Raw genomic sequence first — 68,572 nt, 5'->3', positions numbered from 1 at the left:
GACTTATTAATTGCCTGTAAATTAAAAAGCAGATGGATGCTTTATTGCAGTTGAAAGAAGTTAGTAATAGTAAGGTATAATGTCAAATGGCAATTGACTTTTTTAGAGTTCTCTTTTCTTTTTTAGCTCATAAAGGAGTGATTTATAGCTTCCTGCAGACTGAGGGATAAATCATCTGGAAGTCTGAAAACTGGGGCTAAATAAAATGCAATCGTGGAACTCAATGTCTGCAATGACAGCATGCAATGTCCGCCTGTGGAGCAGCACCTTCCCTACAGGACTGAGCTCTGGGCTGAAGGAACTGGATTCCAGGACTCCAGAATGAATGAAAGCAGTTTGGATGAATTGCCCTCCACTCTGCAGAGCCTCCCAGCTCCTTCCCATTGGGCACCGAGCAGAAGTGATGCAAACAAACAGCAGTCAGCACACAACGCTTTGTTTCAACGGAGGCTTGGAAGAAGAGGAGATACAAATCATCCTTTTCTCTAAAGGCTCTTAAATAAACATATATGTGTGTTTAATTTTCCAATTAAAATGATAGCCATGCTATCTGTGGTGCTGATGGACAGGCTTGAGTTAACTCTAGGATGCTGTGAGTTGTCTGCAACTACAAGAAACCCATATGCCTTCCAAAACTGCATTTAAGGGGTTCTATAGGTTATACTTAGCTTATTAACACTTCAGTGTTAAATACGTTCAGTGGACAAACAGGAGTTTGTTATGTTAGTTTACGTTAGTTTAAACCTGACATCAGAAAGCAATTTGTGCTGTGCAGGATACAGATCTCTGCGCGTGGAGGGGGATCAGTGTAGCATCTTCATGCCATACGATGCACTGTTGTACATCGATGAGGTTAATCTTTCCCGACGAGCACCGTTTGCTTTGGAAAATCAATTACAAAGGTCAATGTAAGGCGGAGAAATGAGCATTCCAGCGTGCTTTTTTTTTTTTTTCCCCCTAAGATGCTTCGATTTCTCACCACGAGGTGGAGGTGTCCGCCTGCAGGTCCACTTCGATGCCCCTTATTTGCAACGGTGAGGCTGCAGCTGAGCTTTGCATCACACGCTGCATCCCCATCCCTTGGTTTCACCCCGCGCCCAGCACGCAGCACGATGCTGCTCAAGCTTGGGTAAGGAGCTGAGTTCCCTTTGGGTCTGCAATGTGACAAATCTCTGCTCATGGTGAAGGTGGGAGCACTTGCAAGGGTTCCCCAGAGCCCACAGCACAGCCCTGGGAGTGGAATGGGCGAAGGGATGAGGAATGCCGTGCAAGAAAGAAATGCTTGCTCTTCTCTTGCTGGTGCACAGGGATAAGACAAGAGGCAATGGCCTAAAACTTGTATGTAGGAAGTGCCATACTAACATACAAAACCTCGTTACAGTAAGGATGACAGAGCATGGGAACAGGTTGCCCAGAAGGGTGGTGGAGTCTCCTTCTATGGAGGTATTCAAGAGCCATCTGGATGCCCTCCTGGGCAGTCTGTTGTAGGGTCCCTGCTTAGCAAAGGGAGTGGGCTCAATGATCTCTTGAAGTCCTGTCCAACCCCTGTGATTCTATGATTCTCTGAAGCACAGCCCTGAGCGTGGGGAGCAGCTCATCACCCCCCCACTTTGCTCAATGAGAAAAGCCAACCATTTCAGGTCGATGTGGAAGGAGTGGGAAGTCATGGCTTGAGGCAAAACCAACCTCTGGCCTTTTCCAAAGAAAAATGGCACAGCTTTTTTTCCCAACGAGGGCTCTTTGAGCTCCATGTCCTGTGTGGCCATGGGTCTGGATCTGCTGAATTCACGCTCTGCTCTCCCCAGCTCCATCCTTCTTCCCATGGCCGCAGCCTCCTTTGTTTTTATTTTACGTTTATAGCGTCGACGCTTCAGGCCCCTGCAGCAAATTATAACTGTGTTTGCCAGATTGCTGTCTGGGACCAAGCAGAGGAGCTATTTTCCTTCTTGTCACTGGGCTGTTGCTATTGTGGGAAAAAAAAAAAGTCTGAGGAACAAAAATCCTTTGCTAGAAGGTGACCGCGACGGTCGCTGCTGTGGTTCATTGCTCGAAGACAGCGCGGCACCACGGTAATTCAGGATGTAACACTTATGGTTAATGCAGGAAAAAAAGAATCGATTTTCACATTTTCTTCAGCACTACATCCTGTTCTTTTCTCTGCCCCGTATGAAACAAATAATTGTCAAATGCTCCCAGGGTTTGCATTAATTGTTTTTTGTTTTTTGTTTTTTTTTTTTTAGTGGGAAGCGATTGCAAGAGTGAGTGGCTAAAGGAGGGAAGCTGCCCTCCAAATCCCATCCTCGGGAATTATGAGGTGAGGGAAATGGAAATGCGATGGCAGCAGAAGCCCAAGAGTGTAGGATGTGATGTTATGGTACAGCTTGGACAAAAATCTCATATAAAGGACCTGCTAATAGGTATCTCTCCATTGGGATTATAAAGCTTTCTGGAAACCTTGATCAGCTCTAGCGCAAATGATAAGACATTGTGGATGCTGGCCTGCTGTCGTAATTGATTCTGTAATCAAAGAACAAGAAAATATGCTGAATACGTTGCAGAAGATGCAACAGGCTTTTTCTATGGGGAACTGAGTTGCTTGATGAGTTGCTCTGCAGTTATTGTTGGCTCAAGGACAGAAGTAATAATGCTGGATGGCATCTGTTGTGCTCCAAGTGGGATTTCTCTCTTCTCCTGAAGATGTTTGTCTCATGGAAATCCCCAACCATTTTCTATAGGCTAAGGCCAACTTTGATTCTTAGGAGCTTCACAAGAGATGGGCAAACATATTGGGAATCAAAGCCCAGCCATCAGCACCTTAACTATCGTAATAAACATGATAAAACCAGGCTGAAGCAGAGCTTTGGCTGAATGGCTGATGAGGTGTGTGAGATTCCCAGGGCTGTGGTTCCTGATCCCCCACATGGTTGTGGACCTGCATGGAGAGGGACGTGGTGCAGAGCATGGATGTCATGGAGGATGCTCTGAATGATGGCAGGGACCACCAGCAGCAGTGGTTGGAGGCTCATTGGCAGCACTTGGGATGGGTGATGGGGACTGAGTCTTAGTGCAGCTTTGTCCCATCCCTGAGCTCTTCCCTAATCTCCCTTAAAACTCCCAGGCAGATTTCTCTGCTGGAGCAGCTTCTGTGGTTGCCATGACAGTGGCAGCAGGATAATGTCTGAAGGTGAGGAGGCTGCGAGCCTCATGGAGGGTTTGATTGATAGAAGGAGGGATTTTTAGCTCGGTAAGAAAGAGCATGAGCAGCTCCTCTGCGTGCCCCTCGCTGGGTTCCCAGGGCACCGAGCCCTCTTGCAATGAGGAGGAATTTGCTCAGAAACTCTGAGAACAGCTTATCTTTAAAAAAAAAAAAAAAAAAAAAAAAAAAAAAAGAATATATCTAAAAATGGGGCTCATTGGAGCTACCAATCCATGCACTGCTCCCAGCAGGGCTGTGTGCCCCAACACTGGGATTTCCTGCTCATATCATACATTTGGGATGCTTAGAAGTCAGAGGAATCACTTTTGTTGTAAGGAAAAAGATGTTGATACATTAATATTCCAGACTATATGAAGGACTGACTTACTGGATGGGATTTGGGGAGCAGGTTTTGTCTCTTCGCACTCATTCTTGCAGTCAGCATTGCTCTCAGTCATTGGAAGGAGCTCTAAGACTTCAAGTTGCTGCCATAAAATGGTGTTTGCACCAATTTCCACGTTGCCTGAGTGTTTTTAGGGAACTGAAAATGTAAAGCAACTCTCAGGTCAGCTGAACACAGGTATGGGTTAGAAGCCAGCGTGCATTTCTAGGAGTGTTAGAGCATGATAGGAATATATAGGGGTATTGGAGCACAATAGGGATATATAGGGCTGTCAGAGCATGATAAGGATATATAGGGATGTGAGAGCATAATAGGGATATACAGGGCTCTTAGAGCATTGTAAGGATATTTAGTGGCCTTAGAGCATTGTAGAGATATGTAGGGGCATTAGAACATGAAAGGGATATATAGGGGTGTTAGAGCTTAATATTCCCAATGCCAACTATTGCAATTTCTAGAGTGAAAGAAGGTGGCTGTGCTCCCCATGAGTGCCCCATCCTGCCAGCTCTCGGCCCCCAGGAGCAGCAGCAGCCATGCAGGACGTGGATGACAGCTCAGCTCAGTTCAGTGCTGGGCTGTCGGCATAACAGGATTAGGAAGTGGGTAAAACTAAACACGAACAGCCATAAAACTTCCCACTTCACAATGGTTTTCCATTTTAAAACAATGTAGGCTAGATCCAGTGAGCAATTACTATTTATTTATTACGAACAAGCGGAATTCAAATTAGGCTGATTCGAGCCTCAGCAACCCCCTCAGATTGGATTGGTAATTAAGGGACTCGTTGTACTGGTAATTATGGTTTACCATGAAATTACCCTCCCTTCTCCCCTCTCTCCCCAAAAACACCAAATTAGCCACGAGTGGAATTATATTTATCACAGCACCCCATGCAGGAGGGACTTTGTGAGTAAATACAAACAAGGAGGAAACCGCTCTGCCACGCCAGCGCGATAATTAGGGTTTGAAGGCAGGAATTCTTGCAGGAGCCAAATTGGCCACTTGTCATGCAAGGGAGCTGTGAGCACCTCCAGGCAGCACCGAGGGTGCAGATCCAGCTGAAGAAATGAGACAGAGAATGGGTTCATCCCCCTGAGTGTTCACCTCCCATAGAATTAAACCCAAACTTGCAATCCTGATAGTGAATTCCAGCTGCTGTAGTTGCAGTCTGTTTGAAAACAACGTGTGCCTGCTAATGAACCGAGCAGCTTCTGAGCTTTGCTCTCCCCTTTCCTCTCGGTGTGCCTATATGCAATTACCTCTGTTTGAGTTTGCATTGAATGCTGTACGGCAGAGCTGTGTCGTTGCTGCTGCAGCTCTGCCATCACCTCCGTGTTCCCCAGTGTGCTGGCGCAGGCTCTGTGCATGAGCATAAGGGAATTTGGGTATTGCTGAGCTCTGGGAGCAGCTGTTTGGTGCATCCCTTGTGCACATACGGTTGTGCAATGAATTGCTCACAATTGCAATTCATCAGTAAGCTCTCTGGTATTGCAGTGCAATGGTTATTTCTCACTGCACTGTGTGATCTGGGCACGTTTTGGGCACATAACCATAAACTTATCTTTAGACTCGGCACACAGACTTCGTGCTCCTCAAATGATCGGTTGGAGAGCAAATAGTAGGCTTGGTGAAATGAAAACCTTCTCTTTGCTAAGTGCAAAATGAACAGCAGAAAGAGGGAATGCAGCAGAGAGCATGGGAGCAGGGCTGTGTGAGGAATGGAGAAGACTGCAAGGGTTGGTTCTTTCTGCTGCAAAGCATATATATAATAGCAAAATGCACCGACCATTTGGATGCATATTTGGGGAGGGAAGAAAAAAAAAAGTTCTTCTTTAAAATGGGGCTTGTGTTTCTCTCTGAATTAATGTGTTCTTTATGGGTGTTGGTTTCGTTTTTTAATAGCATACCAACTCTTAAATCCCATTCCCGAACCTAAGGCAACACTTCTTTCCATTTCACATAGATGTGACTTCTGATCATGCAAGAGCTTAATAATATGGTGAGGAATGCATTTAAAGAGTGTAGTGCATTCTGAGTGGCATCGTCAGTGATTAAATTACAATTATTAATAAAGATGCTTGGCATTAAGGAGGAAAAGATTAAGGAAACCAATAAATTCACTTCATTAGATTTACAGAGTGTGTAATCCAAAGCACACTGACAACAGCAAGCTGTCAGCACTGTAATTTGTCTCCTGGCTGTGAGATGCAGCCCAGAGCTTCTGCCCATTTCTGCAAGAAGAACTGAGGACGCAGACAGCACAGAATAGCATGGTTGGATCATGGTCATTCAAACCACCCGTTTAAGGCAGAGACATGAAAAAAATAGCCCTCAGCCCACACATTGTGGCCTGGCACAGAGCAGCATCCGAAGATGAATGCAGTTGATGAGATTAATTTGTTGGGCCCTTACTTATCACCTGCAGACGAGGCTCCGTGCATCATGAGCTCATTTCCTGGTGCTATTTCAGCCTGGCTCCAGCCAAACAGGGCAATTAGCTGCGGCCAGCAGGGCTGTATGGTTAAAATGCTCTCCTGGTTCAGCCACACGACCCCCAGGCTCCAGCATGGCCTTCTGCTTTGGGTGACATGTGGAGTGCTCCTCCTGCTGGGTCTCTCTGGTCCCTGCTCCTTTTGGAAAGCCCCTGCTACACGATTTTGTCTTGGATCGTAAGGTGGGTGCTCCATCCATGGAGACACCCAAGGTTGGGCTGGATGGGGTTCTGAGCACCTGATCAGGGTGTTCCTATTTTGTGTGGTGTTGTATGGAGTCAGGAGTTGGACTCCACGATCCTTATGGTCCCTTCCAGCTTGGAATAATACTCTACAATCCAAATGATTTTGTGATTCCCTACTATCTCAAGAACCCACCTCCGTCCACATCTCTGTTCCCAAAAGCTTCTTCCTTGCTATTTATCTCAATCTAATCATGAATGGTTCATAATGAGTTCCACCCCTGAGCTCCCTACAAGACACGGGTTTCATAGAATGGTTTGAGTTGGGTTGGAGTTGGGACACCCACATCTCAATGAGGTGCTCAGAGCCCCATCAGTCTGACCTTGGGTGTCTCCACAGGCAGAACACCCACCACCTCTCTGGGCAACCTGCACCAGCACCTCACCACCCTTATCATAAAACATTTTTCCTTATTTCCATCAGTTTGTTTCACACTGTGCTGAGAGCGAGATGCTATGGGGGCTGCAGGAAGGACCCTGCTGGTGACTGACAGCAGCAGAGCCATGGGACTGCTGGAGAAAACTTTCATTTATTTGTACAGCATGCATATGGCAGGTCCCCACCTCCTGTTTTAGTAATGATAAATGACAAGATGTCGACAGTTATTAATTAAAGCACCCGGCGTAGCAACGCCAACGAGAAGGGCTGGGAAGCAAAATGTGCAGCATTCCTTCCTCCCACCCTGAGAATGGGGCCCCTCTGCTGTTCTCGGGCACAGCAGAGATTAGGGGATGGCAGAGGTATTCCTGCACGAGCCGGCTCCCTAGTAACTGCCTGAGCACGGGGCCTGAAACATTGAAATCCTCTCTCATGCCATGTGCGGTAATTAAACTTCAGCATTCCTTCTGCAGGAAATGTTTCTCCTGTGTTGTTCCCACAGATTGTGCTACAACAACAATTTCAGCCCCGTGAACTATTAACCAATTATAAAGGGATTTTCTCAGTCCGCTTTAACCAAGAATCAAAGGCAAAAAATGTGTTGTGTGTTGGTTTTTTTTTTTTCTTGCCAGATATTGTAATTTAGGATACAGAGCACCAGGAGCACACAGGGCTCCAAGCTTTGGTCAACCAACCAACGCCATGTTGGGTTTTCTGATTCCACTTGCCAATAGCCCAGCTCTTTTTCCTTAAAAAAGGTAAAAATTGCCCCAAGATTGTAATACATCTGTCCTATTCTTCACTTCTGTCTTTCATATCTGTATCCTTTCGGTATGTGCTCATTTCTCTTTGGATGGAGAAGCTGCAGCCTTCTCCATCCAAGGGCACAAAGAAACACTCTGAACTGAAGTTTGTGCATTTAAAATTACGTAATGATTCACTTCACGTCTTCTGCATGCTATGGGATGAGATAGAAAGGAACATATATTCGCCCTTTTCTTTTTAAGGACTTATATACAGCTTCAGGTCTCCCACTAGGTGGATATTTTTATGGAACATAACTTTTCCATCTTCCTGGGAAATTATTTAAATTGGTTTTACTACTGCTACTTCTAGGGTGCTTAGTAAGAAGAGGATGAGTGCCGTTGGGATGGAGATGGAGGGAATTATTGGTAATAGGATGGTTGTAACTGTGGAGATGAGTTGGATAAGTAGATGTCCGGCTGTAAGGTTTGCTGTTAAATGTACATCTAGGGCTATTGTGAGATGTGTAGGCTGGTCGTTCTGATTATGATTAATGCTGGGATTGGTGGTGTGGGTGTTCCTTCAGGGGCTGGGTGGCCAAGGGAGGCTGAGAGTTGGTTACATAGGCCTGTTAGTAGGGTGGCAAGTCATAGTGGGAGGGCTAGGGCCGTGTTTATTGACATTTGGGGTGAAGGTGTAAGGGAAGAGGCCAAGGAGTTTGATTGAAAGAGGCAGGAGTGTAAGTGAGGTTAAGATGAGTGCTCTTTTATGGCTGGTTTTGTTGAGGGGAAGTATTAGTTGTTTTGTAATTAGGTGGGTGAATGATAATTGTAGGGTTGAGGGGCGATCGTTGATTCATTGGTCACAAGGTGGTGGGAATAGGAGGGCTGGGAACAGGAAAGATATGAGGATTAGTGGAATTCCTAGGAGGTATGGGCTTGAGAATTGATCAAAGAAGCTTAGGTTCATGGTCAGGCCCAAGGGGTGGGTTTTGCTGGCATAGTTTTATTTGATGGGGGGATTTGTGGAGGTGAATGTTTTGGTTGAATAAGTAGTGAGAAGGTGAATCAGATTAAGAGCATGATAGTGAATCGTGGATTTGGGTTTAACTGTGACGTATCATTAAGGAGAGGAGCTCTTTCTCTAGCTTAAAAGGCTAGTGCTGATTCCATAGCTTCTTAATGGTTAAGATGATAGGAGGGAGGATCAGGCTTCGAAGTATTTGAGGGGAGTGGATTCTACTACGATAGGCATGAAACTGTGGTTAGCTCCGCAGATTTCTGAGCATTGTCCGTAGAACACTCCTGGTCGAGTGGTAATAAAGGATGTTTGGTTTAATCGTCCTGGGATTGCATCTGTCTTTACTCCGAGGGTTGGTACAGCTCATGAGTGGAGAATGTCATCAGCAGTGATGATTACGTGGGTAGGGGACTCTACAGGAATCAATACGGTGGTCAACTTCTAGTAATTGGAAGAGCCCTTTGGGATCAGTAATGATGGTATAGAGTGCAGCGAGGAGAGCAGAGCAACAGCCCCAGAGCAGCAGTTCCAGACTTCCCATAGCACTCACACACTGAGGCTCCTTTTGAACACATGCACATCTTAATCACTCCCACAGTCATTAAAAACACTTTCCAATATTTTTGAAGGCAAAAATAAAACGGAAAACGCAGAACATTATGCTATATATATTTATATAAGAAGCCATATCCTAGGTGAGATAGCAAAAAAAAATTGATGTTCTAAGAGAAAAAAGAGCTGCTAACTCTGTCCTCTCCCTTGCTGGGATGGGCTCTACCTCGTTGCTCACTCTGCAATTAAATCTTGCACAGCCCTCACTGCTCAGGGCACCGCGTGCTGCTCTCAGGCTGAGGCTTTGGTTTTTCTTGGAAGTTCCAGAACGTTCAACTTGCTTTTGTTTGGTTTTGTTTTAATTTCCTTCTGCTATTATTTTATATTTATACTGCACAGCCCTCGCTGCCTTCGCTGGGCACACGAAGAACTTTGTAGCCTGGATGTTTTCCTAATGTACCTGCAGGCTTTCTTCTAGCACGTATTCATTTAGAATAATTTACCTACCGTGGATGCTTCACACATCAGTTGTTTTTCCTAGAGGACTAAAATAACTAAAATAATTCCTCCATGACTAAAATAACATGAAATGTCCCAGATGGTTTTCATAGAATTGTGTCATAGAGTGCTTTGAGTTGGGAGGGATCCTTGAAGGCCAACTGGTCTCACTCCTTGCAGTGAATGGGAGCACCCACAGTTTGATCTGGTGCTCAGAGTCTCATTCACTTGACTATGGGTGTCTCCAGGGATGGGGAACCCATCACCTTTCTGGGAAAACTTTTCCCTTGTATCCCATCTAAATCCCCTTCTTTTAGTTGGAAACCACCTTCCCTTGTCCTGTCACAACAGGTCCTGCTAAAGGATCTATCCCCTTCTTTCTCATCACTTTAGATATCAAGCACATAATCTCCCCTCCTTTTGGGCCATCTGCCTGCTACGTAACATTAAAATATGTTACATATCTCTATATTAAAAGTTAAATTCTCATTGCTGTTTGCAGAGAAATACGAGCAAATCCAAACCATCAAGTATAATGTCTGGGTGAAATGTGTGCTTGAAAATGATGCTGGTGTAGTTCAGTGAACAGAGTGACTGTTGCTGCCCAAGACAGAATTACATGTTTGAGGGCTGTGTAGCTTAAGAGTACATTGAATGGGGATGGAGTTGATTACTCAGTGCAGAAGTCAGTTGCCTGTCCTTTGGTTCCAAGCATCCCCAAATCATGGAAAACTATCTGAAATCCTTCCATTCTGGTCAAACAGCATTTCCAGCTCAAAAGGAGGGATGTGTCTGAGGAGATGACACTCAAATTCTGAAATGATGCCAGTTTTCCCAGTGAAGTTATCCTAGTCACCTGTTCTTGTCCCTGATCTGTGCTCCATTGGATGTTTGCATTCATTAACACCTTTCACTCCTCACAGCACTGCTGTTATGGCACTTGCAAGTGCAAAGAGTAATCCTCATAACAGCCTCCTACCTCTTGATGCCACACTGTGGATGTAAACAATAAAACTCATTCTAGAAAAACATTGTTTTTCAATAGGAAGACCTTCACACCACTGATCTAAAGGCAAGTTTATCCTGAGGCCCATGTGAATGATGAACAGGCTGAAATTCCACATGCAATTCCTCCCTTCATTGGAAGGCTGTTGCCTTCTCCCCTTGGTAGTATTTCCTGAGAGCAATACTTTTGTTTGCAGCCATCCAGAAATTCATAAGGAGTGAAGAACAATTTTAGCAGAAAACGATCACTTTTAGAACTAACTTCTGCTAGTTTGACAAGAAAAAAAAATAAGGCCCTGCAAATAGCAAAACCCTCCAAATGGAAGAGTAATTACCTTAAATTAAGCCTTATTTCTGGTTTTAAAAAAATACCCACCCCATTCTAAAAGACTGGGAACATTAGTGTTAAATAGTGGCTACTTTATAGTGAAAGGGAAGGAAATAGATGGGAGGAAGGAAGGAAGAAGAGATTAGAGAATCTAATCCAGATGGAAATAGTCTCAGAGGAGCCACTATGTCCCAAGGTCTCTCATAAGGGAAGTGTTTGCACCAAAGAATCTGGTAGCCTGAATGAAGGATGACCTCACTTATTTATTTAGTCAGAGCTGAGCAGCTTTTTTTTCAGACATCGAACTAACCTCATGCCACAAGCATTAAATTGTTGGCAACGTGATAAAGATGTCTGTTCAATTTAGGGGCTTGATAACCACTAAATAAATACACTTTAATTCCTTGGCTGAGAGCACATCTTAAGTTGCCTGGAAGGCAGTGGAGAAATAAAAGCTCAACCTGAAGGCTGATACCAGAAACTCAGTCTGATGTGGAAGCCTTCAACAAGGAGGTGCAAGAATTTGGGTTTGTGGCTCAGCGAGGAGCTGGGGATCCTTCCCTTTGGGGTGGAGATGACGGCATTACTCTGTCAGGCACCAAAAAAACAATTCTGGGGGCTGCGTAGATTCTTAAGAAAGAGAAAATTTCAATAGAGAGCACCCAAGTGGCAGGAAAATGCCATCTGGAACTGCCAAGACATGGCAAAAAGTGATTCACACCGCAGCTGCCCCACCTGGGATGGCTGTTTATGGCACAAAGGGATTCTCACCATCATTGGGAGTGTTCAAGAACTGTGGAGATGTGGCACTGAGGGTTATGGTCAGTGGGGTTGGGTTGGGGTTGGACTTGGGGATCTTAGAGGTCTTTTCCAACCTGAATTGTTCTGTGATTGTATGAAGGCACAACCTGGGCTGGCTTTCCCAAAAAAACGTGGGTTAGGTAAAGGTGGGCTCCCACTACCTGCCTAGCACAGGGTTTTCAGTCTGTTCAGGTGTACACTACATTTAATCCAAACTCAAGCTATGTATAAGTACATTCCATATTAATTTAAGACCTGTTTACTACAGAAAAGTCATTCTGTACTCCCATATACTTTGCTCATTGAGTGCAACAAGCTACTTACAACTTAATACCAGGTGGCTAAAGCAGTATGTGATTATTCCTTCTGCTTTTCCTCCTGTATTTCTCAGGGTTGACTTCCTCGGGCACTGCTGTGGAGCTCTTGCATGAGATGCTGCCTGGGTCTGGGATGGATGGAGTGACACTCTTTGTAATTATAGAGCCCAATCTCAAGCAGAACCATTGGCACTTGGTGGATTTCAGCTGCCTGTGAGGTTATCTTTCACTGAATATAATAACAGGTTTGGTGTTTGGGCCTTACAAAAGTCCCTTGGGAGGGTGAGTTACTCTGAGTTTGTCCCATGGACGCCACGCACCTAGGAACACAATTCAAGATTAGCCCATAAAATTGCTGTTTCCAGTGGTTTCCTCTGGGTATGTTATGAATACTTTTGTTTGGGAGGAACTGGGAGTGCATAGATTTGGTGTGAAGGACAAATGGAAATTTCTTGCAGATGCTCATTCTCAAATCTCTGGTTGATGTGGCATTGCCTGTGTTCAGCCCTGGGACCCTAAGAAATGCTTGCAGCAAACACAGACAGGGTTAATTAAAGCACCTCTGTATTTCTGTCCTGTTCTAGGTGTCCTTGTAAATGCTTTTCCAGTGCATAGAGATCTAGTTGTAAGGCAGAAAAGTGCAAAAGTCTGAATGGCAGCTTATCAGCAGGATAAGTCTGCACAGCTGATAGAAGAGAATGCATGGAAGTTTTTGGTGTTTTTCTTTTCTTGATGGTTTCCTTTTTTGGTTTGGTTCTATGTTTTTTTTTTGTTTTTGTTTTTGTTTTTTTTTTTTTTTGTTTGTTTGTTTTTTTTTGAGGGTGGGGGTGATCTTTAGAAAGATGCTGGTGGCTCACTTGCAGCAGATCCTTCATCTGTGAAAAACCTGCAACCAGCACCTGTTCATGGGCTTTGTTTTTTAAGGGAGGTGACCTTTTAAATTGCCTTGGGCATTGGTCCACATTATTATCTTAAAAACTGGCTGCTGCTTTGCAGCTCTTGCCTGGTGTCCTTCAATGAGAGAAATGTGAAGCAATGAGGGATATGGTGAGTGGGCATGGTGGCGATGGGTCGGGGTGGGATTTGAGGATCTGAGAGGTCTTTTCCAACCTTTATGATTCTATGATTCTAATCAAATGTCAATCAAGAGTTCTTGATTGAAGGTCAATGGCGTTCTTGGGTTTTTTAGTGGGTTTACCAGGTTGAGAACCTGTGAATTGGTGTTACTGGGAGGAGCTGGGGAGCTGAAATCTGCTGAGATGCTTTCAACCTGGGGAGTAGAAATGAGAATGGTGACGTGGGGCTCTGAGCTCCACATCTGCCCAAGATGATATTTCCATGAGAAATATGCCCAGGAGTGAGAAGCTCCAATATGGAGTACCCTTAGAGAAGTGTCATTTATTAATTGGAAATTAAGGATCTCGGTGCTCTGCATCATAGAAATGTACGTCCCAGGCTGGAGCCAAGCCCCAGTTCTGTAATTCACTGCCTTTACAGCAAACAGCTCCATACTGCAGCTGAAAATCAACGAGTCTTCCCATAATTAATCATTATTTCTACTTTATTACCAATGTATTTAAAATTCAAAATAACAGACTAAGATTTTTCAAGCAGTATAACTTCTCATTCTCTACAAGGGAAAATGTTGCATAAATAATTTTTGAGACAAAATAAATACATAATTCACTCTTTGAAACAATAGCTTTTCTCTCTAGATTCTTGTCCCACATAAAATAACTGCAAAATCTATAATCAACATGGCAAATTGCCATGGTTGATATGATCTCTGCATAAGCCCTACACAGAAAATAAGAACAGAGAGGAACCGTCTTTATCCCAAGTTGTGTTCATCTGATTCTAGGCCTAGCACTTCTACAGGATATGTACAGCGTGTGGCTATTCACTTCCCAGTAATATTCTTTAATGGAAAACACAAACTTTAGTCTGAATGTTGAGAAGTACAGTTGCTGTCAAACTAAAGATGTACCAGAGCTGCACATGACAAAGACTTTTCTAAAGGAATTCATGACTTTCAGATTAGCAGAGGCCCATTTCTCACGCAGAACCCTTCTCCCAGAACTTGGCTTGCACACTCTTAGCTCTACAAGGTGTATGGCCAAGTAATTCAAAGGCTACGGAATAGGAAATGTACATTGAGATATCTAGGTTGATACTAAAGTCAGTTGTGTACTAGGAAATAAGGATTAATCAGTATTTTTTTTATGCTAAATTGTGCACATCATCAGCTGTTTACAGGACAAACATCAGTGAGGTTATCTCTCTTGAGAGGAGCATCCATTTCATAAAACTGCTTCCCTTAGGAGAACTCGCTTAACTGGTCCTAACCCAAACCCTTGCTCCTAAAGGAATAGGATGGTTTGGTTGTCAGCTCTCAGTTCTGAACCTGTTGACTCTACAGCATTCTAATTAGAAGTGTGACACAGATCAGTCACACTTATGAGAGCACAAATGTCATATTTTGGTTTTCTTTCTCAAAGGAAACCACTGGGGCATGAGGACACCTGGCAGAAGACGTTCCCTTCTGGCAGCCTGGCTCCAGCTGAGACCCAGCCCCAGCCTCCCCATCCCCAACATTCCCAACCCAGTGGGACTGCATTGCCCCACCTCACTTGTCCTGCACCATGGGATTCAGAGAAGGGAAAGGGATGTGGCATTCCTTCCATGTCCAGCCAGCAGAACGACTCCTAACCAGGTGTGATGTGACTGTACCCTAACAGCCTCGCCTCCCTCTCCTTGTACAAACCAGGTGGCCTCATGCTGACCCCCAGGGTGTCCCCTCCTCTCAAACTGAATGTAGCTGCTGCTCCCACCAGCTCGGTTTATCTCATTCTCTTATCAGACCATAACCGCTATCATCTGATGGATTTTGACTATGTGAGCCTTAGACCCAGCGTAGCAGAAGGAATTGGAACCACCTGCAGTCAGACCCTCGTGCTCAGCCTGTGCGTGCCGTTGTGTATGGTATAAAATATCCAGAGCTGCTGGGCTGCATCACTTGGCACGACCTCCTAATAGGCGTTTTCCAGCTCATGCTGGTTCGGTTTGCTGCTCCTGGCTCGGGACAGACGTGACTTCTTGTTCTTCTGCTGCCTGGCGGGCTCCTTCCCAAAGTCCTTCAGCTCGGACTGGTTGTGGTATCGAGTGTATCGCTTGCACTTGCAGGCTGTGACAGCTCGGAATTTGTAAGTCCGAGTCTCATCATCAGGACACGCCATCTGGATGCGCTGCGTGCGGGTGTGAGCTGGGATGCAGCGATAATCCGGGGAGTTCTGCCTCCACCACTTCCCTCTGCCGATGGAGTTGGGCAGGAGGTGGGATGGGACGCACTGCCCCGAGCAAACCAGCTCCTTCACGGGCTTCAGGCTGCGGCACGGCCCCTCCGTCACGTAGCGGGTGATGCGCATCTCTCTGCAGCTGAAGTCGGAGACATCTGCAAAGGAGAAGGGTGTTAACGTGTGACTGCTGCCTTCCCATCCACAAGGAAGCCATCAGCTCTGAGCCCTCAGCGTTGAGAAGGATGTGGAGATGTTGGAGAGGGTCTGGAGGTGGTTGTGAGGATGCTCAGAGGTTGGAGAACCTCTCCTATGGAGTCAGGTTGAGAGTTGGCTTGGAGAAGAGAAAGCTGTGGGGAGATGTCATTGTGGCCTTCCAGTACTTAAAGGGGGCTCATAAAAAAGATGGAGAGTGATTTTTATACTGATAGTCCTTTTGTCCTGATAGTGATAGGGCAAGGGGGAATGGTTTTTGGGAAAACTAAAAGAGGGGAGATTTAAATCAGATGAGAGGAGGAAATTCTTTGCTCAGAGGGTTATGAGATGCTGGCACTGCTGCCCAGAGTGGTGGGTGCCCCATCCCTGCAGATCCCATGGCCATGGATGGGCAGTGGGCTGCCCGAGCTGCTGCTGGGGGGCACCCAGCCCATGGCAAAAAGGTTGGAACTGGATGGGCTGTAAGGCCCCTTCCAACCCAAGCAGATTGTAATTCAGTCACCTCGAATGATGGGTTTGAGGTCTCCAAAGACACCAAAGCTGCTCTAGTTGCGAGACTCTTGAACCACCATGAATAGGTTGATGAATCCACGCCTGCCCCCCCCACAAGGCAAACCCCACACAGGGCTGTGCTGGTGAGCACTGAGCTCAGGGGCTGCCCAACACCAGTGCTTACTCTACAGGGAGTTCCACTGGCTTCATTTACCATGGACAAAGCCTTCCCCAATACTCTGGTTCAACTCTATTGACCTCAGAGGTTCCCTCCAGATTTAAACTCTTCTGCAGAAGGGAAGTTTTCCTTAAGTGCCTCTGAGCTAACATTCCAGGTGAGGGAAATTAGCAGTGCTATGGAATTTCAGTCATAATGTTCTCTAAATTTACTGCTTTCTGTGGTAATCCCAAATCTTCTCCTTTCAGAGGCACCTTTGAGATGATTAGGAACTTTGTGGGGTATTTTCCCCCTTATTTTTTTCCCATTGGATAACTATAGATAAATGAAACATTGGGAAATAGAAATCCTTTAGCATTCAGGATTTAGACAAACTTTCTCATGTAGGAATTGTCCTTTTCCAAACGTGCCTCTTTTGCCACTTGGGATGCTCTGCTATTTGACCTGCTTGCAACACACAGAATTTGATTTTTGAAGATGTTTATCAAACAACTCCATCTAGAGGAACACACGGTAATGTTCTTCTCTTAGGGAGAAGGTATAATTTTGAGTCATGAGCACGACTTGTGATGGAAATCCTCAGCTTACAAATGGAAGCCTGAGTCTGCCAGTCCTTTCTGTGCATATGTCACCTGCCCTGCATGTGCACAGAGTGCACAGACTGCAAAATTATTGATGCTGCTCTGCAACCTCATGTAACCCTGGAAGGTCTGGCTGCTTTTGGATCAGCATTTTCATTCCTTATGTCAAAAACACAAAAATAAGTATACAAGACTATTGCGTACCCTGATACGTGTCCAGTAAATACCCTTTACTCCCCCCTTTTCACCCCAAACCCCGTGCACATTTCAGTGGGATGGACCCTAATGGACATCAGAGCAGTCAGAGGCTCCAAATGAGGATTTGCAGATGTAAGTGAACCAACCTGCCTTGAGTTGGGGATGTGGGGCTGCCTGCAGGAAGCACAGTGCTCCCTTTGGGGAATTTCAGACCTCTACGAAGCAGCACTCAAAAATATCATTAGGTATTTTCTTTTAATATCTGATTTTAACCTCCAGATGTCCCTTCCGACCCCTGTGATGGAGTGAGCTTTGGGTGAGCTGCTATGTGCATTTGGCAGCCAAATGCAGGTCTGAAGGACTGAGTTTGCCCTGTTTCCAGAAGTGCTCCCTCTAAAACTCCTTCGCTCTCTCTGCCTTCCATCCGTCCTCCCAAAGCTGTTTTGCATCATTGTGAACATCACACATTTGCCCAAACGCAGTAAATCTATTAAGCAGCCAACCTACTTCCAAACCTCTGGCAAAGGGGGTCCTCTCCCATTCACTTGGGCATGAATTCCTCTTGGAAGTGCTCTAACTCCTGTTGCCTCCTGCAACCCAGCCGAAAATCCACTGTTAGCAAAGGACACGAAGCAGCACAGCTCACTCAGCTGAGCACCACTTCTACTGGAGGTCTCAGACCCCACCACCCCGATTCCTCCTCAATCTTTAATTCCCTTCCACACCTATTTGACTAAAAAAACCAGGTTCTGATAACACCTAATCTCTTGCAAACCTTTAGGGTCCAAAACAGCAATCTAACGTGATTTGTCTTACCATTAGGGTCCGGAGTTTGCTGTATATGCCTTCCCCCGTGCTTTGCCTGGTTCATCGTGTTGTTGTTGCTGTAAATCTGCTCCATGGGGGTCTCTGTATTTTCGGTGATCTCAGGGATGATTTCTGTCGCATCATTTTTGAACACTTGCCACCCTCCAGCTGCCCGGGATGCGATTTGGATGAGGACGCAGACAGAGCACACAGCCCAGGAGATCTGCATGGTGGCAGCTCACAGGTCGGCTCCTCAGCACCCTGACAGCCTCAGTTCCCAAGCACAGGCAAATCATTCCCCTTTTTTAAATCCTTTTTAGAACCAAGCCAGCCAATGGCTGTCCAAAGTGGGAAGGGCCAGACAGCAACTCATTCATCTCAGCTTTTGTCAGTGTGAAATAGAACGGGTGCGTGGGGGTGGCTTGGTTGACAGGACTCTACAACTTCCACCTAAAAACTCCCCGTGTTGTTGGGTTGTGTCTGGCAGCAGTGCGGGTTGATGGGAGCAGTTTGCACTGCAGCCCCACTTTCTCTGCAGTTTTTGGGATCTGGCATCTTGTGTCACAAACGCACCGAAAGAAACAGGAAAGAGCTTCCTTCCAAAATGAGAAGTTGCTTTATTTAACAGAAATCAGCTCTGAGGAGTGTGGCTGTCGGGGCAAGCAGCCAGGTGCTGCTTTCTGAGGTGCTCTCCCTTTTTTTTTTTTTTCTCCCTTATTTTCAATACATGCACTGTGGGATCACTGCACGCTGCTCCTTCTGCTGGTGTTTTGCACAAGGCTTGGGTGCAGCACACGAGATTATTTTAAACACAAGAATGTGGCCAGGCTGATTTCTGTGCATGACGCAACTAAGAAAAAGATAGAGATGATGCCCTTATGCCCAAGGCAGCTATGCCTAAGTGTTATTAATGCATCATGTTCCAAAATCTTTTGATATTCTTTTTCCTTGCAGAATTGAGATGCTAATGAGGACAGTTGGGTGATTTCTGCATCTCAAGGCCACAAATATTTCTGTGGTGTTTACAGATGCTATCAGGCTAAATACATCAATCAGGAAGAGCCTTTCAGTGAGATCAGACCCTGTGCTGAGCTCATCACAGCTACTGAAAGCAAATGTGCACTCAGAGCAGTGAAGGACACTTATGCATCTTCCTGCAAGGTCTGTCTCATCCATCCCCATGCGTGTAGAAGAGATTCCAAAGTGATTCACCGAGCTTCAAGCAATTTGAAACATTACTCAGAATGTCAATAGCAGCCTCTGAGTTCTCCTCTGCCTCTGACAGGGGTGGGAGCAGTTGGGGCTGTCTGGTTTCCCCCTGTTCCTGTAGGGAACTCGTTACCTAAGGCTTGCATTCCATTCCAGCCATTCTGCCCTGGCACAGAAAACAGGTGTCACCAAACGTGAAGCGGAGGTGTGCTCTCCTGTGGGGTGACCCTGATGATAAATAATCCATCCAAACAGCAGTGATGACCTGAAGGCATTTCACCTCTTTGCCCTTCCACACCCCCAGACACGCACAGCGGAGGCGTTTGTGTGCTGAGCTGGGGGAGCTTCAGCCTCACTGCTCCATTCCATGGGCTGCAGCAGCACAACTGCGTTTCTTTCAATTAAGAACGCCTCTTCTACCCAAAGCAATTGTGATGTGAATAGTGACGGTCTCACAGGCGCCACAAACCCAAATTCTGAGGCATTGCAAAGCTTTTTCCAACTGTAATTTTTCTCAGTTCCAAATCAATGTTTTTGGATTCCAGATGCATGCAGCAGGGAGGAATATTGTGTTGGAGGACCATGGGAACACCCACTGAGGGAAATGCATACTGAAGAAATGACAGACACCAGCTTGGGTATCTTCCACACAGGATTTCTAGCTTTTGGTTTTATCTTTCTTTGAAAACAAGCTGGGCTACGGTGCTTAATGAGTTAGGCTTGAAATTGTGTGTGATGATCTCTTGTGCTCTACTTGCAAGTCTTATAATAGAGCTGTGTGATTCCTTTTGTTTCTTTAATTGTTTTAAAAGTAAAGATGATGGGAACCAAACTGTGTGTTTTGTCAGACAGGAACACCACCAGCTCAGCAACCTTCTTCCAAGTGCTATAGGACAACACTTGGCACAACAGAACACAGCCAAGGGATGAATGGGAGAGCCCATCATCAGTGAGCACTGCTAACTGCTCCTCAGGGGAAGTTCTTTACTATGAGGGTGGTGAGGTGCTGGAACAGCTGCCCAGAGAGGCTGTGGATGCCCCGTCCATCCCTGGAGGTGTTCAAGGCCGGGTTGGATGGGGCCCTGGGCAGCCTGGGCTGCTATGAAATGGGGAGGTTGGTGGCCCTGCGTGTGGCAGGGGGTTGGAATTTGATGATCCTTGAGGTCCCCTCCAACCCAACCATTCTGTGATTCTTACCCTATTCAAATGTGTGTCAGAATGGCATAACTTTGTCTATAAAAGCTCAGTTTGTGTTAATTTCTGCACAGAGAGCATTTCCAAAAGTGATCAAGGAGCGCATTCACAACAATGTATTGTCAAGAAAAAGATGTAAAAGTTTTCTTAAGGTTTCTCTAAGCACTTGAACGATGCCCTCTTATAAACTGTCTGAACATTTATCTGTATCACCCGCTGGGAGAAGCAGCAAGCAAAACTGAAGGTGAAAATGAGAAGCTGCACTTTGCCTCTGGCACAAAACCTCAGCAAGGGCAGCCTGACAGCAGTAAGAAAAGAATCCCAGGGACGTTCAGATTCCTTAACTACAAACACATTCTTCTACGTCCTGTAGCTGCTTGCCTGCTCACAGCACAGCAAGCAGGAACAGTTCAGGCTGCAGCCCCCAGGAACAATTGATTTCTGCTCTGTTAATGAAGCACAAGAGGAAAAAAGAAAAAAAAAAAAGCAACAAACGTTTTTGATTTCTATCAGGAACACTTTGAGAGTGCAATGAGTTTGGGTTTGCTATAATGAGAGCTGAAAAAAATACTTCCTTGGCCTCGTTGAGGATCAGACATGTGCTTCTGTGCTTCCAGGACATGGCTGGGGTGCAGGTAGAGGGGGTAAAATAGCATCGTGTACTCATCCTGAATCCCTGGCTGCTGCTTTCTGGGCTCAAGACTTTGTGTCCTGCTGCTGTCACTCTGCCCTTTGAAAGCATCTGCATAACACAGCTGATGCAGTCAGTTCTGCCGTGTGTCACTTCTGGTGCTCAGCATGGCCCTCCCTGGACCAAGAAGGGTTCTGTGGGGCATCCACACCTCAGGGATGTGCACAGCCTGAGCTCTATGAACTCATTACCTACACACTGCCCCCAGAAATTCACTTTCTGAAGGAATCCCTTGCTTACTTCATCAGGAGTTGGATTTGGAAATCTACAACACCATTCTGAAACTGCTATTGACATCTATACATTATATAAAGGTCAAACTGGCATTGACAGCAGCCCCCCAGTTCCCTTTTCACAGCCCTTCCCTTTCTCCAACACATCCTTGTATACCTGGAGCTCAAAAGTTCCTTTTTAAATATAAAGTAAGTAGTGCTAAATAAATAAATATATATATATATATGTAACATATTATATATATATGTATATATGGGAACAAAAAGTGCTGTGGGAAGGTTTGATGGCACTCCCTTGCTTGCTCCCCCAAAATACTGCTGAGCTGCCCATGCTCGAGCCCTGTTCTCTCCCAGGGATCCTGCAGAGCCATTTACCTCTTCTGCACCCACTAATCCCAATGCTAAGCATGGACTCCTCTAAGTCACCAAGAGCTAACGGATCTGTATTGTTCTCCCACCAGACATCAGCAAATGTGCTGCTGAATGGTTCCGGCTGCTTGCCTTGCTGGTGCCAAGACATCAGATTCACATAACAGCTTTGGTCAGGGATGGAATGAGGACTGCTTAGTGGGGAACAACGAGCCTACAGCTCCATCTGGTGAGTCAGCTGGCCAGCTACCTTGGCAGGGAATTAAAACACGGAGAAGAAAAAAACACAACAAAAAACAACCAAAAAAGCCCTCAGCTGAATTACTCCCACAACTTCCACTTACAGGGCTTGTTTCCAAAACAGAAGAAATGAATACGTTGTCCAAAGAATAAAAACTGGAATACAGTCATTGCCCATTCAAAAGTTACAGACAGCAATTAAACACAACCGGCTCCAGAAGGCAGCAGCTCAGCCACCGGCTCAATGTCAGGTCAGTGCCATCAAACCTTCCCACAGCACTTTTTGTTCCCATATATACATACATACATACATACATACATACATATATATATATGTTACATAATATATATACACACATACATACATACATACATAAATACATATATATACATATATACATATATACATATATATATTTAGCACTACTTACTTTATATTTAAAAAGGAACTTTTGAGCTCCAGGTATACAAGGATGTGTTGGAGAAAGAGAAGGGCTGTGAAAAGGGAACTGGGACTGCTGTCAATGCCAGTTTGAACCTTTATATAAATGTATAGATGTCAATAGCAGTTTCAGAATGGTGGTGTAGATTTCCAAATCCAACTCCTGATGAAAAAGCAACAGCAAACGCTCACCTGGGTTCTGCACTGTAATGCCATGCACAGGATGCATTTGCTGTATGAGGAATAAGGACATTCATTCTCACCTGCAACCCCCTGGAAGATAGTTCCTCAGGGCTGTGGCCAAAACAAACCACTGCTTCCAGTTGTAGCAGATTTAGTTTGTTCTGCACAACAGAAGTGGGAACGCTTTGGTGTGAGGAACATTGCTAACGTGTTGTTAGCAATGGTTTTGCCTTGTTCAGCAGGAGGAGGATGGGTCGGATGTGAGTGCTGTTCCAGCTCAAGGAGCACATACACGCAGTGCTCTGATCTGCAGGGTATTGCTGGAAGATGCACTCTCCTGGCACTGGGAGGTAAGCCAGCCATACACATCTTTAGGAGGAAAATGTGTCCAACACTTACATGAGTTTGAAGGGAATTACAACACAACGCATTACAGCTGCCAGTCTTGTCTTAGGGTGCTGTTAACTCTAATTTTGAAACAACTTTGCTAAGTGTGTCCAATTGCAATGCTCTCTTGGAAAGCATTCAGCATTATCGTAGAATCATAGAATGGCCTGGGTTGATAAGGACCACAATGATCATCTTGTTTCAAACCTCTGCTATGTGCAGGGTCACCAACCAGCAGCCCAGGCTGCCCAGAGCCACATCCAGCCTGGCCTTGATTTACTTACAGCTCAGAAGAGCCTATTAGACACAAGATTGTCATTGCCAACAGCGCAGGACCAAAGGATGAGGACAGCACTCAGAAAACACAATTTTTCCTTTGGATCGAAATTCTGAGTTGGAAACTTCCCTCGGGTGCTGATGGCTGGGAGCTGTAGCTCAGATGGATTCATTTTTGCACATATCATCATTTCAGAAGGATGATTATCTATCTGAACATCCTTCTTTGTTCCTTGCTGTAAGATGAGAGCTCCTCGCCTCCGCTCCCCCCTACCTTCCAACTTCTCTAACTGAGCACAAAAAGCCCAAGCTGCTGCATCTCTGTCACTGTGCAGGATTTGACATGGCAGATATCTTTGTTCTATGACAGATGTGGATTTTACAGTCCCTGCTTAGCCTCAAATACTGCTAAAATAACATCCTTTCTGAGTCACCTATCAGTTCCTTACTAACAGATCTACTGTTTCTGTGCTTTAAATCAATTGCTAATAGAGTTTTCTTTATTCCCCTCCACCCTCATGTTACAAAATTTGTTAAAGAATCTTAACAATGTCTGTCCTGTGCTTTTTTTATAGCGAGATGAATACACAAAACTGGATTTGGACTCAGTTGGATTATTAATACAAGTGTTTCCAGTTAAAGCAGCGTTAGGATTTTAACTCTAGACCTACATTAAGGCACAGCTAAAAAGGGATCACAAACCTCTCAGGGTTCTGATAGCAAAACCAACAATTCTGAGGCTGTAAAGGGAGATCCTTTGCATTAACAGCACTGCAATAACTGACAGGCACACAGAGACCCACTCGAGCATACTGTAAACAAAGCTCCCTCTCCCATCACTGCAATGATTCATTTCATCTGCATGTCCAACAGAATCAAGGTATGATTTATTTTAATAGAAAGGAAATGCTTTCTGTTCCACGTGGCATGTAACAACGTTTGTTTCTATTGAATGGAGCCATGCAAATAATTCAAGTCAGAGTGTACCAACAAAATGCTCTGTAAGCACACCTGTACTACAATGCTGGAAGAAATCTGTAGATATAATCTTGCTATTCCACATTAATAAACAGCAACAGCATAAGGACAGGGAGACTGTGGTTCAGTACAAACCTCAGAAGCCATTCCAATCTGATACTTCACGCTTTATCATACACCCAGTACAAGCACTCCTAAGTACAGCCATTCTTCTTCCCTTGCTGGAGTTCTTTTCTCAATATTTACTCCACATTTTCTTTAGAGTGAGAGTTTATAATAAAAATAAACTTTAATATCAGACTATGTCACGTCAATCACAACAGCGAGTGGTACAAATAGTCTTGGAAATACAGTGTGCATCAAGGTCAGGCTCTGGATGGCTTTACTACCACACACTGTGTATTGCATATATCCACACTGAACACAACACTGCATATTTCTTTTTACAAGAGTGCATCTGTGCATTTGCATATATGCTGCTCCATTCCTTGAAGCTCCTACACTCAAACTCGAGGCACCTGTGTGCATGAAAAAGAAGCTTTAGAAAACACAGTACTTCAATGAAGAGTGAGAGATGTATGGGGGCTCTCAGCAAACAGTGCTCCGGTGGAATAAAATACAAAGCTTGAATGAGGCAACGGGATGTCAATGCAAAGCATGTTATAAAGCCTGCAAAGGGGCACTGAAATATGTGTGAACAGCTGTTCTCACCCGAGCCACCCCTCTAAAGACACCTCTATACTGCAACAACTCCAACAAGTGACACAACGTTGTGCCATCTTGAAAGACAGACCCACAGTTTGAGAAAGATCCCTTCGCTAGACAAGAGCAGGAATTCTGTCTCCCTCACACAACGTGACTTAGCTTGGCGGTTGGGGGGGGGGGTTAGGAATCTAAAGCACTTAATACATCCTCTGATGGTTTGAGAAAACACTCAAAAATACTACAGTGCTCTGTTTCAGGGCTTCACTTTGCCTTCCTTCACTAATTGCTCATTTAGCTGACAAAGCTGCCTTAGAAAGCCATCGTTAGGGCCAATCTCTCTCTTTTGCCGGACAGTGACCAAAGCAGACTTGACATCCATGTTCTGGCGAAGCATGAGGTAGGCGATGACCAGCGTAGGAGAACGGCTGTAGCCCTCACGGCAATGCACAAACACTTGTCCTGCAGGGAAAACAGGTCATAACGTGGGTTATAATGGAACAGAGGATGGAAATGCAGCATGAAATAAAAGCGCAACAATTAGTCCTTCAGTCCCCCGAGGACTCCGAATTGGGAATTCTGATGGAGGTATGTAAAACTTGAGGCTATCACTCTGCTAGCTGGTACAGTCTGTCATCGTGGATAATGCAGAATTAATAGTTCTGCATCACTCACACTACAATGTATTTGCTGCTGCATTATGAAGCCAGCCTGAACCTATCTATATTTCTCCAATCTCTATTTCAGAATGTCTTGTACCTAAGGATGACTGGGTACCAAACAGCACAAATCCACGATGCACAGTTTAAAATACAGCAGACAGATGCTGTTTGTTATATACTGTATCTCTTCAAAGACACCCACCCTTCTGGCTGCACTGCTGTCAATTCCCATGATAACTCCGTGCTGGATCATACCTGGCTGCTTGTCTGGCTCGTTATGAATCACACTAACACTCAAGTAAAAGAAACTACTAATTATGCAATAACAAGAACCAGAAATACCTTCTGCCAGCACCAATGAAAAGCTTCCAGCTAACTGATTAGGGAAATTATTCCCATGTTTATTGGAAAAATGCTGACAGTTGGCATCCAACAATAATTAAGCAGGTTGCTGCTCCCTCTGAGAAACCTAACTCATTTTTATTGCTTCTCAGCTGCTTCCTTTTCGCTCTGCTTTTCCAGACACAAAATACAACCCCAGGCTTCCCCTCCAGAGTAAATTCTTTCCTGAGACCACAGAACAGATGAACCACACATAGACTTGCTGAGGCCACGACTTGCTCGGAAGCCTGTTACCATATTTGCCTTGAGCTGCATATTCTGCTCAGCTCGAGGCAAACCTCTAATCAGAAGTGAGTTAAACAGCTAAAACAATTAATTCTTTACATTTCCTGAGAGCCTGCAGCCATGAATTAGCAGGATTCAAAGATTCTTAAGCATGTAGAAGAGACCTGACTTCCTTTCTACAGTCAGAAGCAAAAGGATTTCTGGCCTTCCTCTGTGAAAGGCAGTGAGAATCCTGGGCTGACTTGGGTACAGCAGCCCTGCCTTCACTTTGCTCCCCTCCAGAACCTCATGCAGCTACAAAGCTAAAATGAAGCTGCAGGAGAGAACAGTACTGCATCCCTCATCACTTCGCTACTGCTTTTGTTCTACTCTTCACCGTCAAAAAAAAAACCCCTATCGTATTTAAGTAGTGAGTTAATCTCAAACCTGGCTCCACCACCACCCAGTTACAAAGTTCTTTTGTTTACCACGGCAGGAAAAACAGCAGCAGTCACAGGAAGCAGTATTTAGACTGAAAGAATGACAAAGTAGAAGTGCTGCTATCAGTTCTGATCAGATTAGCTGAAGTTGGGGGGGACAGCCACAGCACAGCTGGCATTGCTAAACACTTCTTCCTACTTCAGACTGTATCAGTGGGTCACAGAACTAATTGCAAGAGCTGTCATTTAACTTCACATCACAGCTCCAGCTCCCCTTTTGCCCACTTCAGGGAAAGAACTCCTGGAACTGTAGGAATCCTCATTCCTCTTTGCTCACATTTAGTCACGAAGCAAGAAAGAAATGAAGCATCTGTAGAAATGAGTGGTATGCTGCAACAGACAGAGCAGAAGCACTGTCTGGCCCACTGCACTATGCCCTAGCATTTCTGCTCTGTGGAAACACTGTAGAGAAATGTGGCAATCAACAGCATTTCTCCTATCATCTCCAGCTTTCCTGGAATCCCAGGGACTGCTGGGGTAATTGTCACATAAAATAATAATAAGATCATAGAGACAGTCTCTATCCTTACTGTATATTTGAGAAGCAAACATACAGCAAGTTCAGCAATGCATTACCTGCACCATTTTTGCCTTCCAATGCTGTAAAACTACTTTTAGATCCTGTATTCGCTTTCTGGGCTTTTCATCTGTCTAAGGAACACTAAGGACACGTCTTCCCAGACAGCCACTATTCAGGATGCAGCTGCTGTTTCACTTTGCAAAGTCATCCCTAAAATGACAGACTTCCACTTAACATATACTGGAGGTCCACATACGTAGAGAGATGACTAAGATGTTTTACTGAATATTCAGGTGTCTTTGATGCCAAGACTTGATCTGAATCCTTGGTTTGCCTGTCCAGCTGAAAATCTGAGCAAAGAACCATTTTAAGCAGCGAAATAAAGAGCTAAACCAGACGCAGCGTACAGAAAATAAGGCAGAAAGACATTTCAGTTTGCCTTACCATCCTTCTGGGAAAGTGCTTTCTCAATAAAATCAGCTGCCTCCTCAAAATATCGACTGAGGTTAAATTCCTGCGTATCGTTAGCTTTAATGCCATGGTATGTGATGCCTGTGCCTTCATAGAATTCTGCATTAGTGTTCACATGCATGAATGACTTCCCCTCTGCTGCATTCAGAACATGGGTTATCCCCAGGCGCTGCAGCTTCATAATGTTCTTGGCTATGAACCTGTGTGATAAAAAGTGTCAAGAAAATGATTAGAACTCGGTGTCTCAGTATTTATGATGTCCCCAAAAGCTACTGATAACCAAAAGGTTTCATTTTTCTGCTCATGGATGCTAAGTATACAGTGCTCAAATTAGCTAAAGACTTGACACGCAGAAATATTTAGAGCCTTGGTCACTACTTGTATGTCAGAGAATGCTCCTTTCCTGGCTGACAGCCAAACACTGAGACTTAATCCTCTGCTCCCTACTATGGCACGGTTATAACTCTGAACATTAAATTCTGACTGAACTAAGAAAATTTAGGAGATAACAGAAACACCTGGCTAATTGCTCCTACGATTAACCACTTTCTCCATCTGCTAATTTAAGAACCAGTTACAAGCAGCCTCTGCTGGCAGCCTCCAGTGCTCCTTCCCAGGCCACAGGAATATAGAAACACAGAAAGTAAGATTTATGTTATCACACTGTGTGGTTGCATAGGACAACGTTCACATAATTCAAGGCTTTATGAACATCTAGAGCATTCCTTTTCTCCTAATGACCGTTCACCCCTTAATTTATCCTCATGCACGAATTCTTATGCACGAGTGAAGTTTCTACATCTTCTCTCGGTGCCAAACAACTATGGCAATGGGCCAAGTATTTGTAAAGACTTCATTACCCAAACAAATGTTGACAGATTTTTCCATCTGGCAGGACATCATCTGTGCCAGGGGACAAGTATCAGTGCCAAGGGAATTCTGCTTGCAACACAAAAGTAAATCCTACAGAGCAAGGCCAAAACAAAAAGCGTTAATTCACCTGCGAGTTCCTCTGTTTAAGTGGTGAGTATATGGCACGAGGAACAGTGCGTGGGTCAGTGCGTGTCTGACAGTGGTTGGGATCAATGTGAGTCTGCTTTGCACCTGCTCACCCAAGCAAATAAACCACATCTTTAATATGGAGCAAAAACTGCCCCATAGCACATTTTCATTTCTGCTGTTACGTTCATGCAAAATTGCTTTTTCACCACTCAATTTAATGCTGATTTCGGGAGGATGTCTTTCAGATTCCTTATTGCACTTTGAGCCCATTAAGAACAAAGAATTGCTTCGTGGGTTAATCATACACACTCAAGCAGCCAGAACACTCAGATATGTGCTCTGCAAGCCTGGTAAAGTTGCATTCTGTCCAGCTGTCCTGCTCATTTACCATGAGATTACACTCAAATATATCCTGATACTGGCTGTGACAGGAAATTATTTGTACTTCTGATATCATCTGAATTGTCTGACTGTGCTGCTGCTTGAAAAACACACTTGTATGAACGTCACCAATCTAATCATTCTTGTTTCAGTGATATTACATTTTGACTCATCTTCAGAACTCTTGTCTGATCGCTTTGAAAGGTTACAACTGTCTGCTGTGATATGCAAAAGCTCTCTTTTATTTTATCATTTCACCTCTGTGTTTGCATTAATGATAACTTCCATGTACTGCATGGGAGACGTGGTACTTGACAGACAAATCGTTATCCCACGCTGTGACCCCATTCAGTCTCATCCTCCTGAACGTCTCAGCGTTGTTACTTTTACCCAAGGATGAGTCATTCACAAGGAGAGAAAAAATATGCAAAATATTGTAAAAGGCTTCGAGCAGAACTGCCTGAATTCTCACTCAGATATCTTAATTTCTCCCCATGAATTCCTGTCCAAACTCTGCTCAAGTTCTGTTTCTTTCACGCTGGGTGTTGAGATTCCAACCTCTCCGTGGATGTCATTACTCTGTAAATTCTCTCTGTTGTAAAACCCCTGCCTCTGGTAGCTGTGGGAGCAGCCTCACATTGCAGGCAGTGCTTGATCCCTCCAAGCCAGAAAGGAGATTTGTCAGAGCAAACGACCGCATTACTTTATTCTCTTCTACCCCCATGAAGTGCTCCCAGCAGCTCCGCAAAGATAGTAACATTTGTGCAATGAAGGCTGAAATGGAGAAGGGAGCCGAGCACAGGGCTGACACGCAGCACGCTGAGGTCTCCAGCTCCAGGCAGATGCTGGAACAGAATGGGATAAAGGAATGCACTGCGGACACAGGGCCTGAGCAGCTCTGTGGCACACACAGCTATTGCTGCCCTGTCACCCCACAGCATCCCGTCCCTTGGATAACCATGGGCAAGGATAGGAGGCAGCAGAAGAATCCCAGAACTGCGGGGCTTGGAAGGGAACTTCAGAGCTCATTGAGTCCAACCCCCTGCCCAAGCAGCTCCCTACATCAGGCTGCACAGGGCAGCATCCAGATGGGTCTGGAATATCTCCAGAGAAGGGGACCCCACCACCTCCCTGGGCAGCCCATCCCAGTGCTCCATCATCACCCTCACCGTGAAGTTCTTTGGCATATTGGTGCAGAACTTCCCATGCTCCAGTTTGAGCCCATTTCCCCTCGTCCTTGGCCCCAGACAAGAGGCTGCCCACGTCCCTTCGCCTCCCACACTTCAGATATTTATAAACACCGACAACCTCCCCAAAATTAGAAGCCCCAAATTAGGAATTAGGAAGAAAACGTTTCACTCCTGAACCGTGCGTGCGCTTCATTCAGCCCCTCCGCCCGCAGCCGGGCTCTGCAGCAGGTGCCATTTATGGGCAGCGCCCGCTGGGTGCCACAGGAGCCCGCGCAGCGCCGTGCTCAGGCCCTGCAGCCAGCCAGGCCCCGCGGCTCCCTATGGATGCCCGGGGGGGCCGGGTTGGCCCCTCCCGCTGCTCGCAGCCCTACGCAGCCCCTCGCGGGCCGCCCGCTCCCGGCCCGGCGCACTCACGCGTTCCCCACGTGGATGCGCGGCACCACCTCGTTGCTGTGCGCGCTTGGCAGGCTGTAACAACCGCTGCCGTTCGCAAGGAGGTCGTTCAGCTCCTCCACCGAGATCCTATAATCGGACATGGCCGGATCCGGACGCTCGCGAGGCTCCGTTAGCTCCGCCGCTCGGCACGGATCGCCCCGCCCCGCCCGGCACCGCCGAGCGAGGGGCGGAGTCCGAGCTGCTGGTCCGGCATAGCGGGCAGGCAGCGGGCGTTGCGTGGGGGTATGGACGGAACCGGCATCACCGTGAAGCTGATCCTGATCGGAGACAGCGCCGTGGGGAAGTCCAGGTGGGGACCGGGACCGGGACCGGGACCGGGCGGGGCGGGCAGCTCCGCGCTGTGTGCCGCAGTGCTGAGTGCCGGTTTGTGTTCGTGCAGCCTTCTGCTGAGGTTCGCTGAGGGATCCTTCGAGCCGAGCATGAAACCGACCATATGTGAGCCGGGGGGGCTGTGAGGGAAGGAGGTCGGGGTCTGGGAGGGGATGGGGGCTCTGAGGGGATGGTTCGGTCTGTAAGGGGACAGAGGCTGTGAGGGGTTGGGGGGGCTGTGAGGGGACATTGGCTGTGAGGGGATGGGAATGAGGGGGGTCTGGGAGGAGATGGGGGTTGTGAGGGGGGGGGCTGTAAGGGGGGTGGTGAATGTGAGGAGAGGGGAGACTGTGATGGAATGGGGGCTGTGAGGGGACATTGGCTGTGAGGGGATGGGGATGGGGGGTACTGTGAGGGGAGAGGGGTCTGTGAGGGGAGGGGAGGTCTGTGAAAGAATGGGGGCTGTGAGGGGACGGGGGGGTCTGTGAAGGGACATTGGCTGTGAGGGATGGGATAGGGAGCGCTGTGAGAGAATGGGGGCTGGGGGGGGGCTGTGAGGGGAGGAGGGCTGTGAGGGGTGGGGTGGTGCTGTGAAGGGGCATTGGCTGTGAGGGATGGGGATAGGGGGTACTGTGAGAGGATGGAGGCTGTGAGGGGATAGAGGCCATGGGGGGACAGGGACAGCTTTGAGGGGATGGGGAACGCTGTGAAGAGGCATTGGCTGTGAGGGGGTGGTGTGTCAGCATGGAGGCTGTGAGAGGACATTGGGTGTGGGGGTGTGAGGAGATGGGGGCTGTGAGGGGGTGTTGGCTGTGAGGAGATGGAGGCTCCTGTATGGGAACAGAAAGCACTGTGAGGGGAGGAGATGGAAGCAATGAGGGGATATGGGGTGAGGGGAGGACTGGGTGCTTTGAAGGGACGGGGTCAGTGTTGGGACAGGGAGGGCTGTGAGGGGATGGGGCTGTAAAGGGTCAAGGATGGAGGCTGTGAGGGGATATTAGGTGTGAGGGGATGGGATGCTGTGAAGGGACAGGGTCAGTGGGGGGACAGGGAGGGCTGTGAGGAGCCATCCCATGAGGGGATGGCAGTGAGGAGCTGCAGACACCGTTGTTCCTCCCACAGCCTTTCCCCTCTTATTTTGCATCTCAGGTGTTGATTTTAAAGTGAAGAAGATGGTGGTAAATGGCCACACGGTGCAGCTTGCAATATGGGTAGGTTTGATGTGAGGCAGATGTGGGAATGTAGAGATCTCCTGTAGGGGCTGTGCAGTAAACAATCTGTGTGTTGTACCGGACACACAGCGGATGCTTTATTTTGGTTGAAATGATGGGAACAAAAATGCTATTATTTATGAACCGTGTGAAGTTTTGCTGCATTTGCCAGGAAACTCGAGCAATTGCCTCAAACTTCTGGTGCTGTGTTTCCAGCATGTGGAAACTGGGAAATCGGAGTGCAGTGTGTGTTCAGCTTTACCTGTAATGTTATTAAAGCACTCAGTGTTTTCTCCTAAATGGACTGTAGGCCCTTGAAGGGTTTTTCAGGTGTTGGGGCATAAGTATTTAAGAGCACTCTATTCTGGATTAGGCTATTGGGACTACTGGAAAGAAACGTGCCTAGGGCTGGTGGTAACACAGTGAATATTGGTGTCAGAACTCATGTTCTTTCTTGGTTTTTCTTTATGGCTCTGTGTATGGAGAGTGGGACTGTTGAGGTTGCAACTGCTCCAGCTGTGTGTGTTGGCTGTGTTCTGAGCAGAGCCATGCTGGGAGTAATAGGAAACCTCATAACCACGCAGGGGTGTGCCTCCTTGCTGTGGAATGGAAACCTACACAGGTTGTGTAGCTGGAAAAGGAGCTTTACAGCGGTAACAGCCATCTGGAGAGGCTGCTAATGAGCTGGAAGGGAAAATTGGTGCTTGGAGAATGTTAAATAAAAGTTTCGGTGCGTGTACCAAGCATCAAAGTGAAGGAGAGGCTTTGACTTTAGTATCTATGTGTTCATTATAACCTCCTTAGTAAGCAAAACCTGTACTAAGTGAATACACTTAGTAGAAATAAATGATAACATAGCTGTTAGTCTGTCTATTACAATCTGTACATAAATCTAAACACTTCTTTGGTAGTAATAATAAAAGCTGTCACTTTTTTTGCCTTCTTATTGTTTGTTCTGCGTAGAGTGGAGTGTTTGGAAGATTCATAGAGAGAATGTGACACAACTTAGCAATAATTGAATAAAACTACTCATTTTTATTGTTGTTTTTTTTTGTTGTTTGTGTGTGTTTTCTTTTCTTTTCCCCCAAGGACACAGCGGGCCAAGAGCGCTTTAGGTCACTGAATCCCAGTTATTACCGAGGAACTCAAGGGATTGTTTTAGGTAGGAGGAATATGGGAGGGAAAGGTGACTGCAGGAAGCGTGGTCTTACAATCTAATAGTACGTGTCACTGCAAAAGGGGACTGAGAGAATCAGGGGAACGGCTGTGTTTTGTTTCCCAGCACTTTGAATCGTTAGCTCAAACTCTGAGTTTGCAAAACTGCTGGTAGGAAATTCTGCTTCTTCAAAATGTTTTGTGTTTCAGCCAAGTCACCCTGCAAACCATTGGGTCGGCTTTGTAAAAACTGTTTTGGTGAATTTCTGGTTAGGAGGCACATTGGGTTTTGCCTTTTGTTTCCCTTAGTGTTTTTACTGCTTGTTTGTATTTATTTGTTAGTGATGATGGGTGTGATTTGCTATAGAACACGAGATTTGCAGCACAAGGAATACGTGCTTAGTCTTTTTCAGTGTGAACACCAATTAGTAAAAGAAGGGAGTCATTTTCAGGGGTTGTGAGGGCTGAACGTGTGCAGAATATTTTTTTCTGGCCTCAGTGCCATGATGAAGTAAGTGCTGATCAAGTCTTTGCAACTGCTAAGCTCCTTTTCTTCCTTTACCAGTGTATGATGTTACAAGGAAAGACACTTTCACAGGCTTAGAGAGCTGGCTGAACGAGCTGGAAATATACACCACCAAAAGCAACACTGTGAAGATGTTAGTTGGCAATAAAACTGATAAGGTCAGTTCAGAAATACATTATCTTACACTCTTCTGTAGATGACTCAATCATGAGACAGTATAAATGTGAGATAAGCTCTGAAACGATCACATTTCTTGTGTGAGGAGATGATAGGCTCTGGAACTTAGGCTGGGCAGGCTCCTTTTGCTGCCTCATTTGAGAGGCAGCTCGCATTGGAATTTTGTGGATGTGCTCCTGGAGTGATGCAATTAATGAGAGAGATTCAATTACGGGAAAACAGTGAAAGTTTCTGGCTGGGAACTGTGAAATACCTTTTAAGTTAACAGCAGTGCAACAGAACAGCTCCTCTGTCTCTTTGAGCCAACCGTGGTTTGGGCAGGTGGTGGGGAAGGGCTCTGCTCTTACCTTCAGCTGGCTGTTAATCATACAGCTGTGTGGGTGAGGTGCACACAGCTCTGTACACCTCTGGGCATTTTTGACATATCCTAGATGCACATCGCTTAGCAAGATGTGTTTCACTCTTGCTTTACTTCAGGAGGTTTCCAGCGTGGCGATCCTAAATTAGGGTTGGAATTGGAATTGGAATTCTTAGCTGCCTGTATATCTGCATCGAGCAGTTTGTACTTGTCTTGGGATTTTGGGGAAATCCTCCTTTTCCACTTAACAAGTCTGACAAATTTCAGACATCTTTGGTATGCTTTTTCAGCTATTTGACTGTTGTAACTTCCTTTCTGGCATTTCCTTTGCTCCCCCTTGATTCGGAAGATAACAACATCTTAATTTCCTGCTGATTCAATGTTGCTGCTCTTCAGTTTGACCCTCCATTGGCTCTGCCTGACACCAATACTACTTAATGCTTTTAAGCTGACTGTAGAGAGAGGGATGTTCAGTTGATGGCTGCTACATGATTTTATAGACTTTTTCTTTCTTTCCAGCAAAACTTCAGTTCTACAGTGCTGCTTTTCCAGGGAGTTCCTTAAGCTTGCAAATATAGCTCACTCGAGTCGTGTTCTTCATTCATCTCTGCAGCCTGATCGGGAAGTAGAGAGAAGAGAGGGACTTCAGTTTGCTAAGAAACGCTCGTTGCTGTTTATAGGTATGTAACTGTGCCAAAGTCCTTATATTCATGGATTGATCGTGTGTTGTTCTGTAATTGAAAGTGCTTTTTTCCTGACAGTGAGATTCCTTCATGCACTGTGTAGGCACGAGTTCTATATTCTCTTGAATTTTTTTAAGGTCACTTTTAGAACTCACAGTCTTAGAGGCTGGAGGCTTGCAAATGAGATGAAGTCTTTGATTTTTTTTTTTCCCTCTTTTTTTCTCCTTGCCCACAGAGACCAGTGCCAAAACAGAGGATGGAGTGCAGCATGCCTTTGAGGAACTAGTGATAAAGATCCTGCAGACGCCAAATCTTTTGGATAGAAGCACAGAGAAGAAGGGAGTCCAGCTAAAGGAATCCTCACAGCAGGAGAAAAGCGTATGCACTGCATACTGTCCACTTTCTTAAATCTGCAGGTGCCTGTCCAAACTGAGTGCAGTTCAGAAGAATATACTAAGGGCTTTCAGGAGCTGCTCCGTGCCTTGTTTGACCTGCTACAACTGTGTAGATTTGATACCAAACTGATTAACAAAATACTCTTTTATTCACTAACAAAGTACAATTTCTTTCTGTTATGCACATCTGATATCTCCAGGTATCAATTTAATGCTTTTTCTGATAACTCAGATTTGTTACTAGCAAATCACACTCTTACAGTATGCTTTTGGCATTTGACATCTACTTTTTCTAGAATTCCTGCCTTGGCATAAAAGAGTATTCCATTTTGGAGTATTGCTGTAAAGCTTCTCTTCCCCAAAGTGGCACAGGAGTCTTTCAGGCTGCCAGCTTCCCTTTAATGCAATTCCTGCTCAGGAGTCACCCTAAGCAGTGACATTACCACTCTATTTCAGATGGTTTTAAGCAGTCAGAATCACTGTGGGTCTGCAGACAACAAGCAGAGTTGCTACTAAATGTGAGGTTTGTAGTGAACAGTCATATTCAGTAACATTCTGCAGGAAGCAAATGCTTCCTCTGCAGTACACTGAAGGTTATCCCTTGCTGCTCTTAATTGCGTGGTGCTGAGGATCAGAGGTGCTTTGGAATCATCATTTTGGGCCAGCTGACAGCGTGGGTACTTCTGCAGTTGACAGAATAATCTGCAAACCTGTGTTTCTACTCTCATTCAGCAATTGTAGGGTGAGAGGTTGGTTCAGAATAAAATGTGCTGGTGATAGAAGGTTGTGCAGTAACAAGAGGATGTCCATTGCCAATCTCATGATGAAGTTCTACAAGATAGCTGCTGCTTTTTACCTTCTCTCCGCTCCAAAGCTCACTGCCTTTTCTTGAAAACAAGCTTTGAGTCATGGAAGATGCTGGCCTTGGTTCTGGGTTTGGTGGCAGTACTGCTAGGAAGGCTTTGTTAGGTGACACAGTAACAGTACTAAGGAAAAACTTGGGGACATTAAAAGTCTTTAAAATGGAAGCTGGAGTGTTAGGAGATAAATGACAAATCCAGAGATGTTCTGTCTTTACAGGATGTTGTCAAAGTGGAACAGAAATGTTGCCTTTCTTAGGATGCACATTTTATCCGTTGTTATCAAGTTAAATTAACAGCAGGAGGCTTTCCTGAGTGACACCAGGGATCTAACATTAGTGCTGCTGTATGACAGCTGAAGGCAAGGTGTACAAACCAGATTTTCTTTGGAACTATTGCAGCTTGTTCTCTATAAATGCTCTGGAGCTGTTTTTATCTGTGAAAAGCGTGCATGAGAAACTGTCACAAGAGAATAAAATGCCTTTATTGGGTTTTTATATCTGTTTGTCTTGCATTGGGTCATGTATCACCTCTATTGCAGTCAGTCTGAGGAAGGTGATGACAGATTCTATTGTGGTGTTTGATGGCTTTATCAATGGAAACATCTGCTCAAAGCCAGCTGAAGGAGTGCTCCTTACACCTACATCCTTGTTTCAGTCTTTAAAACACCCCTGTGAAATAATGTTCATTTGAATCCACTTCTAAGAGCAGAAGTTTCAGTTGGTGTGCCCGACAGCAGCTGGGGGTGCATGCTGCAAGCAGCTCACCAAGGGATGGAATCCTACCCATCTATGAGCAGTGTGTGTCATAATTCAAGGTGTGGAATCTCCAAGTACCACTGCAAGCAAGAGCGTGACCACCAAAAAGAGACTGGAAAGTCAAATTTGGAAGATGGGAGGCCGTGACAACTTGAACAAAGTCACAGGAACAGGTGGGAGGGACATATGGGAACAGGGGGAGATAAATGACTGCTGATCTGTGGGGTGTAAAATGGCCTCTGCTGGTCGTGGTGGTGTTCTGGTCACTAAGGTGGTTGCTTTCCTGTGTTTCCTGGGGTTGAGGACGAGACTGGGGAGAAGAAAGATGACTTCTTTGCTGGTGAACGTGGGTGAAATTATGTCAGCGTAGTCTAAGAGCTGTGATAAAGACAAAACTGGGTGCTGTGGGCTGTCTGACTTGGGTTGCTGACCAGAGAAAGGCTGCATGGAGGATTCGGGGCTCGGTGATATCACAAAACTTGTTTTCACTTCAGGCTTTTTTTTTTTTTTTCTTTTTGCTTTGCTTTGTTTTTTTTTTTTTTCCTGTGTCTTTCAAGCAAGGCATTGGGTGGATAAAACGCCTCTGCATGCACAGAGCTGGCAGCCTGTTAACCTGAGGAAAATCCAGGTACTTGTAACCCTACATCTGTGTGACAACAGTGCTTCAGGTAGCAGGGAACCTGCTGGAACACATAGAGCAGGGTCACAGAATTAATGTGAGAGGGGTAAGGGCAAGAAAAAGAAAACAGAATGTGTTACTGCTTTCATGTCAAGTTTGTTTATGTATATAATATATAATAGAGAGAGCTGGGAGAGGAACACAAGGAAGCAGTGACAAAGCACAGCTCCAGAGCCTGGTGATTTGGGGATATGGTTGAGCACAGAATTTAGGTGTTTGTTTTTAAACATTCACGGGCAACGTAACAGTGAGAGCCAGCCCAGGAAAGCCTCATGAGAACAGCACTGCACACTTTCTCTTGCACAGGACGATCAAAAGCGAATCAGTCTGATTGAAAGAGACAATAAGAAGCTCATTGAGAACCTTGCTGCCATCCAACGAGGGCCAGCAAGGGTGGATTGTTGGAATAAATGCTTTTACAGAAGGTAGCTGCTGTACTGCCCTTCCTTCCAGGTGGATGGGTGGGAAGGAAGGGTGCTTTTTTCACGTGTCCTCTCCTTCCTGTTTGTTCATTTCTGCTCACAGGTCAAAAAGCGATAAACAGAACAAGAAAATAATGACCATCACTGTGGAAAATCATGGACTTCTGAAAAGGCTTGCTACCTGTAAGCCTACCTATGATCAAAAGAAGTTTGAAATGGAATGGCAGGCATGTAGCTGAATTTTTGTATACCTCTGACAATTGGGGTTAAGATATCTTAAAGTTCTCAGGTTTGGATGTACCTGAAACCTATGGCCACCACAACAACCGAGTCCTGGATTGAGTAAGTGAGTAATAGACAGGAGATGTGACAGGAGGTGATTGGCCTACAGAGAAGTGGATGGGTGAGGCAGGAAAAAAGGATGAAGTGTACTTCCTTAGGTGTTGTGTTTGTTTAACAATGCATAATTAGACTTGGCGACAAAACCATAAATCTTTTTTCCTTGACAGAACACGAGACAGTTTAAATAGACTGCCACACAATGCTGCATCTCCTTCCAAGAGATTGAGGTATGTTCCATTTCCTAAAAACGAAGCTGGGGTGGATGTAGCAGGATTCTAATCCATGCGCATGTGAAATGTTCCATAGTAAATTGCCATCTTAATCCTAATAACAAATGTGGCTGGAGATAAACTCAGCTGGTTTTGAATAAGCTGTGTGTCTGAGCATTCCCTGGAAGTACTCTGCACAACTCGTTTTAGAAAGGAAAGCAGTTCAGATGCAGTCAGTGTAAGGATGGAAAGCTGCCTGACAACTTCAGGTACTGTGGCTGTTAACCACAGCTCTTCCTTTGACACTACAAATATGAAAGGCTACGTTAATTTCAAGCATGGGCAAGGGAGGGAGAGAGAGGGAGAAGAGAGAAAGAGGTTCAGTTTGCTTAAATATTTTGACTTAGGGTTTTTGGTACCACTTACAAAAGGAGGACTTAAATAAGTTTCTTTATAATCTCTTCTTTTTGTCCCTCCTAACTGCAGAGCACAAACCAGGCCTGGCCTTGGATTGGTATTGTCTGAATTGGAATCTTGTCCTGGAAGCAGTTATCTGTTACGTGTACCTTTTCCTAAGACTGTCAGAATAAAGAGGAGAATACATGGAAGCAGTGACTTTTTTTTTCTTTAATATGTACTTCCATATTCTCTCCCCATCATTTACTTTGAACCTAAAAAAGTCCTCAAGCAGAAAAGCAAAATAAATGTTTCTGATAGTATCCTAAGTTATGATCTGTGGGTGTGTACATCAATGTGGAATATCTGCACATAACTTAAATATATATTTTTTTAACCGACACTGAATATTTTAGTTCATGTTTAATAGGAGTTGTATATCTTAACCCTGAAAACTGCAATATATATCCTGTGGTCAGATCAATCTGCCATGATATTGATTGATATTTTAATAAATCCGCTTAGCTTGAGATGCTGTTAAACTACTGCACTCATTTTTTTCCTGTCTCTTCCCACTCACATCTCTTTGATGGCTGTGCTGGGCCAAAGCTGCAGCAGCTTACTGGCAGAGCTGATGTGCCACAACCACATGAGGGAATCCTTGTACAGCTGCTGGGAGGCTTCCAGTCTGGCAGCATGTTTTCTGACAAGTCAGAGCCGTTCTACCAGACTGCAGGAAGTGCTGTGGGTGATACCTGGAAGTTAGCATTTGGAGAAGATGGATAGACAACTTTTTGAGCTGGAGTTAATGTAGATTCAGAGACACTAAATAAGAAATACGCTTTTAATAAGTAATGGTGTTAGTTTTGCTGAATGCTCTGGAACAAGAATAACATCACACTGTTAAAAGAATGAGACCAGTGTACCAGAAGGTGTTGTGAGAGGGCACAGTACAGAGGAAAGATTAGAACTCAACAGGCAATGGGAAACAGGAACAAGTTTCAGGTAATACACACCCGCACCACACTCACAAAATCAATGTGTTTTCTTAGACTTGCCCACCTTAAAAAGCTGCATCTTCTTTCTGCCAAGTCCTCCAACAGATAAAATTTCCTCTTCAAGACGTGATGGAGCCAAGTGCATGCTTTGGCTGCCTTCACTTGATTTGTAACAAAGGTATTCATAAGTGCTGGGAGAATGATGATTCAGTGCTGTAGCTCAGCTTCCTGATGTTTCAACCTCCTCCTCCTGGCAGCCTATGCAGAGCTGCTCTGTTGCTGTCCATCCACGTGGCGCCCCAGCAGTTGGCATTTGCAAAGATGCCTTGTTGAAAATAAGCTTCTTCAAGTCATGTTTTATACCATACACACTTTTCAGATAGACTACAGAATGTCCCCAGGTTATGAGCTGGATCAATCACACAGGTATGTTTACAGGTTGCTTAACATCAATCCTGTGCTGTTAGGAAGAGAGCGATTGGGAAAGTGGGCAAAAGCCATAGCTGAGCAGACTAATTACTACCTATGCAAGACAGCCAGAAGCACTGGGAAAGGGCTGAGCTTGAAAAACAAAACCAACAATACAAACAAAAATCCCACCGCCACCCCTCAGCTGCTAAAACACAGACGATTTACAGAGCCAGTCTAGTTTTTGTGCATAATTAAAAGGGTTTGCAACCAGTAATCCTGAGTGGAAGAAAGCCAGCTGAACCTTTAAGTAACTGACAGGGTGTGGGCACTCTCCCTCACCCCTCAAGTAGCAGACTTGCTGCTGGATGAAGAATCTTGTTCAGATGCCACACGAGGTCTGGCCAAATGCTGAAGCTTCTAGCTGTCCTAGCATTGCTTCAGTGCTTTTGGAGATGGGACCCTCTGCACATTTTCACCTTACAGAGTGCAATATTTGCAGTCTAAAAGTCACTCCAGTCTTTCACTAACCTGCTCAGGTTGAGAGTGCACAGCTGGTACTCAGGATTCCAATTCAAGAAGGCAGTATCAGCTTCTGACTTTATTTTTTCCCCCTGTAGTCTTTACATATTACTTTCTAGAGAGAATGGCAGTTTTGCAGTGAAATCAACATATTTCCCTTTTGTCATCCGTATATTTACAAGGCTTTTTAAATAAATTCTTTCCTTTAAACAGATGATAGCAAACTATGACCTAACCCAGCTGACTGGCACCCAAAATGAATCCTTGTTTAGCTTATCTAGCACAGTTTTAAGCTGATTACACGCACTCTGGAGATCTTCTTTCACCAGCGTAGCATCAATTAAATGGCCATAGTGCTCTTCAATGAATGCTGCTGAATTAATAATTTCCTGCTGTTCTTCATCCTGCTGACCAACACAAGAACATGAATTGATGTTTTCAGTATGCATCTGTAATTATTCATTAGCATTTTTATGGATACTAGCACACTGAGTCATGACTTTGCAAGAAATGAACCGACAGCGTTAGGAAAGGGGAGGAAAGATCTGACAACTGAGATGAAGGAGCAAGAGGCATTAGGGAGGGGGAAGAAACATTACAAGAGGGAGCTAAGGCACTGATCTCACACTGCAAAATAGAGATTAAGGTTAGAATACTTACAAGGGGTGTTGAGATTTCTTCTGACACAGGAGATTTTAGGACATTTTTTTTCTTTTCTGGAATGAGGGGCTTCACAAAGATAACATAAGGCTTAAATTCAGGAGTCCTCAAGTGCTTCACTGCCTGTGAACAGATGTATTTTCTTTTCTCATGTCAGATTATATACATTGTGTGCCAATGATCTGCTCATGCTGGGTTCAACAGTTTCACTTGTGTGATACACAGGCCTTCATGCCACATCTAACCACAGCATGCTTTCATTCTTCAAGAAAAAAAGTTATTATCAGCATCCTTTAAGGTATTACAAAAGCATGTGAGCACGGTCTGACTGCAGGGACACCTTGCTCTGCACCACAACCCCAGGAACAAGGATATGAGAAAAGGACAAAAGGAATGATGTGACAGGCAAGTTATTGTTAGCTTCTTGTAACAAGCCAAGCACTGCTCAGCCAGCAGCCCAGCCACCTGTCAGAAAGGTGTTCAAAAACCAGCACTGCTCTCAGCACAGCAGGCAGCCCCAAAAGGTGAACAATGTTTGTTACTCAGGCAGGCAGCATTACTAGAACTATTTGCTTTCCTTAAAATAAACTGCTGAACTTACTTCAGGAACCACATCCACCAAACAAACCTTCTTTTTGGCCATCACAGACCGGATTGCCTCAAGACTTGTGCCATACAGGTTTTCCTTGTATTCTCCATGTTCCACAAATCTAAAAAGTAAATATATATATGTTTCTTAAATACAGTCCACAAGGCACATTTAACTTTCAACATCTGATAGCTGTTTCCCAAAGTCACAACAGTCAAATATTGTGGAGGGAAGGAAGGTGGGGGAAAAAAAAAAAAAAAAAGGGTTTCTTTTTCTCATTTTTTTTCCATTGGTTGCTTAGTAACAGTTGTCTTCTTCCCATGATACTGCTGGTGAATCAGCACTGCTGAAAAACAGGGGAAGAAACTGCATTGATTCAGTTGACTGCTGCTCAAGTCTACTAAAACAAAGAAGTTGTTTCTCACATGAAATAGAACAAAGCTGGCAAGGAAATGGACTTGGATTCTTCCACCTTCTGGGAGGTTAGCCAAACTCTGCACTTCTAGGAAACAAGCCTGATCTTACAGAAAGTCCTTCATACCCATGGGTTTAGCCTACAACTCACTTTGAAGTGGAATTATGAATTAAATTTCCCCATGCTGCCCATCAAATTAAATGAAGAATAAAGTAGGACCAACTGAATATCTGTTACTTTCACCAGGTTCAGTTCAGATCAATCACAGACTTAAATTCTAACTTCTGGTATTCCTACCTCTCTTCTGTTGTTTCTAAATTGTCTCTTAGTATAATTCTTGCTTCACGCTCACAGTCCAAACTGAATAAAAGTTGTTCCTGGAAAACAGAACCCTTCCAAAATGGCTCCTCCAGTCTTACCTGATTTTGGTATTCACATTACATGAAATTTACTTAGCAATTTTTTCAAAATATAATCAGTTTTATCAGTATTTTAAAATTAACTCACTTGTTTTGCTGCACATCTGTCTCAAATGATTGCTTAGAGACAAAGTTGTATTCGACTCCCTCTTTCTCATGACTTTTCTTTGACCTCGTTGTATCTAAAAGAAAGTGGAAGCAAAGCACAGCACACAGGTCAGCTTCTGCAGACAGTGCTACCATCTCTGTTCAGTTTCAGTCACGTTTTCATGACCTCAAACAAGGCAGTCAAAATTAATATAAAAATTAATAATTATTAATATTAATATATTAATAATTAATAATATTAATATAAAATATTAAGCGATGAAATTATTTTGCTGTAAACTACATTATAGAATTGAAAATGAAGTTAGTTTGGGTATTGGATTCCTTTTCTTTGAAATTCAGAAAATAAATACAGAAAATAGACAAAATTCTGCTATGTTGCCTGTGAAGTTTAAAGTATGAACATGCCTGGCTGTTTGCAGAATTGGGTCCTTGATGGTTTATTTGAAATCAGACATCTTCCCTCAGAGCTCAAGACTGCTAATATTATGCAGTATTTATTTATGTTTACTCTCTTCTCAAACGCAAGATCCCATTCCTTAAAGTAATGGAAACAAATGCAAACTCTGATTTGATTTGTATCTGCATTTCCAGCTCCACAGTTAGGCAGAGATATTCACCTGCTGCTTGAAAACTCCTCTTTGTTACAGCACTTTAGATTCTCAGTTACACACAGCACATTGTGCACGTGCACAAAGTTATACTCTGATCTACTCAGACTTCTACGATGAGAAAACAATTTCCACTACCTATGAAATACGCAAATAGTCAACAGCTGAAACACTGATTGATCAGTGCAATGAAACCCCATTCACCAATGCAGCTAGCACTGCACTATTCAGCAGAATCGATGGAACAAAGTGGCAACACACAGTGTCAGTAAATTCTACTCACGTGGAACTGCAACACCGTACTCCTGTGGGTTCTCTGACACAACTTTCTGCTTGAGCTCATTTAACCTGGCTCCCAAACAACCTAACAAAAGAGAATGGTCTGACTATTTTTTGTGGGGAATAAGTACTGTAAAGAGAATAATTTACATCTGTTCTAGCCACTCGATCCATGAATTTTTTCCTGGTGAGGGGTTTTTTTGTCATTTAAAAGACAACAAAATAATAATTGAAAAAAAATAAAATAAAAAGCTTTTGGAATGAAGGCAAAAAGGGAAAGAGGAAGGTAATACTCTGGATCAATTCCACCTCTTACCAATCAAAACAATCAGCCTCTGCTGCTCCCCAGGCTGCTGCTGGTATTTTGTGACCTCCTCATAGGTTAGGAGCTCTGCTGCATCTGCCTGCTCTGCCTGCTTTGCTTCGTTAGGATTGTTTTCCTTCTCTTTACGACTTAACCTAAAGCTCCTGCGTAAGCCAGCTGTGGAGGAAAGGCAGAAGAGGCACTGAACCATGTCTCCATTTATTTCCACTGTCAAGCTTGTTCGGGTAGAAGGTACTGTCTTTGAATAGAGACACTCCCTTTATTAATTTTTTTTTAAATAACAAATTACTGCACATATGCTGATCTGATCCACGACCAGTCTGTGCATAGGGTAGAAAACCAAGCAACCCATCTATGCTAAAACCTCCTCAAGTCACCCTGAGCTGCTGAGCACTGCTTATGCAAACGTCCAATTACCCCTTCAGACAGAGATAATTAGTTCACAAAGTATGTGAAATTAACTCTATTATTAATAAAGAAAATTAGCATTGCTACATTAGTTTGGAGTTTTTTCTTGCAGGGAAGAAGTGGATTTTGGTTTCTCACCTATGTAATGTCCATTGAAATATCCCTCACAGTCACAGTCCTCTGCAAAGAAAGAAGTGGGGAGGACGTGGGGAAGAGAAGGGGGAGAGAGAAGGAGGAAGATACCTTAGTGCCTGCTGTGTGCATCTGGGTAGTTGGTGAGGAAAGGGATATTTGGAAACCATCATTACTTAACTCAATCCAAATTAAATTAGTTTAAATTGTAAATCAAGACAAAACAGCTGTCTGAATAAGCTCCATCTACTACTCCCTTTGCTTGAGGGCTTACCAAATATTTTAGGAAATGAATTGGCTGGTTAGCTTCAGACAGAAAATGATTTAGGAGGGCACCTACCTTTATCAGAAGTCTGATCATCTGCAGTTAGCATGAAAGACAGAGTTGATAAGATTAAAAGGCTGACAAACGACTGCATAGAATTAGAGGGAACGGAAAGGAAGGTTCCTCTGTGTTTTATTTGCTTATCAGGCTTTTATATCTCAAAAAACATGCAGTAATGTACCCTTATCAATTGATCAAAGACTTTTTTGCTAGGATTTAGTAGTAAATGATAATAATTTTATAATAAAACCTGCTTAATTATCTCAGTAATGTCTGAATAAGTAACAACCCTCATTAGGTGCCTCCTAAAATTGGGTGTAACTGATACAGAAAAGATTAACTTAAATGACTCATGCTGTATTATAATTTGGTTGAGCATCTGCCCTCCACTTCACAGCACAAGAGTACTTCTCCATGAGATGTGCATCACAGGACAGAAGCTTGCTTCTAGCAATGAAGGAGGACAATTTCCAGATTCCTGGTCTACATGAGTGTGGCATCATCCAGTCTCATGGCCCTCCCACACCTCAGCACCAGCTGGGTTATTTGATGTTGACACTAAGAAATTCTCAAGGATCTAAAAAACCACCACCAGCCTCATGTTCTTGAAAGCAGGAAGAGCAGGTCAGCCATATTTTAAGCCAGCGGGCACTTGTAACACTGGATAAAGCTCAAACTGAACTCTTCCCATGAGGCAACTCATATCCATGTAGATCAATCAGTGTCAGAAAACACAGGACATATACAAAAGTGCTATTATTGAAAACACATTAAAAACAAATCCTGAGAAGTGAAAAATCAACTATAAAATCACTTCAGGGACTGAACAGACTTACATAATGGCTTCTTCACCGTTCTGGGATTCGGCTGGGTGCCTATACTTCTTCTGTACATCAGTCGTCTAAAGAGAAAATAATTAGATTTTAGCCATTAAAGCTTCACAACATAAAAATTTATAGTGTAAGTTATACATACATCATTTAAGACAAAGAACAACACGGCATTTTTCCTTGAAAAAAAAAAGAAACAAACTGTTTTTGATTCAACATCTACAATCCAGAGAAGACACATCCAGCAATGTGGAGTAAGAATCACATACGACCAGTAGCCAAAATCAGATCCCTTCTTAAATCTACAGCTGTCCTGCAAATAAAAGGCATCAGGAGCTTTTTTTTTTTTTTTTTTTTGCTTTCTAAGATACGTTTATCCTACTGTGAAAACAGAAAAACCTTCTAGCCCTGATGACACCTGGGTCTAAGCTGAAGACTTTCTTAGGAACCAGAAGAAACATCAGCTACACTTTTCTTTCACAATTATTTAGTGCATAAACTAAAAACTGGTAGAATAAATCCTCACGCTATGGAAATACAAGTCTGGGAAATAGTCTGTCTCCATAAGCCAAGAGGTTCAAGGACAAATATTCCATGTTTAATCTCAGGGGCCACTTCTATAGCAAGTGCTTCTGTTCTCATGCTACAAAGCACAAACCAGCTGGAAACCACCCTAAGAAAGCTGGGAAGTTCATTATATAACTGGGGAATACGAAACCTTCTAGCACTGTCCTCCAAGCATGGCATGATTCTGCCCTTTATTTCCTGCAAAAAAAAAAAAAAAAGCAGCACAAAAACGTGTGATACCATATGGTTAGTTAATAAAAACAATAAAAACCTGCAATCTTCATTGACAAACCTTTCTTGGAACTGCTTCGAGGGGATCAAGCCTGCTCTGAGGTTGGTGTCTCCAACACGCTTTGCTTGCCACCATGTAGGATCATCTTGGCTTACAACTTCCAGGATGTGTCGTCTCTTAAAGGGCAAACCAGCCTCCTGGCAGGGAATGGCTCTGTCTTCTTTGGGATTATAGCAGAAAAGGGCCCTCATAAACACCTTCAAAAGAAAGTAACGCATCCTTTCTTCTTGTCCTTTTTGGAATTACAGTGTACCTTAAGAAGGTACTTTTCTGACAATAACATTATTAACTAGAAAAATCTATACACTTTTTCTCCTTCTTGTGCTTTGTGGTACTCAAAAATATTGAACCCTAGTAAACTGCACTTGTATTTTGATTTACCCATGCAGAAAAACAAACTAACTTCCAAGCATCTACTCAGTCATTAGGTATTGTCACTGTGCAACGTGAAACTCAAAGTCCCAAGTAAGCACAGCCTAGCTAAACACAAAATGCAACAAACAGGAAAAATAGAAGGGGAAAGAGAAAACTATAAAGATGGATTTATGGCAAAGTAGCTTTATTGTGAAGGCTGTACTTATAACATTTCTTTAATCAACATCTGATACTTAGCTTTGGATTTGTATCCTGGCACTACTGCATATATCAGAGCAGAAAGATTTCTAGAAGTAATTTGAGGGGTTCCAAGGAAGAATTTGTCTGCAAAAAGCAGGGAAGTAGGGAGGCTGAGAAGGAATCCTGGAGGGGACCACTGACACAATTAAGTCATTGCTGATAAAGGAGGCCAAATGCAAAGGCCTACTATGGCCAAATGACGAATGCAGCTCTGTTGGAGGGCAGATCTGTTTTGACTCAAGTGAGTGGCAAAATGCCCAGCGATAATGGGCAGATAACAGCTGTCACAGCAAGAGGAGACTGGCAGGAACACCAGGTTTAATTATGCAAACCAAAAGAAGCAGCTAGATTATGAATGACCACGTGCCAAGATAAGGAGAACAGAATTCACTTAAGTACTTATACTGAGCAATATGGCACAATCCTTTATGTCAAGAAGGTGCTCTGTTGTCTTTTCAGTATTATTATGGGTCTCATTCTGTGATGATTCTTACTGAACCAACAGGAATCTTAGATAAATGCAAGTATGAAAACCATGCTTTGGTACTCTACCAGGCTCTGCATACCTTGCTGTCTTTCAGACGATCTTCTTCTTTGATGGCTGGAATTATTTTTAATGTTATCGATCCCTGAGACTGTGCCTGAGAAAAAGGAAAATGTTGGTTTTTTTCCACTTTGAAATCAGTGTAAGGACAACGCAGACTATCCAAGTCCCAATTTAGGAGCCAGTCAGTCTTCTCAGAACTTTAATAGGCAAAGCTAATCCCCTATTTAACTGTCATGATGTTCCATGAATCTTCCACAGCACTGTAATCCCCATGGAGACACCAGCAGTAATTCCTCAGCTAGAATCTATTAAGACTTGCACTAAAATTCTTTCATTTCCTTTTGGCAACCACATTCGTTTCTGGATTACAGCTCATGAAGTATTAAAAACTTCCACGGCTTTTAGTATGATACCAAATTAAGTTTTTGGAGCCTGAATATTTTAAGGAGCTTGGCTGACAAACAGTTGTTTTCCCAGATTGCAGCTCTTTTTTCTTACTTGTTAGGGTGCAAACATAAACATTCACTAAGTAAACACATCCACTCTAAATATCTTTGCTAAAAAATGTCATTTGTTAGTTACAGTAAATTAAGAAGTGATTGTAGGTGCTTGAAAATTCAGAATAGGTTCATCTGATCTATTTTTAGATACATTCCCTTGTATGAGATAACTGTCCTAGAGGAGCCTGTTACTCTGTACAGATAGAAATAGAAAGCAGGAGGATCAGCGTGGACAAACAGTTGTAGGTCTTCTTCAGAAACAAAACACAGAAAGAAAACTATCACATTGCAGGCATTTAAAACAGGACAGACAAACACTACCCCAGAGTCCCCCCAAATCAGCTTCATACAAGATTTCAAAGTACAGTTTTGATTTCTCCCCCTGAACCAAAAGCAGTCATTCTCCTCATCCAGTACAATTTAGTACAAATTTAAGTTAGGTGGTGGAACTGATGCCAGAGACTTCAGCCTCTTAGTGCTGGTTTTCTTCTCACTGCATCACTAACCCCACTCAGCACAGGCAAGAGGGAAGCAAGCTGCAGGAGGGGAGTCAGAGATGAGTAAGAGCTCCTGAGTAAGGACACTTCCTGCAACACAACAGGATGACCACAGATGTAGGAGTTCAGAAAGACTTAAAGATTTGTGGCTTAGAGCAGCTTGGAGCAAGAACTGCTAAAGTCTTGAGAAATCTGGTAGTAAAGGACAGACTGACAGCACCAATGGGCACACAATTAACTTTCTTCAGCTTCCTGACATCATGAATGAACTGCTTTCCTATTAAGAACACACTTTCAATTTGCAATTTGCTTGTCATAAACAAAGCATGAGGGGGATGTTCTTGACAAAGCAACACATAACTTTATATTTGTATCTTACTTGGTACCGATTCAGTTCCATGGAAGTTTCTGAAGTCAAAAGGAGAGGATTAAATAATCCACGTTGAGAAGAAAAACTCTTAGTGTAAAGACAAGCAGGGATTCCATCTTTTAGCTCTACACACACATCTTAAACTCAAGGTTAAATTTCATCATCTATCGTAATTACTAGATCACCCAATAGAAAAGATCTTGAAACAGAAATCAGTGCAGACCAAAATCTGACTTATTTCTTCGGGTCGTTTGTGAAGCACAGCAATGCCATTGACTTCTCTCAGTTCATCTCCAACGTGGACAAGACCTGAAAAGAGAAGTAAGTTAAAGCCTATAGAATGGAGAGCAGCACTCCTCTGACATCTGACCCAGGTTAATGCACGTGTCTCCCTCCTCTCTCACTCTGAACTTAGTGGATTTCCCTCTACAGCCAAGTGCTTCCACTGGCAGTGTGCTCTGCAATCTCCTGCTCTTAATCCACGTGGCAGTTTTTTCATGCACCAGAGTCATAAAGACCAGAGCAGGGAGTGCATATTTGGCAAGATACTTTGGAAAATCACCTCCTCTACATTTGGATCAGCACTAAGAATGAAAAACTGAAATAGCTTCCCAAGGATGATCAAATCCTGTACCATCAGGAGACAGGTGCTGACTATAAAGACAGGAATAACATGGCTGTCAGCTGACAGATCAAAACCACGCAGTCCCAGAAAGATTGTTGGACTAATCAACTTAATTCTTAAACAAGCCACGAAAAGGCCCCTAAAAATTTTACATTTGCTTATCTAGTTAAGTAAGAAATACTGCATTTGTGCACAGTGTAACTACTGTTCAGTGACAGAGAAGAATTTGTGAGTCAAGAAAACAGCAAACAACTCACAATATACTGGAAACACCAAACATACTAAGATGTAAGACTGAAAGTTAAATCACCCTTATTTCTTTTCTTTTCTTTTCTTTGATACTTACACCTACTCCTCCCATCTCTGCTGGCATTTTTCCCAGTGGTTATTTTAAACAAAAATGTATCTAATTAAAATAATAGATTCCTGATGAAATACGGAAATGCTAAGCACAGCTCTACTCATTTCATTACATTTATCAGATTATGCCAACAAGAAAAATGGTAACAGTCAAGAAAAAAGCTGTAATTAGCTAATATTTTTCCATCACAGTAATTCATTAATTTTGGGATTGTATTACCTGTATATTAAAAAGTACACGAGGCTTGGATTCTATAAATCACACATAAGGCCCATTCAGCTTATTGCATAAACTCTGAACAAGCACCTTCTAGAAAATAAAGTCAAACACCACATGAATTAACCCTGTAGAATCTGGAAGCGTGGTGCACAACAGCCTATGGAGGGAAGTCTCTCCTGCCATCAGGCACTTGAAATTCAGCTGCCAAGTGAGCCTACATGCAGGCTCCCCTCACAGTCATTGAGGAAGAAAGGCAATTCCAACATTGGAATCCCATTCCAAGGCCTGCTGGGATGATTAATTCCTCAGCAATGTAAGTCTCCCTCCACTGACTGCACAGAGTACACATTCCAGTTCAGACTTGGCATCCAACAGTTTCCTATTATGAATTAAGTGAGTTAAGTGAGCTCTATCTTTTTCATAAAATAGTCAACATGCCCAAAGAGCTGGTTTTGCTCATGAAATTTACCACTGCGATCAGCTGCACCACCTCTCATGATCCTTGCTACAATCACAGCCCCTGTATGCTCATCTCTTCTGATGGTAGCTCCCTGAAATAAAACACAGCCCCCCCAAAAAAGAAACCATCATAAGAAATTTGCTTAGGATATACTAAGCAGTGAAATAAACTACGTCTTCTAAACTGGAATTCACTTAGAATTCATACAGATTTCGTCTTCCACCTTAACAGCTTTCACTGCTATTGAACTTCAGCTGGTGGCCACATCACATGGTTGCAGGAAAGCCCAGTGCTCCTCCTCTTTCTGATCACTGTGCTCAGTGTTTACATCACACTGTCATTATGGTGGTGATATATGGACTCAAGCACACAAAACAATACCTTGCAAAGTGCTTTCTTTATGTGTCTTCTGAATCTTTATACAACAGAGCCAGCCCTATTATGCATAAAGGGTGAAAGCCAAGGAATTACAGAGTTTTATGAGTTCTTTAAACCTCCAAGCTCTGCTGGCAATATAAAACTTCAATCAGGAATTAAGCCTCTGCTCTCTTCCACTACCTACTGTCACACACAGTTCCAAAAAGCACTTCAGAGACCCCTTCCCCACTGTAATTATTTTTTCTTAGGAAATCATTTCTTTCTGTTTCTATTTGTATCTTGTCAATAAACTGTTTATATACAGCTAGTAAACACACTCCTAAAATACATCACTGACACTTATGTAGAGGAAGGTATTCACTCATTTTATGCTAGCTATGACACAAATTACTGCATATAATGAGCATAATTATTTTAATATACAGTTTCCTCAGAAGTAACATTCCCAGCAAGTTACAAACACGTCTATACAATGTTTATTCAGAACTATGAATCTGTATTGACCAAAGTTCTTTTAGGCAATTTTACTTCAAAGCACTCTCACTTTCTGTAGAATCCTTGGTGATGCCCTTCATGCACCTCCTCTGTATTTACAATGACTCCTTTCCAACACAGAATGTTATGATTAGATGTGGATTATCTGATACGTACCAAGGGCTCTTTATTTTTCACTAGCCGAACAATTTTCACTGATTCTTCATCAAAATCATCATCAAAGTTATCAGGCAGAGGTGGAAGGACGGGGTCAAAGTTCTTCTGTGCTACAGTGTCATGTACTACAAGCATTGCCTGTGTAAACCAAGTAAGAAACAGTAACACAATCGAGCAACATCATGGCTTCCAATTCTCAGCTTTCAGACATGACAGCAAACATAAAAACAGACACACAAAGAAAGAAAAACATCCCCAAAAGCTAATTTGGGGAAAATCCTACACGGAAGCCCTGAAGCAGGAATAGGTGGTTTCTTACTGGTCTTCTAGATACAGTAACTGAAGAAGTCAGTATTTGGTGCTAAAGGCTTTTGCTTTCTCTTAGGACTGTCCAATGTAACTTTTCCTGTGCAGAATGCTGTTGGAGTCATGCAAAGAAACCTGAGCAAGTTCTCTGGTGTGTTCTGGTGGTTTTTTGTTTGTTTGTTTGTTTTTACCCTGAGATGTGGTGTTGACAGCAGCTGAAGCAGCTCTTTTTCTTCATTATTCACTGGCGCAGTCTGCAATTCTTCTATTACCTTCAAAATAAAAAGGAGCAACTTCTAAACAAAAGGTGTCCATAATTCCATACAATCCATAAAAAAATCCATAAGCAGTGCATAAAAAAAAAAAAAACAACACCTCTGGTGTTTGCCCTGTGATAAAGCACTTCAACACTATTTGCAACCAGGTGGCATTATTTGTGTGCATCATGCAACAGAAGTTTCCTCATTACCCTGCAAAGCCTGGACACCCAAACGCATTCTGTGAACAGCAGTGCAACTTGGATTGTAACAGTCTTATGTCCTTAAGATGGAACTCCTAAGTGGAATACTCTGATGTCTCTAGCTGCCTCTCCCATAGGAAGACCATTTAATATCATCCCTCTGCTCTGCTTGTGGTCTGTCTTCACTGGACACATGACATAGTATTTTTGACAATTTATTTCCTTGACCAGCTATAATAAATAAAATTTATGTAAAAAATAAAATTTGCCAATAGATTTCCAAGAGAACTGAGGAAGAAGAGAAATACATACCCATAGAACACAATGGTTTTGATCTGTTGGAAGAGTGGACTTAAAGAGAAAAGGGATAAAAAAAGAGATCAGGAGTTTTTTTACTCACATCTTCAACTAATCCTGCTGCGCTGTGCAGAACAGGAGTTGGACTCTGTCTTTCATAATGACGGAGCTTTTCATGAATCTGAAAAAGATACAAAACTTCTTAAAATAAAATAAAAATATTCCACATACTTTTATGCATAACTTTTCTGAGATAAGCATCAGAAAAAAATCACCTCTCTTGGGGTTATTTTTCATCTATGAGGTTTGTTGTGGTTTTGTTTTTTTTTTTGTCTTCTTTTTGCTAATGCTAAGAAATCTGTTAAAGCTTCAGCAGCACAAGGGAAAAAATGAAGTCACCTCATGCTGCTTTTCAGCTACTGGGTACAGTACCTGCATTTTGGCAACTGCATCAAGTAAACTATGAAGTGTTCCTAATTTGACTAATTAAACTAATTAGATGTAACTAACTACTGACCAAACCTTACAAACAGGCCTTCCCATTTGATTCCCATCACACAACTCAACATGAACATCCAATATCAGGCAGGAATGGTTTTGTTTGAACAAAGTATCTTGATTTTCATTGAATTTTCTTCATGTTGACATTTAAATAAATGTGTGTTTTGGACAACACAGAATGCTGCACAACACCAACTTAGATTTGGCAAAGTTGTTGATAAACCAAGGAAACAGAGAATATATAACCTTCAAGGAAAATGTAGATTGATAAACTTTTACCTTCATCAGGTAGCTGAGACTCTTTTCACTGAAGACATCCTTAAGGAACCCCATTTCCTCTTTATGATTTGAATCAGGTCGTAGCTGAGATGTCAAAAGGGCTAAAGTTTCATGTAAACCTACATTTAAATTCAAGACAGAAAAGATTTTGTAGAAAGCACGCCTTACAGGTCCCTCTACTACAGGTTTAATGTCAACTACATTTACTTGGGTACCATCTTGATTGTTATTGTCTGCACAGATGTGGGTGCTTGTCATCCAGTCATTTGTAATGCTTCCTTCTTAAGCAGTAAATGCATCTTGAGATACAACACACATCACATTACAGCCAAAGCTACAAAAGCAACACTTTTTAAAGCCACTATTTTTGATGTTTTCCTCTTCACGTATTCCTTTTGCTTCTGCAATGGCCAATCCTCTGACAAACCTGAAGTTATCACAGTTCCAAAACAGACATGGAAGATCACTGAACCACTGCCTTTATGGCACAGCCATCAGCTCTGCTTCCCAAAGTACTCTGCTTGCAAACATTATCCTGTTCTTTCTACCTCCAGGCACCTTTTTTAACTCTTAATAACTTCCTTCAGCTCCATTTTTCACACTCCTCTGCCCTTCTATATTCCTTCAGGTAAACTGCTATGAAATCTAGTTGAACCATCTTCATTCTATCTTATTCAACTGCAGTGTGAGTTCATTTCCTGCATAAAAAGCACACACACACCAGGGTTTCAGTCACTGCTCTGTTGAAAGCATGCAGATTCGTTACCTGAGTCTTCTGAAAGCACTGGCATGGCTTTGTTCGTAATCTTAGACACAAATGTTCAACTTAAATCAACACAACTGCTTCTTCTTTCTGGACTGAGAGTGAGAGGCAGTTCTGAAATCAGCAAAGATAAAAACCTAAGTTCAAGCACGTGAGAAAAAGGGAGATCATGTAAAAGCAGTCATTTACTACTATACATTTTTCTGTTTGGTTTAACCTGAGTCAGGCACAACCCTGCAGTTATTTTATGCATGCAATAACACGCAATAAAGTAAGATACTGTGTTATATAATAACGTCTTGTACAGAGCTGATGGCAAAGAGAACAGATGCTTCCCTGTTCTATTCTCAAGAGAGCCACAGCTTTAAAGGGCCTAAAGAGTCATTGAAAAATGAAAAGAGAAAGCACGATACGGAATGGATGGCTGAAAACACAGGAACAGAGTGTGCAGGATGATCCCATCATGAGATGTTCTGGCATTCCAATGCAGGCCGTGCTACAATTAGATGCAACTCATTAAAGCTAGCAGGAGTCAACCTTGGGCATGGTAATAAGGATGCTACAAAAATTACAGCTGACTCCGTTGTACAAAAAAAATTCCATTGGATGCTTTTATTGCTGATTTCTCTGGAGGGCAAATGACTCCAGAAAATTTACATTTCAAAGAGCAAAACTGAATCATAGAATGGCCTGGGTTGAAAAGAACCACAATGATCATATAGTTCCAACCCCCTGCTATGTGCAGGGTCACCAACCAGCAGACCAGGCTGCCCAGAGCCACATCCAGCCTGGCCTTGAATGCCTGCAGGGATGGGGCATCCACAGCCTCCTTGGGCAACCTGTTCCAGTGCCTCACCACCCTCTGGGTGAAAAACTTCCCCCTAATATCCAACCTAAACCTCCCCTGGCTCACTTTAAAACCATTCCCCCTTGTCCTATCACCATCCACCCTCATAAACAGCCGTTCCCCTCCTGTTTATACGCTCCCTTCAAGTACTGGAAGGCCACAATGAGGTCTCCCTGGAGTCTTCTCTTCTCCAAACTAAACAAGCCCAGTTTCCTCCACCTCTCCTCACAGGAGATGTACTCCAGCCCTCTGATCATCAAGGCAACAGACTTATTTAATTAACTTTCAAGGTTGTTTCTAATACACACTGCTTTACAAAAATAAGCATGTTCCATCCTCTATCCCTCACTTCATGCCGGAATAAACACACACACAATTCATTCAACCAGTTTGGTTCATTCACTACTCCATTTCACTTGACATGTACTTAACGTGTTCTCTGATTACCAATAAAGTCAACTTTAATTGCCTGCTCTGTCTACGTAAGAATGTGTGCCTCCCCCAGCCACACTTATTGAGCACCAAAACCAAAGCAAACAAACTTGTCTTCCAGCCTCTTAATCCAAAAGCATCCTGCCCAGGAACCTGGAAAACTGTTTTAACACCTCAAAAACCCAACAGAGAACTCTGGGTCACCGGATTGGTGTTAGAATGGATGTTTCTCCCAAGGAATGATCCCATGTTCTGTAAAACCCCACCAGGCTGTGCTGCTGGGCTGAATGCTCAAAGGAATGCCGTGCATCCCGTGCCCAACCATTAATTGCTGGTGTTCTCAAGGCACTAAACTCAACCCCAGGCACTTGGCATGTTGCAAAGGAGGCTGAAAAACCGAAGAGCCCTTTTTGCGCATGAGCTCAACTGTCCTTTTTCCTAAAATCCCCCACCCCGTGCCAGTAAGTCCTTTCGTAGAGCGCTCTGGTCCAGCAGGACGAGGCCTGCTGCCCACGGGCACAGCGATGGCACAGCCACTACCTGAGGGAACGAGCCTGCTGCGGTTCAGCCTACGGCAGGCTCCTGTAACCTACAGGGCCGAGCGGTGGAACTGCTCACACCAGAAGGCGGACATCAGCCCAGCGAGGGGAGAGACCGCTCGGGGCGGACCGCGGCTGCAGCACAGCACAGCTCCATGCTGCTCCGCCCGCACACCCCGCTCCATCCCCGCACCCCCACACCCTCAGCCGTGCTCTGCAGTCGCCTCTCGGCCGCCCCGAGCGCTGCCCCGCGCCGCTCTCTATCAGCGCATCCCCGCACCTCAGAGCCCGGCCCCGCCCGCCCGCAAAATGGCGGCGCCGCGGTCCCTCAGCGTCTCAGCCGTTACCTGCGGTGCGGGCGCGAAGCCCCGCGCTGCGCTGCGCTGTCCGTCCCGACGGAGCAGCTCCCGCCTCCCGCACTCCGCTGCCGGCCGCGCTCATGCGCTCCGAGAGCCGCTGACGCACCGCCCTCCTCCCCTCCCCCGAGCTGCCGGGCGGGCGGTGGAAAAGGCCCTGAAGATGAGGGTTTTGAGAGCCCGCCGCCTCCCTGGGCAGCCCGTGCAGTGCTGTTACCTTTACTGTGAAGAAGTTTTTCCTCATGTGAGACCTGCTGTGTTCCAGCTCGCACCCACTGCCCCTCGTCCTGTCGTTGGATGTCGATGAGAAGAGCCTGGCTCCATGCTCCCTTCACACATCCTTTACATATTTATAAATATTAATGAGGTCACCCCTCTTTCTCCTCCAAGCTAAAGAGCCCCAGCTCCCTCGTAAGGGAGATGCTCCACTCCCTTCATCATTTCTGTGGCTCTGCACTGGGCTCTCTCAAGCAGTTCTCTGCCCTTCTTGAATCGAGGGACTCAGAACTGGACACAATATTCCAGATGTTGTCTCACCAGGGCAGAGTAGAAGGGAAGGAGAATTGATTTTTCCCTGCTAACACACCCCAGGATGCCACAAGGGCACAGTGCTGTATGGGTCACCCTGCTGTACCCAGGTCCCTTTCCTCTATGCTGCTCTCCAACAGCTCAAACCTATGCTGGTAGCTGGGGTTGTTCATTGCCCAGCATTTTGAAGAGCAGCAGAGTCATAAATGCTGGATAAGACCTCTCGGATCCCCAGGTCCAACCCCAACCCATCCCCACCATGTCCCCAAGTGTCACATCCCCACCATTCTGGAATACCTCCAGGGATGGTGACCCCCCAGCCCCTAGGCAGCCTTTGCCGGTGCCTGACCGCTCTTTGGAGTAGAAATTGTCCCTAACGCCCCACCTGAACCTCCTCTGGCACAATGTGGGGGCACATCCTCCTTCAAACACAAGAGCATCAGGTTGGCCACGACCGAAGGTGGCATCTACAGGCAAGCTGCACAGGTCTGCTGCTGGTTAACCTCAAACCCACCCTGCTGTACTCTTTATAGAGCAATCTTGGTGTTCTGGAACACAGCTTCACCACCACACGTAGCGGTGAGCAGTGAGTATATTCCTGAATAAGGCACGAAGTGCTGCATTTGTGCAGTGCAAGCAGCCCCTGCACTGAGCAGCGTGCTTCCCTCACAAGCTGGAGATTCACCTTCAAGGAAATTGAATCCCTGTTTCTTTTGAACTGGGTGACCACCATCATCTTCAGAAGCCTGAAAGTACGCAGAACCGGCAGTAAGCGAGGCAGGAATTTTAGAAAACCTCAGTTTCAACTTTGGTGTCTACAGCCTTTGTATGAATGTAACCCATAATCTCTAAATAAACTCCATCTAGTTAAGCTGAATCTGTCTAAGGTGGGATTTATATCACTGACAGCAGGTAACATCCAAAATAATGCTCCCTCCCCACATACTTGTAATCTGACTTGAGATGTAGCACGCAGAGATTGAGGAAGAGTTAAAAAAAAAAAAAAAAATGAGAAAGAAGAGCAATGATATCCCTAATGTCTTAATAATCATTAAACCATCAGGGCTGACGTGTTTTGTCCTTGTGCTCTGGAAAGGATTGGCTGAGGACGTTTGAGAGGTTTGGGGGATTTTTGTTTTCCTTTAAGGAGATGAGTGATGGAAGACATTGCAGAGTGAGAGAACAGTAAAAGAAACGCAGACACAGCTCCCCAGGACTGGAGTATGATGGAACAAACAGGCTTCTATCGTGTGGTGTGAGCATCTTAAAGATCCTTCTGTAGCATATGGTAAAAATACTGACATTGAACTCTGCACACACTAATAGCTTATTCAGTTCCCAAGCCAGAACTGAAGCAACACACAATTACCAGTTATTATAGGCTGTCTTTTTCTAAAAATGCCAATAAACACTGGCCACTATTTTGTAATGAGAATGATTTGCCAAAAGGTGTTGGAATGAGTGACTTGAATTACAGTGCTGCTCTTATGTAACTGAGAATTAAAACACTGATTATTTTTGAGGAGGAAAAAACACCCACATTTTAAATATTAATATGTTGGGCAATAAAAATCACTAGCCTAGCCCCAATTAGAGCTTCTAACACAATTAATAATTGCCAATTTCGGATCTTTTCTGTCCATTAAAAAACATGAGAACTGCATTAAAATCACTTAAGCTCTTAGGGAGCTCTTCTGAACAGCATCTCTGCTAATTGGACCATAAACACAAATGCACAACTCGTAGATGTAATTACTATCTAATTCTGATAGATAAGACCTCGTTTGCCTTTAGAATCTTTATTTTCATTTAAACTCAGGCTAAGCATTCGCACGTTCGCATCCCTTTAAATGCTGACCTATTTCAGGAATTCCCTTTAAAATCCCGGCGCTGCCGGCAGCACGGCCTCTCGGCGGATGCCTGGCTGCCGCTCCCGTCATTATTCTCACTCCGCTACCCGGCTGCTACAGCGAGACGAGGTCGGGATACAGCAGGGCACCGGCTGCGTGGACCAAAGCAGGGCTGAGAGGCGTTGGGGGGGGGGGAAACCTCACTGCCATCCCGATCCCCTGGGACTCAGCGAGCTCCGCTCCGCCCCGCTGCCGCCCACCGGCCCGGTTCTCCCGTCGGCTGCGGGCAGCGCTGGCGGCGGCTCCGGCTGAACGGGAATCCCTGCATCCCGCATCCCAGCGAGGGCATGGCTGCAGTGAGGAGGAAGTTCGGCGATGAGTACCAGGCTGTGGGCCCGGCCGCTGCCGGTGGCCGCAGAGAGCGACAGCGTTTTGTGGACAAGAACGGGCGTTGCAACGTGCAACACGGGAACCTGGGAGGTGAGAGCAGCCGTTACCTCTCCGACCTCTTCACCACGCTGGTGGATCTCAAATGGCGTTGGAACCTGCTCATCTTCCTGCTGACCTACACGGTCGCCTGGCTGGTCATGGCTTCCATGTGGTGGGGCATTGCTTACCTGCGAGGTGACCTGCACCGGGCACACGATGACACCTACAGTCCGTGCGTGGCCAACGTGTACAACTTTCCCTCCGCCTTCCTTTTCTTCATAGAGACCGAAGCCACCATTGGCTACGGGCACCGCTACATTACCGAGCGCTGCCCCGAGGGCATCGTGCTCTTCCTCTTCCAGTCACTGCTGGGTTCCATCGTCGATGCGTTCCTCATCGGCTGCATGTTCATCAAGATGTCGCAGCCCAAAAAGAGAGCCGAGACCCTCATGTTCAGCCGTGCCGCGGTGGTCTCGCAGCGGGATGGCAAACTCTGCCTCATGTTCCGGGTCGGCAACCTCCGCAACAGCCACATGGTTTCTGCTCAGATCCGCTGCAAGCTGATCAAGGTGAGGCTCAGAGTGGAAGCAGGAAGGATGAGGCAGCAGGTTGTGGTGGGTGATGCTGGGAGAGCACGGGTCAAGAGAAACCACTTGCCCCAAGAGCAGCCATGCTGCCTGAACCCCCTTTTTGTCCCGCAGGGGGGCTTTCACTTGTAGTTCCTTACCCCATGGGTCCTGCCTGTGGCCTTCCAGCACTGCAGAGCTTGAGTGGAAAAGCCCTTTGATTTTCACCACTATCTATTTATTAAGCACTGACAAGGGTCAGTATAATTCAGAATGCAAAAAAGAACTGGAACTCAAATACAACTAATAGATAAATAGAGGAGGCAGAACTGTTTGGCAGCCATGGGAGTCCTCAGATACACTGGGCAAGAATAGAATAGGAGGAAAATACTGTGTGGTTGAGTGGCATGTTGAGAGGAAGCAAGAGAACAGCTCAGAGCAGCTGTGTCTTGTCACAGGGGCATGCCTGATGGGCTGCATCAGCAGCTGAATCCTGGTGATTATGTTAATTTCAGAATATGAATGTCATAAATGTTTCATGTTCTCTATGGTAATCCTCTTTTTGGAGCAACTGCTTGGCCATTTTAATAATCTGCAGAAACAAGCCTGATACAGTAGCTGATAAGACAATGGTAAATGGGAAGGACTGCTTTTCCTCTGCTTTGTGCTGAATGCTTGACTTAGCTGCTAATTTTTCTTGTCAAAGAATTCCTTTTAAAATGGAGCTCTACTAGGATTCAAAAAGCGGTTGGATTTGTACATGAAAATGAACTGCTGAGAATTACAATGGAGCAATTTTTGTAGGAATCAGAAAGCCAGATAATCCATTATTTTTGCTGATTTCTAGCACCGAAAATGATCAGAAATCCTCCTCTAAAGTATTTATTTCTGGCCATCATCCAAGATGGAATGCAAGTCAAAGCAGAACAGGAGCAGTGTCAGAGCTGTGATTTTACACTGATGGCAATTCACTGTAAACTTCTTTTGAAACGACACACTGAACACACAGCCTGGTGCACTGTTTGCTAATAATTCTATCGCTGCACAATGCTGGTTTATAGAGAAAACAGGAGGGCATTTGATAAGGACTGATTCATCTTACAACAGTTGTTTCACAGATTAAGCAGTGAAACCCTGAGTAATACCTGAGCTCTTACATCTTACAGCTCTCACAAATGATCACCAATGCCCTTGATTTGTCTTCAAGCTTCCTGGCGACTTTTGGCAAATCAAAGCTATTGCCACAAGAATGTTTACAAGTAAATGTGCACAAGCTGCACCCTCAGTGCTCACTACAAGTAGTGTCTTCTAGCCCACAGTAGCCCTCAGCCTTCTAAATCCTCCAGTTTGTTGAGGTGCCCCTTGAACAGGACATGCCGTCCCAGCAGAGGCAGCAGCTGTTCCAGCAGCAGATGAATTTACATCAGCTGCTTTGCAGCAGCTTCCTTTGTGCATCCTGTAAGCCCATGATGAATGTGATGTAACTCACAAACCATCTCTCTGTAGCAAGTCCTGCCTGTTTTGTGCTCCGTGCTTTTGGCTGTGCTTCCTGCAGTGCTGCTGACAGCTGATCTTGCTACACTCCTGTGTTGGATTAGATAGCAAGATGTTTACTTGTGTCACAGTGAAACAATGTGAAGGAGTGTGTCTTACCCCACTTTGCCATTGAGATAGGAGCTGTATTTAGTATTAACCTTCATGTTTCAGTTGGACTAATGGATGTCTTACCTTTGTTTAAAAATAAAAATAAAAAAATACACCAATCTAAGTCTGTCCGAGTGGCATTTGCTGCTGGCATGATGTATATCCTAGGATATTCAGTAGATTTCACTAATAACCACCATAATGTTGGTGTGACAGCTTTCCATAAAGCTTTTCAGCTGGTAGCACAGGAGAACTTGATTTGGAAAGCTGAGGAATGTAGAATCCAGTGGCAGAAAGGTACAGATGAATAAATCTGGACACCTAAGGAGTTTGGGTTTGTTCTTAACTGTGAGGCAAATAACCTTTGGTGCAACTCACGTAGACCTTTGGATTTCCCATCTCTTGCTACATTAAAAATCAAAGCTAGGGCATTTCTAACTATTTGTGTCCTGGTTCGAGTGTGTATTAATCTGTGAAAGTTATCTGGCTTTGTGGGAGGTCAAAATAAAGAATCTCAGCCGTCCCTTCCAACTGCTGGCAGTTTACAGTCCTGTGCTGCTTTCTGTGCTCCTTTGAGTACAGCTGTGTGCAAAGAGATTGATGGCTGAAAATCTTAACATCTTAGAGCTATGAAACTCTTTGTTTAGGATCGTTTATTTTTACTTAACAAATAAGCTCCTCTTCAAAATTCTCCGTGCTCTGCATAAATCAGTCCCGTGTGCAGGTGCTAAATACCTCAAGCACAACCTTTTGCTTTCTCCCAGATCTGTTACCTCTAATCATCCTCACCGGATTTGTTTACTTCAATCAAATCAACTCAATAGACTTTTCCCCAGAGAAAAATTGTTTGTAGATGGAAACAGATCATTCAGGCAGTGATTTGTGCAAATATGCACATCTTTGGTAATAGCATTCTATAAAACTTTGCGGAAATTTCAGGCTCGCGTGTGGTTCATACAGTTCGTGTTAAGCCTTGTTGCCTTGGAGCAAAAATTGTATGCTGCCAACTGAGTTGTGCACCTGCTGAACAGTAGCCAGGCAACAAAAACAGCAGTGTTGTCTGCAGCCTGGATCTGCAGCTTCCCTCAAAAAAAGATGAGGGATGTTTTTGCAGTAGTTTGATTGCAGCTTTGCATATAACGGTGTGTCACAATCACTAAGTAGCAGGGGGGTTGGTCCCTTTTTATTTCCTACCACTCTATTTTACCTTTCAAAGCACTGTAATACTTGAGAACACTTTTACAAGCAATCAGCTGATATTTCCTTGTCCTCCTCAGCCGTGGAGAAACTATCTCTTACCTAAGGCACAACTTTGATTATTTAGATAAAAAGAAATATATATTTCTGAGCAGAAAACCAAACACATAGCAGATAAATAAAGCAATCCATTGTATTCAGTAAGGCTCAGTACTCCACCAGCTATCTAAACTGGTTAAGGAATCACAGTAAATGCCAAGCAGTTAGATATTCAGCATTTTTAATACACCAGTACATCAGAGAGACAATCTCAAAGTACAGCTGTTGCTTGGGATTTGTTGTTGTTGCTGTTAAAGATAAACTTTCTTTTCCCTGAAGAAAACCTATTAGATTGGAGTCAACAGCAAAACTGCTTGCTTCAGCTTGTTCCCTATCACTAATGGATGGAGTTTCCACGTAATGGAACCAACACATTTATCAAAACAGATAGAACAAACTAGTAGCTACGTAATTATCTATCATTCATGATCAATAATAAGCTGCTCAAACAGTTACGTGCTTTCTAATCGGGCAATAAAACAGAAAGGATTTTAAATAATAGGATTTTAAATAGGCTCTGCAAAGCTTTAGTTTTAACAATCAGTTTCCAGCAGTGACCTTTAAAGCCATCAGTGGAGGACCTGCCTGGCCAACTGCTGCATGTTCTCAGCTGTGTTTTGAATGCTAGGAAAATTTTAGGAAGCTAGAAAAACAAAAAAACAAACAAAAAAAAAACACCCTGACCCATCAGTATTTTTAATAGATGAATGAAATGATGCAAATGCAAATGGGGAACTTAGCTGAATAACTACAATAAGAAATACCATGTGGCATGTAGTAGTAATTGGGAAGGGATGCATCATTAGCATTATCATCAGGAACATTGATTTGGACAACTTTGTGCAAATGTGACTCACCAGATGTGCTTTGCCATTACTATGATGCTTACCTTAAAGTCCTTTAAGCATATACATCACAGTTTCTGCAAAACAAAATATAAAGATAATGTAATGTGAATCCAAACAATTCATTAAAGCATACTTAACTTGTTGATTCTGTTCTCACCAATGGGAACTTTTGCTACAAGATGTCCAGAACAAGTATCTGCCATAAGGAGTAAAGTGTGGTACCTGATATTATCATCAGTGATTTGTAAAATACGTATAATGTCACAACAAAGTTTGTAGATGATGATGATGAGATCTGGTGGCATGATAAATGTCAACACTGGTCATATCTATCAACTTCGTATACATAGCACTACTTTTATCTCTACATGATGACCTAATACAGAGCTAATAATGTTATCAGACAGGCAGGTTTAAATTTCATTGCATTGCTCCTCGTGTTTTGCTTCACACAGTGCTTACTGAACTGTCTTTCCATCTCTAGTCCCGACAGACACCGGAGGGGGAATTTCTGCCACTAGACCAGTGTGAGCTGGACGTTGGATTTGGAACTGGAGCTGACCAGCTGTTCTTAGTTTCTCCATTAACCATCTGTCATGAAATTAACTCAAAGAGCCCCTTTTTCTGTCTCTCACAAAGATCGCTAAGAAGCGAGCAATTTGAAATAGTTGTCATCCTTGAAGGAATTGTTGAGACCACAGGTAAGACATTGTAACCTGGTAACACGTGTGCTCTAACTGTAAGTCTTTGTCTGCAGTCTTGGCAGTTGTTGATCCTTGCATGCTCTGTAACGTCCTATCATAAGGTATCAAACTTTGTTGTCTTCACCATGCTAAATGGCTTTCTTAGCCACAGGGCTCTGTACTACCGATGCAATACATTTAAGAAGAGACACTCTCTGCCAGTTCCTGGCTGTCCTCTGCAGGCATGTAGAGGAGTTCAGGATTCTTAGGTGACTTTTGTCTTAAGCAGCACCCCTGGTCTACTCACTTGCTTATGTTACAATGTCATCCTCTTGTCTCTGTCTCCACAGGAATGACATGCCAAGCTAGGACCTCATATACAGAAGATGAAGTTCTTTGGGGTCACAGATTCCTCCCAGTGATGTCCCTGGAAGACGGCTTTTTCCGTGTCGATTATTCTCAGTTTCATGCTACATTTGAAGTCCCCACTCCTCCTTACAGCGTCAAAGAGCAAGAAGAAAACCTGTCTCTGTCATCCTCTTGGAATAGTCCTGTTGACAACAAAACCAGAAAAGAAAAGGTTTGTTCACTTGACTGCGTTGATATCGCAGAAGAAAAAAACAAACTCCCTTTTAAGCTTCAGAAGATTAGCTCAAGAAAGGAAGACCTTCCAAAAAGAGTCCTCAGAATGAGTTCCAGTAACACAGGAAAGACTTGCAGTACTGGGGATCTTCTGAATATTCAAGAAATGAGTTCCATCTCCAATGGTGAAGATGGTGATGACAGAATACAGCTGAAAGCCTTAAGAATGAATGCCGAGGCTTAGACTCAGTCTAGAAGATGCCTAAAAGTATGCGTGCTCTGAAGATGAAATTGGAAGATAATCTGCCTGCCAAACTTTGCAAAATAAACTCTGATCACCTCCCTTAAGAGCAAAAGCATATGAGTCATTGTTCACAAACAGCATTCAAGATTGCTAACCTGAAGGAGTTTTCGTATAGTAATGAAATAATTAGGTTTTCCTACTTTCTGGAAGGATGATCCCTTTTGTATAATTGTTCTGTACAGATCTAATTTATGTAGCCTAATAGAAATTTGAGAGGCAGTAAGGTTAGACCGTTGTGCCAAAGAGATCCCTGCCCTGATGTCATTTAGCAGCATGCTCATTGCAAATCAACGTTGTCTTCCATACTTGTAGATGCTTTTTCATGAAGCATGGACCAAATCCTTGGATGGATCATTCTCTGGAATGAATTGAACATTCTCTCAAAGCACTTTTGCTAATAATGACAGTTTACTTTCAGTTGTTGAAGATTTGAGATCATCCCTAGAACAGACAACCTTCTCTACAGAAATGACCAAAAAGATGTCAGTGAAGATTTGCACCTCAAGTGTTGGCATTCAGTACCTCTTTAAAGTGTTACACAGAATTTTCTATATGACTAGCTTGAATGAGAGAGATAAAAACTCTTCTGGTTTTAAAGCTGAAGCTGCTTGCCTTACTGAACGTCAGGATACGGAGAGAACTGGAATCAAACTCAATTCCAACACAAGAAGGATGCTGAGCTGTTGGAGTGGCTCCAGAGGAGAGCTGTGAAGATGACCAAAGGGCTGGAGCACCTCTCCTATGAAGAAAGGCTGAGACAGCTGGGCTTGTTAAGGTTAGAGTAGGCTCCAGGAAGATCTTATCACGGCATTCCCACACTTGAAGAGAGCTTATAAGCAGGAGAAAGACTGACTTTTTACACAGTCTGATAGTGAGAGGACAAGGAGAGCTGGTTTTGAACTAAATGAGTAGAAATTTAGGTTGGATGAAAGGAGGAAATTCTTTGCACAGAGGGGGATGAGGCTTGGCACTGCTGCCCAGAGAAGCATGGTTGCCCCATCCCTGGAGGTCCCCAAAGCCAGACTGGATGGGGCTCTGGGCAGCCTAATCTGCTGGGAGGCAGCCAGCCCACGGCACAAGGTTGGAGCCTGATGATTCTTAAGGTCTCTTCCAGCCCAATCATTCAATAATTCTTAACCACTCCATGGTTCCACACTCCCAGCATAACCCTACTTCCATTCAGCTGTTCTGCTGCCCTCCTCTATATGTGAAAGCAGTCGTTTTCCTCTCAGCTGGCAGTAAGGGGGGACACAACCCAAAGCTGCTCCATCCCACACACTCAGCACAGCAGACCACTCCGTGAGGGAACGATGCCACCCGCCCTCCATGGGCAGAGCAGGCTGAGATGAAGGGGTGACTGCAGCCCCGCGCTGTCATTTTGCACAGGTGCAGCTGCCTGTGGTTGTTTTCCTTCCCCTCCCCCCCTCCCTTCACCATTATATACGTGCTGAAATCTGTGCTTTTACACTTTTAAACGTACCACGCTGGGATATTTAGATCACCCGCAATGACCCCACTCCCCCCCCCAGAACATCCAGAACTGATAGACAATAAAATCACGTTCACTTTGGGCCTCGAGCGTTCTTGTGAGTCAGTCAGCGCGGAACCCAAGAGGCGCAAAGACACGAAAGACTTCGTTTCTCCACAGAGCTCCGCGCCAGCGCTGCCCTCTGCTGCCCGGAGCGGGGCGAGGCAGCGGCCGCCCCTCAGCCTCAGAGCGCGCGGCTCCGCGCATGGGCGCTTCCCGCCTACCGCGGAACGCATGCGCAAAACCACGGCTCGCTCCGCCCTGCTGCCGCGCAAGCGCGCTGCCGTCTCCCTGAGTGGCACGCATGCGCATTGCTGCGCCCGAAAAGCCCTCTCGCCGATTGGGCGGAGAACGCATGCGCAGTGAGGCTGCGCGCGTGCGCCGCGGCCTGACGCATGCGCACTGCTCCTTGCTGAGGCGCCCGGTAGGCCTTGGGTGGGCAGCTGCTCCCTCCAGAGACCCGGAGCCGCAGCGCTGCGAGGAGCGGACGGCAGGAGCGATGTCACCGCCACTGACTGGGCCACACCTCTGCTGGGCCAAACCTGTCGGAATGTGACAGCGTACTGGGAGCTGTAGTCCTCCAGCCTCGAGCTGGGACATGTAGTCTTCCGGGAACACTTCCGGTCAGCCATGTTGGGCCGCGTTGCATGCTGGGATTGGTAGTATTTAGCAGCGCACTGCCTGGCGGCCATGACGGCCGTGGGGCACCCTGGGAGATGTAGTCTTCTCCCTTCACCAGCGCTAGCGTTTACCCAAAGGATGACTTCGCCCCAGGAGGTCTTTGTCTTACTTCGCCTCATCAAATACCTTCCTAACCGGCGACAAAGCCACTATAAACACTATGATACTTATACCTGTAAGCTATGAGTGGGGCTCACTCAGGGCACAATTCAGGCATTAAACTCAGGATTTGTGAGCATCCCTCTGGCCAGGATGGCTTCACACCGTGCATCCATCGTGGGCATGTCCCTGCTGCAGATTACGCTGCTCCGTTCCTTTTCTCTCACCATGCAAAACAAGCATTTCCCAAAGAGGGAAAACACATGGAAATGGTGATAACTGGGAAAGGTCCCAGAAACCACAGTGCAAATCACAGCACTGGGGCGATCACTGGTTAGCTGGCTTATCAATAATTACTAAGGTTCTTCCTGAATCACAGCAAGGCCATCCAAATCCCCCAGGAGATCTGCTGGACCTCATTTATGGGATCCCACTCCCCTGGCTCAGGGCTGGTGACACCCAGGGGACGAAGTCTCAGAGGCAGCTTTCAAAAATGGCAAAACTGGAAGAAAATGGGCCCTTTGTGCAGGGAACAGCCGGAGGGCACTTCAGGCAGGGTGACGCTAGCAGCACCGGCTGATGTGCTGCTTTACGGTGTTGGGGACACAGTACGTTTCCCATTGTCCCTGATCCAGCCTCAAAATTCAGGGGGATGAAAGAAAGTCTGAATTCTCTCAGTGGGGATAGGCAATTACATCTCCGGAGCTGGGATGGAGGCTCTATGTTGTG

General features: G+C 44.4%; 6 protein-coding genes across 13 annotated transcripts; 3 read left to right on the top strand and 3 right to left on the bottom strand.

The window, feature by feature from the left end:
* Positions 1–13,521: 13,521 nt before the first annotated feature.
* Positions 13,522–21,139, bottom strand: SOST (sclerostin). Its single transcript, XM_010724556.4, has 2 exons — positions 17,752–21,139; positions 13,522–15,428 (listed from the first exon to the last, which is right to left on the bottom strand). Exons 1-2 carry the CDS (start codon positions 17,969–17,971, stop codon positions 15,007–15,009), a joined length of 642 nt encoding a protein of 213 aa, XP_010722858.1. The 5' UTR covers positions 17,972–21,139; the 3' UTR covers positions 13,522–15,006.
* A 2,692-nt stretch (positions 21,140–23,831) lies between these two features.
* DUSP3 (dual specificity phosphatase 3) lies at positions 23,832–30,551 on the bottom strand. 2 transcript variants are annotated; one of them, XM_085210828.1, is made up of 4 exons: positions 30,422–30,551; positions 28,406–28,509; positions 27,379–27,605; positions 23,832–25,108 (listed from the first exon to the last, which is right to left on the bottom strand). In XM_085210828.1, the coding sequence occupies exons 1-4, from the start codon at positions 30,512–30,514 to the stop codon at positions 24,903–24,905; spliced, it is 630 nt and encodes a 209-aa protein (XP_085066954.1). In that variant the 5' UTR covers positions 30,515–30,551; the 3' UTR covers positions 23,832–24,902. The 2 variants fall into 2 exon arrangements, with proteins under 2 accessions (XP_085066954.1, XP_085066955.1); XM_085210829.1 differs by lacking the exon at positions 28,406–28,509 and having other exon boundaries at positions 30,393–30,529.
* Positions 30,540–36,605, top strand: LOC100546433 (ras-related protein Rab-18-B-like). Its single transcript, XM_085210830.1, has 7 exons — positions 30,540–30,723; positions 30,814–30,869; positions 31,893–31,954; positions 33,044–33,116; positions 33,675–33,793; positions 34,784–34,850; positions 35,089–36,605. The coding sequence occupies exons 1-7, from the start codon at positions 30,659–30,661 to the stop codon at positions 35,259–35,261; spliced, it is 615 nt and encodes a 204-aa protein (XP_085066956.1). The 5' UTR covers positions 30,540–30,658; the 3' UTR covers positions 35,262–36,605.
* A 141-nt stretch (positions 36,606–36,746) lies between these two features.
* Positions 36,747–39,126, top strand: CFAP97D1 (CFAP97 domain containing 1). 2 transcript variants are annotated; one of them, XM_085210832.1, is made up of 6 exons: positions 36,747–37,039; positions 37,424–37,494; positions 37,852–37,970; positions 38,071–38,194; positions 38,477–38,536; positions 39,005–39,126. In XM_085210832.1, exons 1-5 carry the CDS (start codon positions 37,000–37,002, stop codon positions 38,495–38,497), a joined length of 375 nt encoding a protein of 124 aa, XP_085066958.1. In that variant the 5' UTR covers positions 36,747–36,999; the 3' UTR covers positions 38,498–38,536; positions 39,005–39,126. The 2 variants fall into 2 exon arrangements, with proteins under 2 accessions (XP_085066958.1, XP_085066957.1); XM_085210831.1 differs by having other exon boundaries at positions 36,747–37,494.
* Positions 39,127–39,744: 618 nt separating this feature from the next.
* MPP3 (MAGUK p55 scaffold protein 3) lies at positions 39,745–56,950 on the bottom strand. 6 transcript variants are annotated; one of them, XM_031557059.2, is made up of 19 exons: positions 56,797–56,950; positions 54,635–54,745; positions 53,869–53,987; positions 53,192–53,269; positions 52,523–52,603; positions 52,026–52,163; positions 51,006–51,087; positions 49,555–49,640; positions 47,984–48,058; positions 46,803–46,999; positions 45,950–46,014; positions 45,129–45,149; positions 44,795–44,836; positions 44,240–44,404; positions 43,928–44,008; positions 43,014–43,107; positions 42,104–42,212; positions 41,503–41,625; positions 40,894–41,249 (listed from the first exon to the last, which is right to left on the bottom strand). In XM_031557059.2, exons 2-19 carry the CDS (start codon positions 54,657–54,659, stop codon positions 41,067–41,069), a joined length of 1,764 nt encoding a protein of 587 aa, XP_031412919.2. In that variant the 5' UTR covers positions 54,660–54,745; positions 56,797–56,950; the 3' UTR covers positions 40,894–41,066. The 6 variants fall into 6 exon arrangements, 5 of the variants coding, with proteins under 5 accessions (XP_031412922.2, XP_085066951.1, XP_085066952.1 ...); XR_014879996.1 differs by lacking the exons at positions 44,795–44,836; positions 45,129–45,149 and adding an exon at positions 39,745–40,372 and having other exon boundaries at positions 40,852–41,249; XM_031557062.2 differs by lacking the exons at positions 44,795–44,836; positions 45,129–45,149 and having other exon boundaries at positions 39,745–41,249.
* Positions 56,951–59,530: 2,580 nt separating this feature from the next.
* Positions 59,531–67,089, top strand: LOC100546123 (G protein-activated inward rectifier potassium channel 1-like). Its single transcript, XM_010724549.4, has 3 exons — positions 59,531–60,181; positions 64,451–64,667; positions 65,000–67,089. Exons 1-3 carry the CDS (start codon positions 59,531–59,533, stop codon positions 65,473–65,475), a joined length of 1,344 nt encoding a protein of 447 aa, XP_010722851.2. The 3' UTR covers positions 65,476–67,089.
* Positions 67,090–68,572: the final 1,483 nt, after the last annotated feature.

This window comes from Meleagris gallopavo, chromosome 29 (assembly GCF_905368555.1).
Source record: "Meleagris gallopavo chromosome 29, MGAL_WU_HG_1.1, whole genome shotgun sequence".
Taxonomy (NCBI): Eukaryota; Metazoa; Chordata; class Aves; order Galliformes; family Phasianidae; genus Meleagris; species Meleagris gallopavo.
This window is presented reverse-complemented; position numbering and strand designations above follow the sequence as displayed.

What these genes read in the sequence shown, in the direction of transcription:
- MPP3 (XM_031557059.2), bottom strand. Translation starts at nt 54,659, where the DNA reads ATGCCAGTGCTTTCAGAAGACTCAG. An exon ending in AGTGCTTTCAGAAGACTCAG is followed by an intron (nt 53,988 to 54,634) that starts GTAACGAATCTG and finishes ATTTAAATGTAG; the next exon opens with GTTTACATGAAACTTTAGCC. An exon ending in TTTCAATGGACATTACATAG is followed by an intron (nt 44,405 to 44,794) that starts GTGAGAAACCAA and finishes TTTCCTCCACAG; the next exon opens with CTGGCTTACGCAGGAGCTTT.
- CFAP97D1 (XM_085210831.1), top strand. Translation starts at nt 37,312, where the DNA reads ATGGAGGATTCGGGGCTCGGTGATATCACAAAACTTGTTTTCACTTCA. An exon ending in TTAACCTGAGGAAAATCCAG is followed by an intron (nt 37,495 to 37,851) that starts GTACTTGTAACC and finishes TCTCTTGCACAG; the next exon opens with GACGATCAAAAGCGAATCAG. An exon ending in AGTTTGAAATGGAATGGCAG is followed by an intron (nt 38,195 to 38,476) that starts GCATGTAGCTGA and finishes TTTCCTTGACAG; the next exon opens with AACACGAGACAGTTTAAATA.
- DUSP3 (XM_085210828.1), bottom strand. Translation starts at nt 30,514, where the DNA reads ATGTCCGATTATAGGATCTCGGTGGAGGAGCTGAACGACCTCCTTGCG. An exon ending in CAAGCGCGCACAGCAACGAG is followed by an intron (nt 28,510 to 30,421) that starts GTGGTGCCGCGC and finishes TTGGGTGAGCAG; the next exon opens with GTGCAAAGCAGACTCACATT. An exon ending in TTAAACAGAGGAACTCGCAG is followed by an intron (nt 27,606 to 28,405) that starts GTGAATTAACGC and finishes TTTATCACACAG; the next exon opens with GTTCATAGCCAAGAACATTA.
- LOC100546123 (XM_010724549.4), top strand. Translation starts at nt 59,531, where the DNA reads ATGGCTGCAGTGAGGAGGAAGTTCGGCGATGAGTACCAGGCTGTGGGC. An exon ending in TCCGCTGCAAGCTGATCAAG is followed by an intron (nt 60,182 to 64,450) that starts GTGAGGCTCAGA and finishes TTCCATCTCTAG; the next exon opens with TCCCGACAGACACCGGAGGG. An exon ending in AGGAATTGTTGAGACCACAG is followed by an intron (nt 64,668 to 64,999) that starts GTAAGACATTGT and finishes CTGTCTCCACAG; the next exon opens with GAATGACATGCCAAGCTAGG.
- LOC100546433 (XM_085210830.1), top strand. Translation starts at nt 30,659, where the DNA reads ATGGACGGAACCGGCATCACCGTGAAGCTGATCCTGATCGGAGACAGC. An exon ending in AACTCAAGGGATTGTTTTAG is followed by an intron (nt 33,117 to 33,674) that starts GTAGGAGGAATA and finishes TTCCTTTACCAG; the next exon opens with TGTATGATGTTACAAGGAAA. An exon ending in ACGCTCGTTGCTGTTTATAG is followed by an intron (nt 34,851 to 35,088) that starts GTATGTAACTGT and finishes CCTTGCCCACAG; the next exon opens with AGACCAGTGCCAAAACAGAG.
- SOST (XM_010724556.4), bottom strand. Translation starts at nt 17,971, where the DNA reads ATGCAGATCTCCTGGGCTGTGTGCTCTGTCTGCGTCCTCATCCAAATC. An exon ending in GCAAACTCCGGACCCTAATG is followed by an intron (nt 15,429 to 17,751) that starts GTAAGACAAATC and finishes TCTCCTTTGCAG; the next exon opens with ATGTCTCCGACTTCAGCTGC.